The sequence below is a fragment of the Microcebus murinus genome, chromosome 9 (assembly GCF_040939455.1).
Source record: "Microcebus murinus isolate Inina chromosome 9, M.murinus_Inina_mat1.0, whole genome shotgun sequence".
Classification (NCBI taxonomy): domain Eukaryota; kingdom Metazoa; phylum Chordata; class Mammalia; order Primates; family Cheirogaleidae; genus Microcebus; species Microcebus murinus.
Genome location: NC_134112.1, coordinates 31412212 through 31477797, shown reverse-complemented (window position 1 = coordinate 31477797; position 65586 = coordinate 31412212). Strand labels below are relative to the sequence as shown.

Sequence of the window (65586 nt, the reverse complement as noted above, 5' to 3'; positions counted from 1 at the left end):
AAACATCACTGTATTTGGATACTTTTCTCTATCCTCACAGCCAAAACTACAGGATTTCTTTCCTGCTTGTGTAAGCCTAGCTTAATGGTCAAAAGGACACTCTGGGGGCAGACAGATCTTCTCTGAAACACAAATATGATCATGATGTGTCCTGCTTAAAGCCCTACATAAACACAGCATTTTGCCTAGAGTAATACAAAATCCTTAATATGGCTCCTAAATTACAAGGCCATTTTATGATCTACCTTCTCTCTTCAGCTTAATTTATCCTCCTCCCCACCCTAATATTGTCATACTCACTGATCCACTGTCAGGTCTCTCTCTCACTCTTTCTTTCTCTCTCCAGTCTTGCGCTTTGCCTTCCACCAGAGAATATGGTAGCTTCTCTCAAATGAGTAAATTCCCCTGTGTCAAGTTTTAACTTAGATTCTCTTCCTTTGTTTACTTCCACCCCTCTTTCCCCATTAGGATTAGGTAGTTCTCCCTCTATGTTGATTTTTTATGTTAATTTATGTTAACTACCTATTTGCTTGCCTGTTCCACCACTAGACTCCAAGCTCTCTAAGGATGAAACCATGATCTCTGTTTTGTTCACAACTGTAGCTCCCATATGAATCAACCTCCTTCCCCAAAACAAAACAAATGAAAAAAACCCATTCAAGCATCCTAAATGAATGACTGGATAATGAATGACTGAATGAAATGACAAGTGGTAAAGAGGTCACAGCCTAACTGGAAATGGGATCTAAACATAAACACATAACACAAGTTATGCTGGACAAGTGTCCAAAGAAATATAAAGCAAGGAGTGATGTGAGCACTAATACACTTCTATCTGCCTCCTCTAGATACTGAAAATGCCTCCAACTTCTCTAAACCTGTTTTCTCACTTGTAAAACAGGGATAGTAATACTTGTCTTGCCAACCTTGAAAGATAATAGGAGGTTCAAATAAGATAAATAAAAATAATTTTATTTAGTATTCCTTATCTGACTGCAAATTTTACATGAAATGATAATGGGATGAAACTGCTCCCAAAGCTCCAGTGATAGACATTTTAAGTCCATAGTAGAAAATGCAGTGGCCTTTTCCTTGATTTTATTGAAAAGTCCTGCAATACTCCTGTTCAGGACCCCTTTGTTCAGTGTTACCAAACTTGGCTAAATGTTGAAATTACCTAAAGAGCTTTAAAAACTGGTGCCCAGACAACACCCCTGACCAATTAAATCAAAATCTCTCCAGGTGATTTCACTTTGCATTCAAGATGGTTCTAGATGGGCTGCAGGTGATTCAAATGAAAACAAAATGTCCAAAAACCAATTTAGTAAAAGCCAAACAAAGGTCCACAGAAAGCAAGGCAATGGTGGTTTCTGTCTGATGAAAAGCCTTGTTGAGCCAAAGACAAGTATATGCTGAGAAAATCCCCATTCTACGAGGAGGAGAGAGGTTAAATATGATTTTGATCCCATGACCAATTGCCCTAGAGAAAAGAGAGAGAAGTTTTCTTGTAACTATCTGTATTATTTATTCACTGACCTTGCCACTTCCAACATACACATGCATGCACCTTATTATTATGTTAGTGTCCTTCCATTCCTTGCAACTAGATTATCCCAGAAGCAGTGTAAATGTGCAATAATTGGTGGTTTGCTAAAATAATTATGGTGGTTGAAAAGTAACATGTGCCATATGCTCTGATTTTTATAGGACACATGCATACTTATATGCTTAGAAAAGAAGTTTGGATGTACAAATACAATCATGTGTTACTTAATGAAATTTGGTTCAGTGATGGACCACATATATGAAGGTGGCCCCATAAGATTATGATACTGCATTTTTACTATACCTTTTCTATGTTAAATATGACTTGATACAGAAATACTTACATCGTATTACAATTTCTTACAATATTCAGTAGAGTAACATGCTGTACAGGTTTGTAGCCTATTTCTCTGAATGTGTCTCCATAGTTGAGCAATGCATGACTGTACAATATGTTAATATTAGTTCTCTCTTGAGGGTGAGTTTATGCTCTATTTTTTACTTGTGCAAATTTTGGTATTATTTTAATTATTTTACATTAAAAAAAGAACAATCTGAAATTTAATCAGAAGATTTTGGTTGTTACAGAAAATCCTCTAGTTTTAGACGGTTTAATAGTGCAAAATGAGGAGTCACATTGCTTGAGTTCAAATCATAATTCTGCCACTTACTAGTTGTATAAAGTTAGGCGTGTTTCTTTCTTTTTATAAGAAAAAGCGCTAAAATTATTAGAGTAGAATTTTATGTAGAAATGGAATCAGACAGGAATTTGAACTCTTTGTAACAGTTTACATACAACAATTTCATATAAAGGACATTGCAAGTAAAAAGACCATTGTATCAGTTGGTTCTTGGTTGGTAACAAATTATCCTCAAATTTAGTAGCTTTAAATTAAATCATTAATTTAACTCATAGTTCTGTGGGTAAAAATTTGGGCTGGGCTCAGTTGGGTACCTGTGGTCATATGTGGCTCCATGCATGTCATCTCCCAGCAGGCTACAGTGAGCTGGCTTTCCTTGCAGCTATGCCAGTTTCCAAGAGAGAGGGAAGCACACATGACCTCTTGTCTGACACAATGTCCATCCTAATGGCTGAGCTTTATTACAAACCTGCCAGGTGCTCTGCTATTGCCTTATATGAATCACCATCACAGAATCTTTATGACTTTATTACAATTGTCACATATATTTACAGAGGAGGAGACTGAAATCTACGGACGATTAAAATAAAAAGTTGGCCGCATGATGGCAATCGTATCTGTGTTGTTAGCAGTCATATGCTAAGGGCCTGGCAGCATCTACCCCTTGAGTGAATAGATAAAAGATGTTCCCAAGGACACATAGCTATTGATCAATCAAGGAATCTAATCCTGGCATGACTTGTCCTATAACTGATTCTTTGAATCTCTAAAGACCCTCACTTTTTCCAGACACATGACAAAAACCGATAAAAGAAACTTTAACAGTCAGGAAAACAGATGGCTCATTTTAAAATGCTAAGATGGGAATGAGAGCAAACTGGTAAATATTACCCTTTAAAAAGACCTGGGAAAGTGTCACACAAGCACCAGTTTTATCCAAAGTATGAGTGCCAGTGGTCCTGCAGAAAATAGTTCCAGTGATATGGCTTGTGGAAGCCAGATATTAGAGTCAGGTCTTCTGGGTACAATCCTGGCTCTATCACCTTGGATAGCTTGCTTAGTGGTTTTAAACTCAACTTCCTAATCTTTGGTGTACAGGTATGATGATAACGTGAAGTTGTGAGGATCTAACAAAATAATGTCTGTGCAACCCTAAGCATAGCGACTGCCTATATTAAGAATTCAATGATGTATCTTTTTTGAGTCCATGATTGATGGCTCTGATATAATATGCTTGATTCTACCTGATTAGGGCTGGAAAGCTTCTTTAGACCAGGAGCATATGCCCTGCTTCAATAAATAACAAAGTATAACCCTGGATGTAAGAGAAAGATTTTGATAAGAGTATGAATAAAAACTGGTGGTTGCTATGACCCCAGTTCTCTGGGAATGACTTTTTTGTTTGTTTTGGTGTTATTACTATGGCCAATTTCAGATCCTTCTCACTGTACTGTAATTATAAGCATACTATATTTGGCATGAACATTTGATTCAGCTTATAACAATTAAAGAATTTTATATAGCATCCCTTTAAAATATTTTACTGATAAAATCCACTTTAAATATTAAATATGTGTAGTGAGTATAAATTTGAAATTTCTCAGTAGGAAGAATTAAAATAACTTCACTATAAACTGGTTGTTTGAAATAAATATGATTAGCTTAGGAAATGGTTTTCTTTTAATAATTCAATAAATTGTTAAGTATAGTTATTTCAGAGAAAATTCATATTTAATATTTGCCTAATAGGCTTTGGAAATGAAGACACAAAAAACAAGCAAACAAAAACCTGAACATACTATATATCCACCAAATAAATATTGGTTGATGCATACCACTTGTAATTCATAAATTTGTCAGCAGATGGCAAACGCGAGCTTAAATTTATAAAGTTTCTCTTTAGCCTAATGCCTATATAAATCGCAAAAATCAATGGCAATTATTTATAGACAGCTTATTTTTACTTACAACCCTTCTTCAAAAAAGGATTAAGGATCAATTTTTGACTCTCCCACTTGCTTGTTATATTGTTGACACTAATTGATGTACACTGTACCTACCAAGAATGAGGAAAAATAACAGAGCATGTTATATAACACACACACATGCACACACAAATATATGATTTAAATTAAACTTTAAAATATGGACTTAAATAAAGTCATGTCAATCTTTTAGCTGCACTCACCTGAGGTTGCAAGTATCTCTAGATAACTAACAATTGTTACTAAGAAGTCTAGGAAGGTGACTATGTCATACCTTGGATGAAATATCCTAGCTAAAAAGGATTGGCTTAAACAATAAAATAATCTGAGGTGTGTGTTTTTGTATGTGCACAAGTGTGCACACATGTAGCTGTGAGCATTGCTTCTCTTAGAGGTTGGGGTGGGGTAAAGAAGTATCTCATGAGGGTAGGGCCACTATAGGAAAATCAGATGGCTTTTTAATATAATTTACTGTCCTTTTATGAAACCTAGGATCAGTGTTTCTTCTAAAGCCCTATTTCTTCTCCAATAAGTGCTTTCTGTAACTGAATTTCTACACTCTTCTTTCAAGGTTGTCAAATCCAAGGAATCAGGCTCATAATATTAGCCGTGATGCTTGCCCGGTTGCCCGTGGAAAGCCTTATTTACTTTTACCTGCCTTCAGCTCAGTGCAGAACAAAAATAGAAAACCATTTCCTTTTTTATTTTTTGAAGATTACTTTAAAGCTATAGTTTAATAAACTGCCTGCTGGCAGAGTCTGAGTATTTGTGAACACAAAGATCCATGACATTAAATGTTTACAAAGAATGGGGTATGGAGAATTTAAGGGTGACAATTGATAAAAATGAAATTTAGAAGCAGTGCTTTTTAGTATACAATTTATTGAGAAGTGACCAAACAGAATTCTTATTGGTATTCCATATTCTAGCCCCCCATTGATGGCCACAGAGTACTCTTAATATATTTGTACTTTGGAAGTTATTACAGTAGTATTTTTATCTTTGTCTAGTGGCAAAGTGGACCTACCCAGTCCTGAGAAAATACCCTGCAAAAATTTACAAGAAATGACATTACTTAAAGGGCACATTTGTTAGTAAAATGTCTGGAATTCCAAGATTTGCATTGAAAGGTGTAATTTCTGAGTGGGGTGGGTCAATGACTAAATGAAAACAACTCTATCTTTCTGTGTCTCACTTGCCTTTGGCATTTTTTTGTGTGATTCCTGCTGTTTTATATTATATTGGCCTTAGGGTGATATTGACGTTATTAGCTCCAGCTTGATATTCAAGCCCAGCTTGAATAAAATCTCTTCTGATAGTCTTTGGTATAGCCGAATAGGTTAAATTAAAGCTTTAAAAGTGGGGAAAAAACCCAGAGGCTGTAAGAAATGAACATATCTTTCATATAAGAAAAGAATTTTATTCATGACAAAATTAGTTTTCTCTATAACTTACAGGTCCAATGCCTATATCTATAAAGTCCAGGAAAAATGGTCTTGTTGTGGTTTCTTAGTGGCAGCTCTCTGCCTGTCTCCAATGACATCCTAGATTTTTCAACTTCTTTACATTCAAGGTGTATAGAGCTCAAGTTTTCTTTCAGTTGTCTGAGATCCTTCCTTTAAATTTGTATTTCCAGATTGGGCACAATGTTACTAACATTGTTGAAGCCATTCCTGTCACTAGCTGCTGCTAGCTCAGTGATGAAAGCTGGGTTTCACTGGCTGATTCAGGAGTAGGGAGTTTTATTGAGCAATCCTGAGGACCAGAGTGAAATAAGTGAGGGCAGCTATCAAAACTTGACAACTAGAGAGATGAAGTCTTGGGTTCAAGGGCAGAGACCAGACACTGACATCAAGACAGCATCAAAGAACCAAAAATCTGAATCTGAAATCAGAAGCAGATCAAATAAAGGACAGTGGTTCATATGGGATAGAGTTGTGGTTATTTTTTAAGGATGTGTGTGTGTGTGTGTGTGTGTGTGTGTTGTATGATTTGGTTGAATGGTTTTAAGGTTCAGGGTTATGGCCAGAAATGACCTTACCTTTTAGGTGTAATATTGATGTCTACCCACTTATTTCATGTTATTTCATGTTAAATAAATGATATTAATATAATAGAGGCATAGTCACATTAATAGGTCATGTACATTATAATAGCATTTGGAAAATGATACTTGATAAAGAGCTGCTTTTCACCTGCTTCCTCACCATCCTTTTTGCTAGTGGATAGTAATAGGCTAACATTACTACTCAATATCTTGTGACTTGGACACTTGAGATTCTCTCCAGGATTCTTTTTATTGAGGAGAATATTGAGATTTTCATTTTATTTTATTTTCTCAGAGGTTGATGTGACAATACTAATATACTTAGAAGAGAGAAAGAGAGAAGACTGGATCTCAAAAGACTTTTTGGATAGTAATGAAGCAGTGAACATCTTTAGATAGACAGCTATCTAAACAGAGCCTTAGAGTACTTTTATATCTACCAGGTTGGATGTTATCTCATCTCTGGGCTGACTTACAGCCAAGAGTGAGGGGCAATGTTGACTGGTAGAGCCACCATCAAAGGAATCTGTAGCTTTTCTTTCCTAGGCAGTTACCTTGGCAAGCCTAAGGGATTTCTTTTAGCCCTCCTTCTGGATGTTATAGAATGATGTTTGAGAACCTCGGTTTTTGTGATTAGGTGAGTACCAATATCCTGATTGGTTAATAGCAAGGAGTAGGCATGAGTCCGGATTCCTTATAGTTAATACAAGACTTGGTGCAATTTTGACAAAACTTCAAATTTTTCTGTGAAGTTTCAGTCAAGTTATAGAGTCTCGTTGGCAATTTTCAGTAACACAATACATTTTGGCTTTGGGAAAAGGTTTACAATGTATCGTGTGGCTAAAGAAGTAAAGCCTTTGGGTGTTAATGAAGAAGAAACTTTGAAATCAATAGTCCGAAGTTGATGCAAAGAAAAGTAAAGATGACTCCTAGTACTTCAAGATTTCCAGCTAAATGAAGACAATCTGCCTAAAATGAAGGAGACGCTTTTCACTCTAATTAGTTGATATAGATAATGTTGAACTGTTAAAATATCAAAATGATTTCCTTAGATATAGCTTAAATTTTTAACAATATATTGCTTGGGAAATGCATTCCTAGTGAAGAACTCTTGTATCCAATAAATAGTTTTCCTTGCAAAGGGAGTTAAAAAAAAACAACAAAAAACAGTCCCTCTGTATAATTTTACTAGGCATCCACATCCCCAGCAATTTCTGAATTGGTTTCCTCTGTTATGAGTAAATGACAACCTGTGATTTATGGATTTGGAATAATTGAATTTCTTGGCTGTCATACACTTTGAGTAAGAAATATTACATATGTTTCCAGAAAAAAAATTACTTACAGAAGAAAAGAATGAAGTGATGCCAAGTTTTGAAGCTTTATTTGGAAACAGTGTTCCAACCAAATGGTACTTAAGATGCTCTTTCTACGTTTCTGAAACATGTTTGCTAAATAATCTTTGAAAATGTACTTTTGAACATAAGGTTTTTAAACACGCCATTTTTGAATTTAGTCAAAAGATAAAGTGGGGGGCAGTGTATTTATTATTTTCACCTTTCCAAGCACAAGAAATGCAGGATTAGTCATTGACACATGGTAGTAGGTAGAATAAATTTCTCCAAATATAGGAGTTACACATCCCATTTTGCCAGTTTAGAATACAATATTTAGTAATTTAGTGGAATCCTCCTGTGAGCAGAATTTTTCTTTAATATGGAATCTCTAAAGCAGTTCTCAACTTCATTGAGTTGGTCTGCTACTTTTGCTATTAATAGTTTTGCTCAGTCCATGGATTTAACTGGTCCATGAACTTTCAAATTCCATGGAGTGTTTACTGACTCTTTTCACACTTTCTATTTTAATAATAATTGGTTGACTATGGAAGAACTTATACAAAACCTGAGGAAAAGTGGGCAGCTTCCTTTTATGTGCTTTTGACTAACACTGTCCAATGGGGCTTTCTGAGAGGATGGAAATATTCTATAACTGTTGTCCATATGTAGCTATTCATCACTTGCAATTGTGGCTAGTTTGATGGAGAAATTGATTATTTGATTTTGTTCTCATTAATTTATGTTTAAGCTTAAATAATCACATATGGATAGTAGCTATGATATTGAATCATATAGGTAGACTTTAGAACAGTGAGTTTATGACCTTGAGTAATTCAGGTCTAACACTTGTGGGTAGCATTGGCTGCTCTGGATCATGTTTGTATGGCTCTAAATTAGGTAATACTTCCCTAACAAAGATATAAGTAAAACATTTTTTTTTTTTTTTTTTTTTTTTGAGACAGAGTCTCGCTTTGTTGCCCAGGCTAGAGTGAGTGCCGTGGCGTCAGCCTAGCTCACAGCAACCTCAAACTCCTGGGCTCGAGTGATCCTTCTGCCTCAGCCTCCCGAGTAGCTGGGACTACAGGCATGTGCCACCATGCCCGGCTAATTTTTTATATATATATCAGTTGGCCAATTAATTTCTTTCTATTTATAGTAGAGACGGGGTCTCGCTCTTGCTCAGGCTGGTTTTGAACTCCTGACCTTGAGCAATCCGCCCACCTCGGCCTCCCAAGAGCTAGGATTACAGGCGTGAGCCACAGCGCCCGGCCAAGTAAAACATTTTTAGAACATTTTTGATTGTTAGAATGACTGGATTGTCCTCCTGGCATTTAGTGGGTAGGGACCTAAGATGCTGAATATGTAAAATGCACAGGTCAGTCTGCATGATGAGTTATTGTCCACCCCAATTGCTAGTAGCAACCAATTTGACAAACTCAAGTAGGCAATCCACATTCTCTAAATATTGTGGTTTCATTTGTGAGATCTCCTGCAATCTCAGCCCAACTTGTAGTTAATTCTGTCTCCTATGATCTGTATCTTATTTCCTCCTGCCTCTGCAGGGACTTCACTTTCTTATTATGATTATTTCATTGTGTATCTTCAACCACTCCCTCTCTACATTTGAACATATTCTAGTCTTTCTTATCTTCAATAATATTCTTTGTTAATTCTATATCCTCTAGCTGTGACTGTTTCTTTTCTTCTCCTTCATAGCAGCCTGTCCCCTGCCAATCTCAGAACAGCACATTTATTCATCTAGCCATTGATGTAAACTATTTTTGTCTTATAATGAAAAGAAAGCCGACACTATATGTAGTTACAATGCACACCATTTTATTACATAGATATATTGGCAGAGTCATTGTACTATGGTCTACTTCTAAACCAGTGTGTTTGTGTATATATATGTATGTGTATATATATATATATACAAGCACACATACATACACACATACACATATATATTTTAAAATTTCCACGGTGAGTCCACTTTTCTTCTTCTATGCTCATAACAACTCCACCTCTTTATAGCTACTCTCTAAAGCATCATCTCACCACACCAGGTTCACATATTTTTTATGGTTTAATATCACATTACTTTTCCCCAAGGATAGGCTCATACTAAAACTATAATGTAGTCACTTAAAAAATTCCAGTTCACTGTTCAATGTATTGTCGAAATTAAATTTTCAAGCACTTGAACAATGTCTTCCTAACATCTCCCACTTGTCTCAAAAAGGATCACAACACATCCTAAGTAAATCATTCTAAACTTAGCCTTGAAAACATTGAGTTGAAATAATTACATTCAAAGATATATCTGTACTTGGATAAACATACACTGTGGACTACTTGAATAATTGTGAGGATTGCATTTCTTTTTAACTCTATGTCAAAGCAGTGATGTGTCTACTTTTGTTCTTTATGTGTGGTTTCATAAATTAGTTCAAAAGGCATCAAAACATCTTACTAATTTATTAAAATTATGTATTGTACAAACATGTCTACAGAGAATAGCCACCAAAAATTAGAGTCAATGGTTATTCTTTCAGTACAAAACTACATTCTTGCATAAATTCAGTAGAACCATATACACACAAAATATCTGCATTGTATAGTTTAGATTTTCATTGGCAAAGATCATGCCTGCTTTTGGTATCAAATAAATAGTTATGATGTTACTTCACTATTTGAGGTTGCATTTATGGAAAATTTCTATAATGTACTAGATAATGAAGTTATCCAAATGAGTTAGGAGACTTCAAAAACCATAATGTTGAACTGTTAAAATATCAAAATGATTTCCTTAGATATAGCTTAAATTTTTAACAATATATTGCTTGGGAAATGCATTCCTAGTGAAGAACTCTTGTATCCAATAATTCCAGTTCACTGTTCAATGTATTGTCAAAATTAAATTTTCAAGCACTTGAACAATGTGCTTGAAAAAACCACACCAAACAACCAATGGCAAGTTATTTCTGTTGAATAGATACACCCAGAATTTTTTAACGAGTTGATTTAAATAGGTTAAATGATGATGATCATGTTGCTTTAAAATAAAAGGCCTTCAAATTTGTATTAACTCCAATTATTGTTATTAATATTTTGTTAGCACAATTGAAAGCCATGGTTTTTTCAAATAAATTATAATATGTTCTAATACTGGATATTAAATATTTTAATTTACCTATTACTCAGTAAGTAACTGATAAAAATGACTTGAAAATTGATTAGCTTTGGGGGAAAATAAAAGTATATAATACAGTGAGAGTTATGCTTTTAAAAAATATTAGATTTCTTCATCTGTTATCAGAGGTTATATTATCATAAATATTTTCAAAGGCTATGCTGTTTTCCTGTTTATATGTATTGTCATTGGTTGCTATTTTAACATCAGATTATGGAAGGAAAGGATTGAATCTAGCTATATAAATGTAAACCTATCTTTTCATTTCCTTCTACAGAGAACTCTCTCAGGTTCTTTGGATATATGCTTTCTTATATATGGACTGTCTTATATTATTTAATGTGAGTTGTAAAACAAAACAGAACACCTAAATTATAGCAAATAATATATTAATATATAATAAAAGTAATTATAACTTCATTTTTGGGGGATAAATCATCTGCCTTTGCATCATTTAATTGGGCTGCAAGGTGTTTAGAACATCAATATAATGAATAATCATAAGTCATAGTGTCTTTATTTATAAATATGAAAGTATGTAGTTTAAAGTCATGTTTATAAATGAATCTTAATAATTGCTATTACATTAATACTACAATCATAATAAAATTTCCAAATAATTAAGTAATCTATCTTTATTCCACAGTATTCAGATCACTCAACTCCATAAATATCAGCCACAATGATATTTAAACAAAACAGACCTAACAAAAAAGAAGAAAAATTGACAAATTTAGTAGAAATTAAATATGTGAATTTGTGGGCATAGAAAACACTTTAGCAATTGCCTTCTCATCCCTGTTGGAATCCCATCTTGATAATACCCCCACAACATCACAATTTCTTTTCTACTACTTATTTACATTCATGTATGCTATAAATATATGCTGTATACATTTTCTATATTTACAGTATTTTTACACACACACATACTTTATTCTTAGGATCATTCATGAACATGCAGATCAATCTACACAGTATGATCAAAACATGTTTATTTTCCTTAAATGATATTCAGTTACAACTTTTCACTCTTGTGCAAAAATGCAAAAATATCATACTGATTAGTATCCTCTCTCTCTAAAAAATCACTTTTTGTGTTTAGGTTTACAAATAAATTATGAAATATAGTTCATTCACAAGTTGAAAATAATTACAATGTTTTTATAACAAGGCATTACTGAGGTTTTTGAATTGTGGCATTCTTGAAGCCATCTGTCTTTCAAAACAAAGACATTAATAAGTTATTGTTATTTCTTGATATTTGCACTTTTCAATTACTCATATGAAATATGTCATTACAAATCTAATACTCATGCTAGTCAAATAGTGTTTGTGTAGAATATGAATCTTATTTATATTTTATTTATTACTTTTTCCTGAAAAGTCTTCTTAGAATAATCTGGAAAGTCTCTTGAAATTACTGTACTAGAACATTTCCGGAAAGTTTTTTACACCATGAAAAAGGTTGGAGAAATAAGGGAGGCAAAATTGAGGAAGAATAATTTTGGTGGATGCTCAGGAAAGGTAAAAGCAAATGCAAGAACTGTTTGAATTTTATCTCTTAGTCCTTTGGTATCTCCTTGACTCATGAAAATCCTAAAAAATGTTCAATTCTTTAAAACATTGATTATACTCTTCCATTAAATATCAGTTGTGGTCCTCCATTGCTCATATTGTCTGTCATTTCCTGTTAGGAAAATAACATGAATTAATTAAATTTCACTTTCAAAGTAAGACATTGAGTTGGTTAATGGGTTTGCAAAACAGAAATTTCAAGCCATTGAAAATCTTGCTGAGTTTTGGGGAGGGACAAGGATTGATATTGTTGTTGCATTTGAGGAAATGAAATTTCATGGCATCTTGGAGCACATGAAAATGCCGAAGTGACAGTCTATTAGACCAAAGTCTTCTATGCACAAAAATAGTTCATTCTCTGCCCATTTCCCTGAGTTTCCTCTTTCTTTCCTCAATTCTATTTTAGAAGGACCTTACCTAGAAAAAAGAAGATGGCTAAAAGCCCAAGGTTTTCCAATGCATAAGCTCCTCTGCTGAACATATCAACAAAGTGCCCATACATTCTAGGGGTTATCTTTATTTTATAGAGAAATGTGTGGCCTTTTTGCTAAGAAAAGGCCCACAAGAGGATCATTGATCATTTTTAATGATGAATCACTAAAATCATATCAGGAAAGATTGTTTTCATGACACTATCACTCATACAGTAAAAAACAAACATGAAGTCTCTTAACATGTTTTTAAAGAATCAATTACTAAAAAGTTAAAAAGAAAAACTACATGGGAAAGCAATTAAAATATAGATATAAAAGATAAACCAACATAAAAAGTTTCATATGGAGTTATAGAAAATATATTAATTTAAGAAAAATTTTGATGCTTTGAATGCATAAGTTTTATTAAATATTAAACCTTTCCCAACACAATAAAAAGTGATGAGATGTGAGGCCCATTCACATTTATAATGGTTTGTGCACCATATTATAAATAATATGTTGGTAAAATTATTTAAAAATAGATTGACAGAATCTTTCCATGCTTGAACAAGCCTATTTGCAAAAGAGCAGTAAAGAACATTTCAAATGGAAATTATTGTCTCAATGATCTCTTTCCTATTTCTATCTAGTTTCTGCTTGGAGAATCTGTTAGAGATTTACATGATGAAAGTCTGCCAGAGATGTACTTATTTAAAATCTGAAAATATATTAGAATTATTGGGCTGGAATTAAGTTTATAGTTAAGAAATCTGATTTGAGGCTTCAATCAAGAATTCACCACTGCTGGCAAAATAAATAGAAATAATCCCTCCAAAATGACCTTCAACAAAACGTACTCCTATGTCTTTTCCTATTTCTCCTGCTACAAGAAAAAAACAATTTCCTAAAGAATTTATAGAAATAAGAATCTGAGGTGCCTTTTCTTCTCCTGCAATTACTTTCCATTTAAAACTGCTTAAAAATCATTAAAAAATCTAATCCAATATATTAACCTTTTATTGCAGGATTTACAAAAAAGCAATTTAAAAAATTTTACAAAATAAAATAGTTTTCTTAGCTGTATTTACTTTAGCATGGACACAGTAAAATCGCTGATAGGAAATAATGGTGAAAATTAGTTTTCAAAGAGGTATGCTTTTTCAGTTTATTTGCAAACAGGCGTGCTTAATTTAATAAGAAGATTGTACTTTTAGTTTGGGCAGAAGTGAATGTGGCTATTTGCAAATGGACATACATTCTGCAAATGGGCCATACTATTTATATGACTTTCTGTAGTTCCAATTAGTCTGTTTAACCAAAGCAAGAACCTATTAGTATTTATATTCAGCAATTTGAAATGTAAGAAATAAATTGTAAATATATCACATCAGATAATTTTACATGAAGTAATTTTCCATACAAAATTTTTACTGTATTAGTGTCAAACTTTGGCTATCTGCTCATGCAATGTGGGCATGAGGGAGATACACAGTTTGTCTTTATCCAGACCTATCTATTATTAAAAGCAAAACTCTGGTCCGTGAATGATGATATTGAGTCAAAATCATGATGTAGCAGAGAATAAAAGGAGTCATGAATCATCCAAGCAGAAATGTGTTTGGATGTTTATAGGCAGGCTGAATATTGTAAATACTCAACCAACTTTCAAGCTGCAAGACTCTGCCATGAAGTTTTATGTCAGTTCTTCAAAGTAGCTCTTACGAAAGTGATACTTTGAGGAACAACATTACAGCATCAGTCCAGACTGATCTGTCGGCGTCATGGCTTCCGAGAAGAGGTAGTGCTTTCTGCAGCGACATTACAACATGGTAACTCCCTAGAAATCAGCGTACCTTGTAGGTAACTCTGGTGTCGGGGGCACCACCGGGCAGCTGGGCAAGTCGGTTATTTCAATAGCCCTCAATCTCTAATATAAATATAACAATCATACGATAAATATTGCACAAGCATATACACAAAAAACTAATTCACACTAGTATAAAAGCACGAGAGAGCCACTATTCAAATACATAATGATCATCTATTTTTAACAACCTATCTTTAAATGACAAGTCCTGCCCTTTATACTCCTAATTCTTTGTTGAAGGACATGCACAGATCTGTTTAAAATTGCTCTTTGGGGATAATGTATGAGCAGCTCCTCTCCTTATCTGAATGTATACAGACTGTACACAAAATGAAAACATAAACTTGCAGAATAAATAATTTTTTTTCCTTCAAAATAACATTATGAAGAAAAGTTGCAGTGAGTCTTACTATTCTTCTACTCTGTGATTATGCAATTTTATTTTCATGGTATAAAGCAAAATATGATGTAGTCATCATATCTGAGTTTATTTTACAGATACTTTTCTCGTTTTAAAATAGATCCAGTAGCAGGAACTATATTAAAAATATGTGCAAAATGTAGTAGCAACACAGACATTTCACTATACCATTTATTTGTCCTTTTATGCAATTAATGTAACTTCCTGTTTGTATGGGTTTCATGAAACAATTATGCAAGAACCATTGTTTAAAAAAAAGGCAAAGCTATCCAAATATGCTTACAGTTTAGATCAGAGTTAAATGAAGCTTTACATGGATTGTAATATCTGCACTGATAGACAAGGCTTTTTGTCTCCCTATTAAAAAGCGCCTTTATGCTTAAAGTCTAATTTACATAATCAAATGCATCTACTTACAAGCACAAGGGATGAGCTAGAAAAGGGAATTCATGCAATTTCTAAAACTGGCATTATTGAGCAGAGAGTGTATTTAGTTTATGTGTTTCTCCTCAGTATAATACATAAAAATCCATATTTATAAGGTATTCAATATTTTATGAAATGCTGTTTTAGGAACTGTGTTTTTGAATAGACTGGCTACAAAATTGTGTTGAAAAATAGGTGTACCCATGAATTATAGGGAAAAATAATAAAAAGTTTCCAATGCAATACGGCCAAACTTATAAAATCTGATTCTTCAAATTGTCATGTAAAGTTGCAAGTTGATTCAGCTAGAGTGGACTGCAGTCTTCACCGCGTGATAGCAGTGAGAGGAAAAGAAAACAACTCACTTTCTCGGCCATTTCATGAGAGTGATGCAGGGAATGCTCCCTTTCTGAGAACATCCTCCTCTGTTCATAGCTGGCAAGTCGGCAAGTGAGCCAGGAAGAGAGAGTGCAGCCCCCGATCCCAATGCAAGCAAGAGACATGGAGGCGAGGTGCAGGGGATACAGGGAAGAAGTCTTCTTTGTGACTGCCCGAAGGAACTGAAAATTCAGGATGCCGCCAATGAGTCCACAGATACAGCATGCTGAAAAGAGGATCATCTGATAAGAAAGAGAAAGGGAGCGTTAAAGTTGGGGAGGCAAAGCGGACCAGAACACAGTATCCATTCCTGTCAAGGATGGCTAACCTACAATAGAGAATACGTGCTTTTGGTGTTTCACAGAGAACAAGAGTTATCCTGTCAGCGAAGTTTCTATGCAATCTGACTCACCGGAGAGGGTTAGACTATAATGTTTCAGAAATTGATAGCTGACTATATTAAAGCCAAGGATATGTCTTGTGAAAACTCTGAAACAAAATTTATCTTCTAGGTAGATTCAGATTTAAATAATATTCAATATCTACTGTGTCTACTACGCTAGTAATTTTAACAGATATCATCTCAATTAATCCTCCCAGCGATTCTCTGAGAGAGTTAGTTATATACATTTTGGAAAAGTGCATGGTGATTAGCTTAAACTCAAATTAGGGACTGAACCCAGATTTTCTGACTCTAAATGTAGTTTCATTGGGTCGGTCCTCTCAAAGTATCTAAATATCTTCTCATTAAATTGTTATAAGTTCCACCTAACTTCAAATCTGAGCTGAGGGAATTTAGTTAAATCCTTTTTTTTTTTTTTTTTTTTTTTATTGTGTGTGTATTGCTTTCCCCGACAAGTAGTTTAGGGACTCCCTGTGAACTGGCCGTGTATCTCATAAATCTTTTGTTATTCTGTGATACCACAATGAAGAATATGCAGTAGGTGTTCCAAAATAACTCTTTGATGTTTGTTTTGGAGACATGTAGGATGCATGTAGGATCCTATTATTGGTTTGATCTGGGACTCTATTAATAGAGGTGGGGAGTTTCAGTCAACTTAAATATCATAGGATTCCTGGCAGAACCAAGCACAATGCCTTCCATGTAGTAAATATTCTGTATTTCATAAACTCCATTGACTACTCTAATAACTTTAATAATTTTATTTTGTTTTTTGCATCATTCTAAATTCTCCTATGGCTTTCATGATAATTTCTAATGTGACATTAATACTAACTTAATTGTTCAACCTATTTTCATTCTATCTCTGGCACAGAGTCTTTAGTCACCTAACTTGTCCATCAATATAGCTCATTTGCACTTGAATGATATTTTTCATTTGCTTTTGCTTCTTCCTTGGACTCCTATATGGAAAGGGACTAATCAAGTCCAAAATTTCTCAGAAAGCATTCCTGGATTTTATTGATCTCCTTCTTTGCTACAATTATCCAAGGAAACAGCTTTATTACTAACTTTAGTATTTAATTTTACTTTATCAGATATTGCTTTTTGATAACAGTTGAGTTTAGTAAGCACTTGTTGAGCACCCAGCATCTATTAGGTCCTGAGCAAGGCAGCTGCTGGCATTACAAAGAAAACTCATAATTATTCCTCTTGTGTGTGCTGAAATCTTATGAAAGAGAAAATCCAATATCTCAACATGGCACAGCAAATATTAAAAAAGATGGATGAATGGGTTGCCCTTGGAGCAGAGAAGAGGGGCATTGAGCCCAAACAGGGTTTTTAGACAAGTCTTCCTTGAGAACATGTCATCTCAGCTAAGTGCAGTTTCCCAGCAGAGCGCTTGGCCATGGATGTATGAAATAGCACTGTGAAAAGCATGGTGGGCAATAAGAACTACAAATAGTTGGTTTCATTTCTGCAAGTTAACTTGGCATTCCTTATTGTGTCTGTCTCCTAGTAATTATTATCAGGGCTGAAAATCCAATGATAAATGAATAAAATTTTTTCATACTTGATTAAATATAATATAAAAAATCAATTACCAAATAATGAAGTCCTCCTGTCAAGTGGGAGCTTGTGGCTCACAATTTAAAGTAGAATCAACCAGTTATATTCCACTTTGAATTATATTCATATGGCATGCAGTTTCTTGGGGGTATATTTTGGTGTTTACTCATTCTCAGAAAATATAGAAAGATATTACCTTCTAGCCTTCACCTAATAAATTACTGTTGATTAAGAAAGTAGATGACACATTTCATTTTCTATCACAGGAAATCCCATATTTTTTCTGATGTTATTCTCATCAATTCCTTAAAGGCATGATACTTCATTAACATGTGTTGACAGAACATTCTCACTTAGAAATTAAAATATTAAAATCTGTATCCAAGTTTATAACCACATACTATTTTCAAATTTCATCAGGCTGTTAGTTCTATACTGGAGAGATATTTGGAATGGAGAAATTTTTACAAAATTTAATTGGAAGGTAGAGACTCTTGAGAGGTAAATGCCATCATGGAAACCTCAGAAAGTACCAAAGGATAATGTAACTTCTGATAGTATGTACATCTTTCACCTGGATGGTAGTTTCTAAAAAGTTTAGATCTTAGAATTTTTTTCTTTCATTACTTATAAGAGAATTAGAGAGACAGAAAAGTAACACTATCATCTTAAAAAAAAAAAAAAAAACCCTTCCTTCCTTCCTTCCTTCCTTCCTTCCTTCCTTCCTTCCTTCCTTCCTTCCTTCCTTCCTTCCTTCCTTCCTTCCTTCCTTCCCTCCTTCCCTTCCTTCACTCCTTTCCTTTCCTCCTCTCTTCTCCTTTCCTTTCCTCTCCTCTCCTCTCCTTCACTTTCTTCTCCCAAGGATTTGTTCCTACATAGTCATAAAGACTCTTGATAAAGGAACAAGGAAGGCCATGTCTAAAGAATAATGGCGAATCATAGATACAAATTACAAGCATCTAAGAAAACATTTTCCTCCCAAAAGTTTCCTATGTCCCTTATGTAATTTTTAAAAATCACATCTCACATAACTAAAGCAATGAGAGCTTCATCCTTTCTGTTGCAATAGATATTCTCACAAAGAAAGATGCGATTAGAAAAACAGGTTAAATGAAAACAATTACAATACTCTCCATTTCCCGCCTTGCTCAGATTACTGACCCGCCCTTGGAAAACTATGCTCAAAGGTCGCTTCATAGGTTCCTTGTGTAGTATTCATTTTGCTAATTTGTGAAGGTCTATGATCTTTCCTATTGTACTCAATAAAATAAACTATGCTTTTTCCTTCTTTCTAAACTCATAAAATGTCAAGGAAGGCAGTGAGGAATAGCACTGCAGCGTGTAGCGGTTCTCCTCCAGCCAATATCAGAGTTAACTGGGAGTGTGTTCCCCACCCCAGTGACACACAGCACTACCACAAAAAACATCTGAAAACACATGTGCATCCACAGTAATATAATAAAATAAGATACATCTTTGAGAATTAACTGTAACCATAGCAACACAGCTGTCTTGCTGCTTTGTAAAATTAGCTGCACAGTCAAAGAAATCCAATAATCCTTAGGCCCAGCTCCATATTTAAACAGTTAAATTCCTCATAAACTCAAACTTTATCATTTTTAGCTCACTGAAGAATTCAGGTAATTGTCTGGGAGTCTCTAAACTGGAAAACTGGAGACTGCCATCCACAGCAGTTATTAAAGCTTGCATATTCATGCATTTCAAGATTTTATCAAAGCTTTTTTTTTTTTTGTTGGTAATGTTTTGTCATAGTCTCTAATAATCTTGATGGTTTTATTGAAAAGAAGAAAGCCAGGATTTATCAGTCTCCAGGATGTGTCAGTCTCCTTTTTATCTTAAGTTGGTAGCATTCAGTATATGAAAGTTGGCTACTCATCATCTCTGTTTTTGAAGTTTTACATTTCAAACACGTCAATGCACAATGCAAACGAGGGAAAAACTTACGACAAGTCCTGATTTTTTTTTGGCGCACAATATTCCACAAATGCCACAAAGAAGAAACTGCAAAGGAAAATAAAAACAATTATTCCATATTCAAAGACAGAAGAACCCCTAGATTTTAGCTTATATTAGTTTGCTCTTAACACTGCTTCAGGGAAGCTAGAAAATGTAAAATTCTCATCAAAAGCTGAAAATAAAAACATTTACTATAGAATAATAGTAAAGGGTACAAATTTAAACTCTAATGAAAATTTATTTTTTGCAAGGTTGATGGAGGTAACTATGGGATTTAAGCAAAACTCAAATCAGTTTTAAATTCATGCAAAACTGTGAAGTAAACAAATTTAGAGTTTTGTTCCTCCTATTTCCTTTCAATGTTTTCTTATTCCTTCCTATATTTTTTATCCCTTCTCGGGGAGAAAAGTGGTGTAATACAGTTATTCATACATACTAAGTAAGAGAACTCAAGAGGTTATCCTGCAGGAAGAATCTAGCAAAAATAAAAAGATAGGACAACAGATAGGGAGGTGTTTCTCTTTAGAGACATTCTTTGTACCTCTCAAACTGGTGCAATGGCTACCTCCTCATTCTCCCAGAAAGACTGTCCTTGTGGCTAGGCCAAAAGATCTCAAGGGGATGAAACAATTGATGGCATGTATTTTCTTGTAAATGGAAACAGTGGTGACATCATTGTTTTGCAAAAGCAGCCACATCAAATCATCTACCAATGTCAAACTATTAGACATTTTGGTTATCATTAAATGGTAAATAGTTTAATTTGGATAGAAACATTTAGGGCCATTTGGAAAATTTGCACATACCTCTAACTTGAGCTAAATCATATACATAAAGTAATACATTTTTAATAAGTAATAAGTTCACTAAAGGGCTTCATGTTCGCAAAGAAAACTTTGATTTCCAAAGAAAACTTGTTTTCATTTGATTTTTAACAAAAATTTTGCTATCTTAAGTCAGAACTAATAATATAACTAGTTTCAACTTAATATTTCATGACTGGATACATGTTTAAAAAATGCATATCAAAATATTTTAAGGGTTATCTGAGATAATATGAATGTAAAAAGCAGCAAGAACATTTGCTAAAAAATAATGAGTAAGGGCAGTTGTTGTAAGGAAACTTTCCCTATAAGGGAACAAAATGATTATCAAGCAGGCAGTGGTACAGCAAGACAGACCAGAGAACACAGGATATGTAAGAATTTGGTATACAATTTGGATGACTTTTCAAATTAATGGGGAAAGTATCAGGATTATTTATTTTATAAATGGAATTAGAATAACTTGTTAACCTTCCCTAACATCATACACCAAAATTAATATGAAATAGTTTGAGTATTTAAATATATAAAAATTATAAGTGCATTAGGAGATAACAAAGTTAATACCTATATAATTTTAGAGAAGTGGGAAAGATTTTCTAAAAATAGCCCCAAAGTCATAGACCAAAATAGAAAGTGCTCATAAATATTAATAGAGAAAATTATAATTCTGGTAGTCAAAAATATTACAACACTTAAAGGCAAAAAATAAACTGGGATTATATTCACAAAGTATGTGGCAGACAAGGGTTAATACACTATAAATAGATCTAGCAAAATATTTTTAAGGCTTTAACAACATGAGAAAATAGAAACTCAGATAATGCAATTACTTACATAATTTTCAGAAGGCTTAAAGAGCTATTTAGAAAAGACCATCCAATAGGTCTAGGCCACCTACACCTAGACCACCCAATGTGTGCCACGTGTAGGTGGCCATCCTCTTAGATCCCATCTCACATCTTTCAAGGCTGTGTTCAAAAAATTCATTTAGACAATTCTGTACCTCTCAGTGCTTCAAGCTTCAGATCAAAGCCCAAGTATGTCCTTCTCCTTAAGTTTCCATGACTAGCCCATTATTCAGCCGCAAAGTCCATTCACTCAGAGCTCATTCTTGAAATAATTTGAAAGCTGTGTATTTTGTGTTCCTTGGATCTGCTTTGAAATCTATAATCATTGCCATTATTTATTTATAGTAAAGCCCATGGGGACTTCGGGAGTATAAGGAGGGTTCTCTGTCCCAGCCACTTTGTTGGAACATCAAGGTGGCAATGAAATTGCTGCTTCCTATTATCTCACTTCACTTGGATGGAGCTCAGAAATGGGAGTTCAGGACTTTGGAGAGGGAAGGAAGAGTAGGAAAGGAATCAAGCAATATTTTTTCACGCTCCCTCAGGCCTAGAGTGTAAATGCTCTCCAATAATTCCTTCTGTTAGAGTATTCAAAATCACATTCCTTAGAGGAAACCTGTAATCTGAGAAAAAAATAGACACATGTAACAGGAAGTATATAAAATCATGGAATTTCTGGAGAAGAGCAAAGATCTTTGATGAAATTTAGCCACCCTAGTTTATAGAAGAGAAAAGGAGGCTCCCCAAAGCAGTACACTGATCTTTTATTTCATTGGCTTTATTTACCCCAAGTCATTAGTACTGGAAGGAATCTTAAAAGATGATTTAATTTAGCCCTTGTGTTTTACATGTGGGGACATGGGGAACCACAGGTCCAAATGGGTTTAGAGACTTACTCAAGGTCACACATCAAGGCCAGAAATCACACATATAATTTAAGGCTTTATTAAGTGTCTAAACTACTTTGATTCTAATAATGTAATGGAAATGCTTTCCAAAAGTATTTTTCAGAGCTAGTACAGTGTGTATTATATTAGCAAATCCAACCAGAAGTGTTCAATGAATACCTGATCAACTATAACTGACCTCTTTGCACTTACCATTGCTAATTTTTTATATAATAATAATAATTAGAAAATTAGTAACTTGTGTTACATTCTAAAATTAAATGCACCTTATTTTATACAGGAATTTGCCATGCTATTTCAAAGTATTTTTTGTTCAACATAACTTATCCAGGGTGCATATATCCACATTATAGAAATTATGAAGCAAGTAAACAACAAATTAGCTTTAAAAAGCAAAGCTAATAACTGTGTGTATGTAGCTGGAACAATTTTATGTGAGAATATATCATTTATGGGCTGTTTAAATCTAGGGAAAGTTATTTGCTTTGCTCACACTATTAGACAATATAAATGTAGCAATCCAATTATAGGGCATCAAGTGCTACACTAGGAAATAAAAATAGCCCTCCAAATGAAATTCATCTGATTCCAATTTAGATTGTATTCAATAGATAACTAAGGTTGTGACTCGTTGGATGAAATGAAGGTATTATGAAAATAGCATTCTACATTTTGAGTAGATTTTCTCTATGAAAGGTCCTTAGAGATTTCTGCTTTCAAGTCTGATAGAAACTGTGTCACCTTTTGTGTCTTTCCCACGAGGAAGAGACATTGGTTGTCTGTCATATAAGTGAGGGTTTGTAGGGGATGGGGTGGGTAAATATTGGGGTGGGGGCCTGCAAAGCCCTGCTTCTTCCTTCAACCTTCTCATTTATGAAGCAAAAGCCTTAAACCCCTGGCAGAGGGGTAGCAAAGCCTGCCATTTCCAAGGCCTGTGCAGATATATACCACTACTATCACTGAAGGAAAAGTGAAAGAAAATTTCTTTACACAGGGGAGAGAGGCAGGAATTCATCTTGGGCCTGACATCCTATGCCTATACTAAATAGAGGTCCTGCTCAAGACCGGATGCAGATACGAGGCAGAGTTTGGCTGTCACAAGAAGGAAAGTGCAAAAGACTAAGAAAATCCCAGCCCTGAGGCCAGGGGCACAGGCTGTTTCTCAGCTGAGACTGGTCTAGAATGGTAAAGAATCTTCTTTATACCCTCTCACCCTTCACCATGAGTATAACAGGTGGGAGTAACAAGTGACAGCAATCTAGCAATGAGGGAGAGGCGAGAGGTGGGAGGAGACCCTCCCTGTGATGGATGGGGACTCAAGCTGAGGGTGGGGTACTACACTGAGCAAAATCTTCCAGCACCTCAGCTCCTACCTGGAGCACAAGCAACTGCAACCCACCACTAGAGGAATGTGAAGCTATGGTGGACCGAAGATAATCACAGCAACAACAAAATCTAATTACTCACTGGAATGACTCCACCTATCACACTGGCAACCTAAAAGAAGATATTAACATAAAATAGTTACACAATTCTGAAAGAATAAAAAAAGACTTTTGGACGTTGAGCTGTACATCCAGCTGAACTCTCGTTCAAATAAAAGATTACGAGAAAGGCATGTTCTTTTGGCCAAGGGCATGGTGGCAGACTGAATTATGGGGCCTTCCAAAGACATCCATGTTCTAAACATCAGAAACTGTAAATGTTACTTTATATGGAAAAAAAGAAAGGCTCTGCATATGTAATCAAATTAAACGTCTTCAGCTGGGGAGATTATTGTGCATTATCAAGGGATGCCTTCAATGTGATCAGGAGTGTCCTGTAAGAGGGAGGCAAGGTCAGAAGAGACAGAAGCCTATGTGTCCACAGAAACAAAGGGGCTGAGAGAACAGAGTTGAAGATGCTACCCTGCTGGCTTTGAGAAGAAGCAAGGGAGCCCTGAGGCCAGGGATGGAGGTGCCTATGTAAGCTGGAGAGTCAAGTAAATTGATTCTCCCTGGAGCCTGCAGGAGGAAGGCATCTCTGGAGACTCATTTAGACTTCTGGCCTCTACACCTATGAGGAAATACATTTCTGCTGTTTTAAGCCATGAAATTTGTGGTAATTTGTTACAGAAGCAATAGGAAACTAATACAGTCTCTAAAACATTATTCCACTTGAAACTCTAAAAGAATTACTGGAAGCTGTTTCTTCAGGACAACAAATAGAAGCAGATATGAGATAAGAAAGGGAATATAGTAGCAAAAGCACAAAATAAAACAAAACAGTAAACTATGGGAAAATATTGATTGAACAAGTCAATATCTATTTACAATGAATAACTCAGATGATTTTGGCATGAGACATGGTGTGTTGGGAGTAAAGAACATGTAAGCAACATGTTCTAAGATTCTTGTATACTTTAGCAGAATAATTCAGGTCCTAATTAGTTCTAGATATTGAAAAGAAAAGTAGAGCTTTAAATCTGTGCACTAAACTATAGAAGTAAGACTAGAAAAAGAATGACAAAAATACAAAAATAACAAAGATTAAACAGATATCTGGAAATTTAAAAAATAAAAAGAAAATAAAGTGAAAGTATGCAAGAAATAGTGTAAATAATTCTAATAATGTAAGCAATTAGAATAAATGTGAATGTATTCAATGTTTTTAACAAGAGTGAAAATAGAGACCAAAAAAGAACTTTGTTAAAAGTTCTCAAAAATAAATAAAAATCTTTCTTTCCTTACTGGTTTTCTTTCTGTCCTCCTCCCCCAGCACTGACCTAGGTTCTAATGAGTTCCTTGTTACTATTCCTTTCTGTACAAGAAGGTTTATTTGGGGAAAGAGATACTGAGAGTAATAAAAGCTATTACAGAAATTCCCAGTTTGAATTGTGTAATGGAAAATTTTGGAACATGATGATTGTGGAAACAGATAGGAGCAGTGGTTCTATCAGTTGTCCAGAAGAGCAAGCAAGGTTGACCTCACAGGATTATAAAAGATGATGGGCCAATCTTGCTTTAAGACAACTTAATCAATTTGTTCCCACATAAAATTTAACTACTTCAGATGAAATAATATTTACTGAAATTTCCTAGTCATTATAGAAGGTATACTCATTAGAAAGTAGAAACAGCACTACCCTTTTTTTCCCCTCAAGATATTGGGCTGGATCACAAATTAAATTTAATACTTTGATAATCTTTAATGATTTATAAAACTTCATCAAAATTAATTTCTTTAAAATTTATAGAAAAATTATCAGGAAAACACACAGACAAATGTTAAATGTTAAAAAATTGGAAAGAATCTAGCTCTGGCTAAATGATGTATTCTATAGCTAGATTAAAAGTTGTATGACTTGCGCTACTACTAGTTCTTAAATATTTTTACTATGCTTCTATCCCTTTTTAGCTAAGGAATAATAGAGCTCTTTAAAGGATTATTTTATAGTTTAACACACAAAATGCACTCAAAAACATTTCATATTTTTCCTGATATTTTGATGATATCTTTATGTTTTTCTTATATCATACCCTGGCTAGACTGTCAGGATGCTTCCTCTGTCATGAGCTTCCTTTCATTTGGGACCCCATTTTCCCAGTGATTCCTGTAGAAATTATCTCTGTAAAATGGGAAAAAGTTTATCAAGTTGGAAAGCCTTGTGGTTGGATAGCAGTGGTTCTCAAACTTGGCTACATATCAACTCTAAAAATTCCTGATAGTCTAACCAATTTAAAAATGAGAATCTTCAGGGTAGGACTCAGGTATCAGTGTTTTTAAATCTTCACAGTGTACAGTCAGGCTACAGACCACTGCCCTGAGAATCACATACAGGATGTTCACAAGAGCTTTGTCAGCAGACCTACTCACTTTGGGCTGTCTATTGAAGCACTGAAGTTCCCCTAATTATTCTCAGTGAGATAAGGACAAACATAAGGCCAAATAAAGTACTCCTCAAGGGATAAACACGAAGTCCAAGTTTATAACACAAGGTCAAAGAGAGAGAATTGTTTGGTCTCTAATGGCTCATAGAAACAGAAATCATTATTTTATCTTTCTTTAATTTATTCCACTGAGTGTCTTTTAACATTGCTAACAGATTTTTTTTTCCCCTAAGCCACTAATTTTTCTAAACTTTCTTCAAATTTTCTGTTTTACTTTAGTTAACTAGAACTAGAGTTGGGAATGATACACTATTAGCTGGTTAGAATCTGACTAATTTTGTAATGAGAATTTAGAAAATTGGCATAAGAAAGACATCCATAAAAATAATTATCATTGTAGAAAAATATTGAAAGGAAATAAATTGAAATGAAACAAAATCAATAATAAGAAAACAAAAAATTGAAGTAAAATATGGGAAAAGTTCTGAACAATTAAACAAAGAAGATATATAGGTGGCAAATAAGCCTATGAAAAGATGTCAACATTTGACATTAACAAATTACAAATTTAATTTAAACAACAATGAAATTCCAATACATACCTATTAGAATAGCTAAAATTAAAAAGAAAAAAACAAACTGATGATACCAATTGCTGGTGATGTGGAACAGCAGTAATTTTTATTTGTTGCATATAGGAATGGAAAACAGCATAGCCACTTTGGAAAACAGCATTACTGTTTCCCCAAAGTTAAATATAGTCTTCTTATGTGACCCAACAATTGTGCTTTTGGTCATCTACCCAATTAATTTAAAATGTTATACAGCTTTATTCATCATTAACAAAAACTGAAGTAATGAAGAAGTCCTTTAACAGGTGAATGAATATATGCATAAAATGCAATACTACTTAGTGTTAGGAAAAAAATGAGATATCAAGATACTCAAAGACTTAAGTTTTGCACATAAAATTTAAGTGCATATTGCTAAATGAAAAAAGCAAGTCTGAAAAGCTGCATACTGTATGATTCCAATTATATAACATTCTGAACAAAGCAAACAATAAAGACAATAAAAGAATGAGTAGTTGCCAGGGTGTGAGAGTAGGTAGACGGGGTTGAATAGGTGAAAAATGGGGAACTTTTTAAGGTAGTGAAACTATTTGGTATGATATTGTAATTGTGGATACATGATACTATGCCTTTGTCAAAATATATAGAACTTTATAACAAACAAATCCTTAGTGCATAAAATTTTTTTAAAAATTTAGAAAATCATTTAGGGAGTGAGGGCAATCCCAGAATAGAATGCAGTATGTGATCAAGCGATATATCTTCATTTAATATGAGACAATTTCACTGAAAGGGATCAGGGAAAAGATTCTGACCTAAGTAACCTTGGAAATAAGTGGAATCTGTAAAACTAAAGGCAAAAAAATAAATAAATAAAATAAAAAGACAAAAAGACAACTGTACATAAACACTATACTCTATTTGACAAGGTTGTTTCCAATAGGGTTACTGGTTAACAATTCTGATACTGCTATACATGTATACTGAAATTGAACAATTAAGTGAATGCATGGTAGAAGCCAGATTTCTTATTGTTGGAATGTGAGTTTACAGACAAGCAAGGGGAAGAGGCCAGAATTATCCACATTGTAAGGGATCAGTATTACAAATTTCAGGATTAAGCAATTTTTAGCTTAATATAGATACAGATATTTATATGTGTAAATATGTATATAAATGTTTATATACATATTAGTACATACTCATAAATTTCCTTGTTTTATTAGCTGAACAGGGCCTAAGAGGAACAATACCTCCTAGGTATACCTCCAGTATCAATGAGCACACCTATCATGCAGGTCTTGGTTTCCAATGCCATTTCTAATAAAAGGAGCCATACATCTTTGGAGAAATGGCTGATTCTTGGAAAGGAAACATACAAGATGAGCTTGGAACATACAAACAAACAAAAACCCCTACATCAACTGAGGTTTGTCAAAGGGAAGAGGGAGCCAACTGAAATAGCTTCCAACAACCAAAGCTACAATAATTTGAGCAACAAAATAAATAAAGTAGTATTGGATTATGACCCAATGCATACAATAAATATCCATGAGGCCATACTAATAAAAGTAAATGATTGAATAAATCGATAAATGTGGAAAAGAGAAAAATATCCTGTGCAGAAAAATTCTAAGTAATTTACATAGATACTTTGCTCTCAAGAACAGTATGCAGTATCCACTGCTTAAACGTGGGCCACATATAAATTATTTCCTTACAAAAAATACCATACAGAAAAGGAAAAAAAGAGTCACTTTAGGATGGAGAGACCATACAAAAACTACCTCAGTCTGATGACCAAGGTCAATATCAACAGTCATAAGTCATGTTGATAGTACATATCCCTTATACAATATGATAAAAATGACAAGGATAACCACTATCACCACTGTGTTAGACATTGGAATGGAGCTACTAGGCAACAGAATTAGATACTAGAAAGACAGTAAAGCTACTAAAATTGGAAAGACAGAGGTGAAATTAGCATTGTTCACAGACAATATGACTGACATGAAATTCCCAAGAAAATCAACTCTAACACTTACTACAAAAAAGGGTATTTTATTTACATTTTCTACAGTAATAGGATAATATCCTAATGGAGTAAAATTTAATTTAAAAAATAAAACCATAAAAATACTACAAGAAAATATAATTTTTATTACTTTGAAATGGCAAAAACTATTACTAATAATCTATAAAATTAAAGACTGGTTACTTCGAAAACTAAGAGCAGTAAAACAAGAACAATCCTACATGGCAAAAAGTTATCATGAGAAAGTTTAAAATATCAAACTGGGGAAAATATTTGCATCTGTAAATGAAAGAATATTTCCCTAATCTAAATTAAGCTCCTAACAATTAAGAAGGAAAATATAAATGACCCAATAGAAACAAAGATGAAAGATATGAACAGATACTTTCCTGAATACAAATGACTTCTAAACATGAATATGTTCAACCTCATTCATAATGAGAATAATTCAATTTCAAACTAGTTCGGATATATTTTTCACTTACCTGATTGACAAAAATTCATTGATTCTGTTTGATAATACCTGATAATCTTGGCAAGGATATGGAGAAGCAGTCACACATTGCTTGTAGAAAGATAAATTGATACAACCTCTACCAAGAGGAATTTAGTGACAATTATCAAAGTAATACTTATATGTGCGTACACATATACTTATATCTTCTTTGCCTCAGCAGTCCCACATATGAGAATTTATCCAACAGATGTAGCTGCAAGTGTGCAAACTGATCTATGTGCAAAATTATTTATCTTAGCATTGTTAGTAATCACACAAGAGGAACAATCCCAAATGTCAGTCTGTGGAGAAATGGTTAAATTCAATGGAATTCTCTGCATCTATTAAAAATATTTGAGAAAGATAACTATGAAAAGTTCTGATATGGAAAGTTCTCGAACATATACAGTTAAGTGAAAAACGCAAGGTTTAAAATTGTGTGCATAATATAATAGTTTCGTGTAGAAAGGCAAAATGTACATAATAATCTACATATAATTTTGCTCATATATATATAAAGTAACTCTGCAAAACACATAAGAAACAAACTGCTGTGATTACCTGGGTTGGAGGAGTGATGGCAACCTGATGACGGGGGCTGGACTTTTCATTTACTATCTTTGGATTTATTTATTTTTGAGGCATGTGCAGGTGTTGCCTATTCAAAAAGTTAAATAACTAGACACCTGTTTGCACAAGGCAAAATTATTTTGTCGGTATCAGGGGGAAAAAATAGCACATTGAGATTCATCTTTAACAGTGAATGACTCAATTCCATGCACCCTGTGGATTTTTAAAAAATACTAATAAAAATCCCCAATCTGCACATTTTCAAAAGGTGTATTTAGAAAGGGGGAGTTGCAACCCATATTTTGAGGGTTAAGAAGACCCTGCTAGTGTTTCTTCAATCACAACACTAAGGTCATTGCTTTGCCTGCCTCTACACAAGACTGGTTTTGCATGTTGAATCGAATTCAATCCAGAACCTGCTAGGGTCAGACCTTCCCTGATAGGCTTCATTTATTTCAAGAATTGAGTACAGTCCTTCTTGAAATAAATGAAACCTATCATGGAAAATTGAGGTTGAAGGGTAAGTGTGGTTTTTCTTCTCACTTCAATAGAACAGAACATAAATCACTACATTTTAAAGTAGATGCAGCTTCACCTTCAATGACCACCATATTTCATCTTTATTTAGAGAGGATTGTATAGCTCCACACATTCATAATAATAGCCGAAACAAAGTTTTTATTTTGCACAACATTCTGATAGTCTCTCAACCCTCTAAAGAAAAAAAAATCAGTTGAAAAGGGGATTTTGCTCTATGATGGGCAAGTTCATGAAGAAAAAAATTTATGGAGCAAAGAAACTGTTTAGAACCACATGTAAACTTCCGTATGCAAAAATGGAATTCAATGTGTTATTTCATTTGCCATAATTGGCATTGATAGGGTGACAGATCATCTATTTGTTATATCCAACATTGCCATAGCTCCTATGACAAAGCTGTGCTGTTGAAATAAAATTTCTAGATATCATAATGAAACTTTAAACTGAATGCATGAATTAGTAGATAGATGGATGAGTGTATTTATAGTATGTGTGGGAGGAACAAAAATTAATCAATTTCAGCCAATTCTAAGACACATAACTGGGTGCGATTAATCTTTTCCTTGAATAAAACCCAGTTAACTTCAACAGTTGGAGACACTCATGATAGATTAATTCTCTTCTCAATGATACCATTTGAATATAATTTAGATGGTGTTGACCTTCTAAGTGTAATAGTCATAACTTTTTGAGTTTTAGAAGGTTTCTTCTCAGTCCTCAGATACTCATGAGATATCAAGGCAAGCAGACTTTTCTACACAAAAGATAGTACCTTGGCCTTGAGTGATAATTGCCAGAAGATTTTTATTTAGAGGTGAAAAGTAATTTCCCAAACTAAAAAAAACAACAACATTGTTTTCTTAATTATTTAGGCAGAAAATGATTTGGGAAAGTTAACTATGAGTATATATTATAGTAGTTGATTTACTTTCTCTCAGAGCACCATGTTTGGCTTCAGAATAGACACAGAATAGCTTTTCCCCTTTGGTGAAACTAGAAGTTGTATAGTGTCTCAGCACTCTCCTCTGAATGCTATTACCTCCTATCTACTGGTTCACTGTTCTGAGTGATTATACTTCAATCCTTTCTCTATCCTTCTCTTTAGCCTTGATGCACACACACTATCCTAATCTCATTTAGAAATTTGCTTCTGGAAGAAATCCAGATAGTTTTCATTCAGTCAAGATCAACTAATTACAGAACAACCAAAAGTTATCAGAAGAAGCATCAGAATACTAAAATATCAGAATAGATTTAAAAATTAGAATCAATTGCTTTGTTACTTTATGGTCCTTTTAACCCATCAGGTACTATATCTCACAAGCCATACCTGTCTAAAAACACAACTTCTAAAGGGTAAAGAGGAGCACCTCACTTTCTGATTATGAGTAATGGCTCAACTTAGAAGGACTACAACTAAAGCAAAACTGTTGCCATCTTTGTTGTGTGTTCTTTCTGGGGAGAAAGAGAATCCTCTCACAGGGAGAACAGGGTCCCCAAAGAGGAACTTCATCATACCTTAGGGCTTATCTCACATTATGATAATCTTGACTTTATGTACCCTGCTTAAAATTCTTTATAAGATCTCACTCAAAGTGAAAAGACCTCTCTCCATTTGAGGACATGTCTTACACAATAATCCCATCTGAATATGTTTCTATCAGGTTTCAAGCACAAGATTTCCCCCAACAATCTTAGGATTTAGGCAGCCTATAAAAGCTGCCCATGCTACCTGACTTTTTTCTTCTCCAGATAGTCTTTAAGAATCCACATTTGGTTTTCTTAACAGTTGGACCCACTTTAGTATAAATGACCTGAGTTAAAAGCATTGACAAGAATTTCTCAATGAATGACTTCCACAGACCATTTTTATCAGAATTACGTAGGGACACATGTTAGAAATGTAGATCCCTAAATAAATCCTGAAGGGAGCAACAATGGATGTTTGATATTAGACCTCCAAAACTCCCTAGGCTTATATGATTGATCAAAGTTATTCTTTATCCTGAAAGGTTTAAACTCTCACAGAGAACATTTATCTCTTCATTCTCACTCCCAGGTGTTAAGCCAGCTGTGAGAAGCACTCAAGCAGGAGTAAGTGTCTTGTTCATACTTATATCCATCAACCATGGAGAGAGGAAGTTGATGATGCTTTCTTTCTCTAGATCTTCCTGTAGACATTTAATGCCTTTACATGGCAAGTTTTATGTGGTTTAAGCTCATTTCCCCCATCAAAGAACTTGTGGTATATTTGGGCTTTTAAGTTCTTTTAAGCTTGATTCTTTTTCTGTTTCCCATGATAGTGAATCATTTCTGGGGATCAGAACACCTGGATTGAAGAAGGGAAAGGTGAGGCTATCATTATTCAACATACAGCCTCTAAGGAATGAGAGAATGGCCTCTTAAAGGGGTATTAACAAAAATGGAAGTTTTCTTGCCCCACTTATTCTGTCTGTCCCTATTTTTCTCTCTCTTTCTCTTTTAACACATTGACTGCCATGTGAGTTGTATTTAACTCAGGCTAGTTTTGAGCCCAGGGGCTGCATGAAGAAAAACTCTGCAGTTGGTTTGTGAAAATCTTACTTGTTGATGTTCTTATCATTAAAATTAATATTAACAATTTAATTCTAAAAACATGGATTGCATTGCATATAACTCACGCACAGAAAACAATAAAGAAATGAGAAATTACAAAGGAGCATTTTGTATTAATAAAACACTGTAGCCCCAGGGAAAAATTGTTTTTTTCTAGTGTGGCAGTCAATGTGTTAAGAGAGTCTGGAGCAGGTGATTAGAGTTGTGTAAAATAAACACAAGGAAGAATTTTACTTTTACTCTGTGGGTCAGCATTATAGTTGATATTACTTAACCATGCTCTCTCTGTTTGTTTGGTAAAATTTTATATTGCATACTTTGGATCAGGTATAAAATTATAATTATCTTCCTGAAGATATTTATGCCAGAGCCCATCAGTATTCATAACTGGACTGTGAAAACTAAAGGGTTGGAAAAAGTAGACTAGAATGAGGTATTGCCAAGCTCCACGGGAAACCAATGAGTTGCAGAGCACTATTTATAACTCACCTGAAACTTCCTGAGTGGAGTGTTTTCTTTCCATATACCTATTTGGTTTGCTTCACATTGATTTTAAAGAATAGCAAACATGCATTATATCATTCTAGTACCTGTTTCAATTTGATTGCCAGAGATCCCTCAAACCTCAACAAGGTATATAGGGAGATTTGTAAATCAAATCTCCGAAGGAGATAAGGGAGAATTATAAAATTGAAAGGTGATTATAAATTTCTCATTGCCTCAAAAAAAAAATCAAAAGAAAGATCTTACTAGAATGTGAATCAAGCTGTTAAAATTAAGACCCACATCTTAGGATGTGGTGAGCATTGTGGAGGGGAAGGGCATACTTCTAACCCTTCTTAGGGAGAGGCAAAGATAATGTAATCAAAATTTTAAAAAAGGCACAAAACAAAAAAACAAAAAAAACCCAACCTTTTATCGGGTGTCGGGCAGGTGTGGGGGGAGGGGATGAGTGTATATTTTCATAATGAGTGCGACGTACCACCTGGAGGCTGGAGAATGTACACATTTGAAGCTCTGACTTGGTGGGGGAGGGGTGGCAAGGGCAATATATGTAACCTTAACTATATTTGTATCCCCATAATCTGATGAAATAAAAAGAAATTTTTAAAAAATTAAGACTAGCAGATTCCAGGAAATGAATCTGGAGAGTGAGGTTTTTAAGGACTAAATTCTGGAAGAAATAGTAATTGAAATACAATAACGGTCCAGATGATTTATGAACTTAAGCTAATAAAAGACCCAGGAAAGATGCTGGGTTTCTGAATTGTTTAAGAATAGCTGTGAATGGTGGTTTCTGAGCCTCATTGATCTATGTTATTAATGTGATAGCTTTTAGCTTTCTCTGGACAAAAAGGACCATCATAAAATAATTTTAAACTCTTTTTCTAGCCTTTCATTGGTCTATTTATTCATTACTCAGCAATTTTATTAGGCCAGTGCAGTTGCATAGAGGATTTAACACTTGTTATGTCTCTGTAGTATTACAAGATGACACTGTAGTGAATAAAAATAACTTGTACTCTCAACATGGCTAGACAATAGGTGCTGGCTCTTAAAGAAGCAAAAAGATTAAGCCTGACAGATTTTCTATTTCCTGGAATTAAGGTGTGCTTTTACTGAAAATCCCACAAAGGTTGCAGGAAGAAATAATAATGTGACAGAAAGAAATAATTTGAAAGTATAAAATACACTTGGGTTATGGACTTTGGAGAAAATATTAAGCACTTCACTCTCCATCAATATCCTTCAGCACAGCCATTATTAATCTTACTGGAAGAAAATTTGCAAGCTGTCTTAGCAGATGAAGCTTTGCCTTTATCATCCAGTTCCCTTATTTCTATTCCTGTTAAAAGACCCCACATGAAAACATTTCTGAGGTATTCTGTGAGAATAAATTCTCAAATTTCAATAGTTTACTTTTTAAAAGATTTGCAGAAAGAAAAAAATCAAATAATCCCATCAATAAATGAGCAAAGGACATGAACAGAACCTTTTCAAGAGAAGAATAATGGCCAGCAAACATATACAAAAATGCTCAATATCTCTAATCATTAGAGAAATGCAAATCAAAACCACAATGAGATATCACCTAACTCCAGTGAGTATGGCCTTTATCAAAAAGTTCCAAAACAACAGATGCTGGCATGGATATGGAGAGATAGGAACACTCTTACACTGCTGGTGGGACTGCAAATTAGTACAACCCCCGTGGAAAGTAATTTGGAGATATCTCAGAGAGCTAAACATAGAAATACCATTTGATCCAGCAATCCCAGTACTAGGCATCTACCCAAAGGACAAAAAGACATTCTATAATAAAGACAACTGCACTTGAATATTTAAGGCAACACAATACACAGTTGCAAAGATGTGCAAACAACCCAAGTGCCCATCAGTAGATGAGTGGATTAATAAAATGTGGTATATGTATACTATGGAATGCCACACTCAGCTACAAAAAACGATGGTGAGCTAGCACCTTTTATGCTATCCTGGATAGAGCTTGAGCCCATCCTTCACAGTGACGTATCACAAGAATAGAAAAGCAAGTACCACATGTACTTGCCATCAAATTGGTACTAACTGATCACCACTAAAGTGCCCATGTGGTAGTAATATTCACTGGGTGCTGGTCAGGTGTGGTGGGGTGGAGGAGGGTAAACTCACAACTAATGGATGCTGAGTGCACTGTATGGGGGAAGGGCACGCTTCTAGCCCTGGCTTGGGCAAGGCAAAGACATTATATGTAGCCAAAATCTTTGTACCCCCATAATATTCTGAAATTTAAAAAAATAATAAAACTCCAATGCATGGAACTTCCTAAAAGAAAAAAAATTGCAAAACTTACTATCTTGGTTTTGTCTCCCAATATTTCTGGGAAAAGTGGCAAAACATTCTGTAATGTTTCTTGTGTGTAGAGAAATTAAGATAAAAAAAAAACAAAAAACAAAAAAAACAAAAACAACCCTAGTAAGCCAGTGGCAGAAGTTCAATGAAAGCTAAAGCTTAGGATTCTTAAATCATTGCTTACTGTGCCCTATACAGTCCTCCCTCAGTATCTGTGGGGGATTGGTTCCAGGACTGCCACGGATACCAAAATCTGAGGATGTTTGAGTCCTTTATATAGAAAGGTCTAGTACTTGCATATAGCCTACATACATCTTCCCATATACTTAAAATCGTCTCTAATAATACATAATATAATGTATATTCTATGTAAAATTGTTGTTATACTGTATTGTTTTAATTGTATTATTTTTCATTGCACTGTTATTTTTTATGGTGGTTTTTTCCTGAGTATTTTTGATCTGTGGTTGGTTGAATTCATAGAGGAGGAACCTGTGACAAGGAGGGCTGGCTGTAGTTCGTTCATTAGCTTTGAGTGTATCAGAAACACATTACCAAAAATATTCTTTTTAATATATAAATCATAAAATATTCCCAGTAAAAAATATTTGAAGGCAGTATCTCTTGTGGGAAAGGCAGCCATATGAGTATACCCATCGCCTTAGCTTTAGCTTTCCCTTGGAGATTCTTTTCTCTTTTTCCTCACCATCACTATTAGACTCAGGCTTCCTGCTGTATTATATCACATGCCTAGTGGGTGATAAGACTAACGTAGATAGAATAAATCCCTTTCCACTTATCGCTTAACACAACTAAAATGAGCCGATATTTGCAAAGGAAAATGACTAGAACGCAAGAGCTGCAAGAGGAAAATGAACAAAGAAATTGTAAGATGTGTCTCATTCCTGCTGCGTAATTCATCTAATGCGCAGGCCCTGTTCCATCCCACATCCTGCCTAAGGGACCCAGTACTCAGTTTCCAGGGAGGATATCAAATCTTAGGCACAAGAGGACAGATGCCACTTCCATGACCATCTGCTCCCAATTGAAAGTATCCGCTGGTGTATTCTGTGGGTTATTTTAATAAAAATAACGATTACTTTGCATTTCATTCTGATCTCTATCCAGAATTTTAAAAATCAGACAACTCAGAGGATCTCTATTTTATTTATTCTAAAGTGCTCAGGTCATAAAAATTCATGATTGCTGAAAGATAAGCTATACAGAGCAAGTATGTTTTATGCTGCAGGATGTGCTTCATAAGTTGAATCTAGCTCTACTAAAAATTCTGTGGTTTGGCCTATCTGGAAAATTGGGTTAGACTAAAATGTTGCCTATTATTTCTGAATGTGAATGCTCAATCGAAGAATAATAGAGAAGAGTTATGTAGAGGCAGTTTTAACTCATTATCAGGAAAAAAATTTCTGACGAATAGAAATACATCTGATCTTTATTTTATGGCCAGTTGTCTTTGATTTCTATCCACACTACCAAAATATTTTTCTATCAAAAGATAAAACTTAGGGCTTATTTCAATCTCTGTCCCAGGACCTACCTCTAATTCAGAAAGAAGAAGGAAATACAACTGAATGCATACTCAAAGAGTTGGAATAAAATTATGATTGGAAATCCTAAATTAGTTCAGCCTCTAGAGTTATGAAGTTCAGTGTTCAAACACCAGCTCTACCACTTACCTGCTGTATTAGGTGGAAAAAAATTTACCTGAGGATCAGTTTTCCCAGCTGAAATATAGGACTAATTTAGATGATATCAACACAGCTTGGGCTTTCCAATAATGTAAATAAGGTCCCTTTAACTGGAAATATTTGGAGTGTGGGCAAATTTCCACCTTTTAGAGGTGCAAAAGACAGGGTTGGTGCAATTTTGACAAGGGGTTGAAGGAGAATCCTATGAAATATACTGAGAATCTGTTAATAATTTGTCATATGATTATATGCTGAATTTTCAAAGAATTGGAGTTCAGTGACATACATTGTAATCAATTCCTGATAAAACAGAAGACATTTTAGACTCTTCAATGTCCTGGGCTATTTATTGTTGTGAGCACACATTAGAAAGTCATAGTATAAATGTATGGATGTATTGGTTATCGGTTATTGGTTATTGGCTAATTGAGGCTACTGACTATATAGAGAATGCCAGGTAACAGTTTACTATAACTGAAGAAACCACCACACTATTTTTACCTTTATTTTTATTTAAGGTTAATGATAGATGGCTCTTTATGATTCCTGATACATAAAATTATAATTGTCATCCACATATGGATTTTATATTTTAAGCTGCTTTCCAAAATCATTAATCGATTCATATTCTTTATAGCACTGTGTGAGTTAGGAGAGCTAAAAAGGGGCTTGATTGCCTTGCTCAGAATCTCAGCAAGAAGGAACTACTACTGCCTGATCTAAATTTAGAACTTAATGGATTTTTTCATTCCTGTCTTCTCACTGTGGTTCTCTCTTTGGAACTAGGGAAATCATAGAACATCCCTGTCATGGTGGTTGTGGTGATTTTACCTTCTTAGCTTGCACCTCGTGAGGGTTGGGTTGAATTATACAAGTAATAATATTAATGACACTAAATATGTTTTTAGGTTTAGGGAAGGTAAGTAGTACATTGTCATAATAACAAGAAAGAATGGGCTAACTGAGCACTTGTTAGATACCAGGGTCTGGGCTAAACATTTTGCACACCTCCTCTAAATAGCCTCTATATTTCAGCTGAGAAAATTGACCCTCAGGTAAATTTTTCCACCTAATACAGCAGGTAAGTGGTAGAGCTGGTGTTTGAACACTAGCCTCTATAACTCTGGAGGGTGAACTAATTTAGAATTTTCCTATCATGACTTTAGTTCAACTTTTTGAGTATGCATTCAGTTGTATTTCCTTCTTCTTTCTGAATTAGAGGCAGTTCCTGGGACAGAGATTGAAATAAAGCCCTAAGTTTCATCTTTTGACAGGAGAATATTTTGGTAGTATGGATAGAAACCAAAGACAATTGGCCATGAAATGAAGATCAGATCTCGAGGTGGTTGTGAGGCAATAGGATAGGACGGATAAATTTGGGTCCACAGTGTGATGAGGGAGATTTTCTCCCCAACGGATACCAGAGTCTAGTCTCTGAAGAAGCTTTTTCCTACCACTTGGTGGCAGTAGCTACCAATTAATTTGCAACAGTTTCCGATTTACAGCTAAAGAACTGGTCTTTACCTCTAATGGGAAGAGATTTTTTAAAAAGGAATTCTCCCTTCAATTAATCAATCTTTTCATGTAATATATTTATTGTCACTGTTTTCTACCATAGATGTTTACTGTTGTTGTTGTTGTTGTTGTCTTGAACATCCCTCAGCAATGCCCTCCTACCTCTCCTAAGATAGAATACTTGGATTTGCCTTTATAATTAAAACCATACCTAATGACAATAGAAATTATTCTTCATTCAACCTTATAGCTTTAGAGATGTTTATTTTGTGGTCAACAAAAATAGAGTGATGATGGATCTTGGAAAGAATGAAAGCTCATCAAAACAGAATTGGAAGGAAACTTACAATCATTCAGCATCAACTTATAGTAATAAGTTTGCAATAATCAAGGAGTTTCAAGCATATTATCTCAATCCACACAACCAGTCCATTTTACAGAACAAGAAACAGGTTCTGAGGTGGTTAAGTGAGCTTGTCCAAGATACACTTGGATAGTGTATACATCTAATAAATGGCAGAAGCAGGATTCAAATCCAGAACTGTCTGATTCAAAGAATGTACATTCTCCAGTCTTGTGCAGCCTCTCTGATAATGATATTACCCTGTCCAAAGGAAGACACAGTTAAGAAAGACTTCTCATTTTCAAGCCCCAAAGGGAATATCAAAATTCTAAGAATGCTCAACTCTCTGAGTACAGACGAGTAGAAGAGATGAGTTTATAGTGATAAAGATAGGTTTTGTTTGGCTTTAAGGGCTGGGGGAAAGCTGAAATGGTCTACTAAAATAAGCTAAGACAGAATCTTTTGTAGGAGATATAGATAATATTTACCTAAAATAGTTATATGGAACTATCTGAAAGCAGAGGACTAGATTAAAGAATTACTAAAATTTAGTTCTTAAAATCATATTTTCTTAGAATCACAATATCATTAGGCCACAATAAAATGCTAAGAGTATTTTTAATTTAACAAAATGGCAGAATATAAATGAATGCCCAATTTGTTCTTATACTGCAAAAATTATTATTAATCAATGTAAACAGTGATTATCTTTGACTGGTGGAATTACTGGCAATTCCAATGTCACTAGTGCAGGTTTGTATTTTCTCAATTCTCTACAGTAAGCTTGTATAAAATAAAAGGATATTTAACATGATCTTCCTAGAAATTTTTTCCAGTGGCATCATTTAGGCCATTGGTCTATGGCTTTCTCATTTAGAGGAGTTAATGCCTGTGAACCAGATAAAAAATAAGCCAACAGAGGCAACACTTGTTAGAAGCAGAGGAGGACTGGCTTATAAAATGTGATATAGACAATGCCAATCAAAATATTTCCTTCACTAGCCTTAAAAGTTCCTACCATGTGAATGATTTATTTGAATTAAGGCACAGAATCCCCAAAGGGTATCCATTTAAAATCCAACCTATAACTTGGGTGGAATTTGCACACATAAAATTAGTATTCAAATAGGGAAAACATCATCATCTTGCTTTATGTGCATGTCAGAAATCCTTAGTAATAACCCAAATCAGGGCTAAATGTCCTGGGTATTCTATTTTCTTTTTAGTCTAAAATAAATTTTATTGTGCATATTTAAGGTATCCATCATGATGCAGTGGGATACACAGAGACAATAAAATGGTTATTATAGTGAGTCAAATTAACATGTCCATCATCTCTTTCAATGAAAAGGAAGGACCAGGTATTTTTTGTGAGTTAGCCTTGTATTCATTAACAGCTCCTCCAGACTTTTTTTTTCCATTTTCATTCTCTTTTCTATTCCCTACTCACTATTCCCACTTAATAAACAATACTCACAAATTTTCTACTTACTGAGGCTAAGCTCAGCCTACTGCAGTAGAAACTACGGTGTCAGTGAGTCATGCAATTATAACTTGACCAACATCACTATATTACTTTTTATTTCTTGCTTGACAAGAGTTTTCACATTTTAGGATCAATCTCTTCCATTAACAGAAGCATTCTTACTCATCTTTAAGTAATTGATTGTTAGGAAGTTCTTTCTTTCATTAAGCCTGGAGATTTTATCTCTATGGTATCTACACATTGTGCACATTTTAAGATAAGTGCACCATTAACCCTGGGTCTGCTGTAAGACATTCCTGCCCTGGTTTCTCAGCCATTTTCACGATTGTTCCTGAATGTTTTGTTGCCGTTTACTTTCTTTCTCTTTAACCACTTTGGTACCACACTCACTGCCCACAAAACCTTGCCCACAGCCAGCACTCATAGTCCGCAAGGTAGTTTGTGCTGTGCATTGACAACGAATTCATTTTGCTCTTGTGTGATGAGGAAAGCTTTAAAGCACTGAAAGCTTGTTTTACTTTATAGGCAGCTTTACTTGTAAATCAGAATAGGTAACATATACATATATGTTTTTATTATGTTATTTTAAATGTTCACAATTTTATTTTGATAAATGAAAAATTAGAAAAGTCATATCACAGCTGTTAGCCAAAGTCGCTGTGCGTGTTCATCTGTGGCTGTCAACTATAGTCAATGCTCCTACCGAAGTGGTTAAGAACAGTTGTCAGAAACAACTCCCCAGTCCCCTAAAAGAGGAGGAGTGGGGAACTGTTTTTAAATGTTCTCACTACACACACAAAAAGATAAGTATGCAAAGTAATGGATATGTGAAGTCGCTTGATGTAATCATTTCACAATATAAGCATATATTAAAACATCATATTGTATGCCATAAATATATATAATTATCATTTGTTAATTAAATATAAAATTTAAAAAAGAAATGTATCAGCAACAAATTGCATAAAAAGCAAATCAATATATTGGTAGACCTTTTCTTTTAGTCAAGAAAGGATATTTTTCTGGAAAATTGCCAGATAGTTGATATCTCTAATCATCATTATGTCTGGTCCATATGCTCCTTACAAATATTTGTATATCAGAAGAATATTTAATATGTATCAGCCTCAAACTCATGGAGAGTTGCTGTGGGTTTGTAGATACTTTTAAGCAGTGGACCTCTTTGTCTATTCCAGGCCATTTTCTACTCCCAAATAGGATAATAGAGACTAAAATATATGGGATCTTCAATGTTTAGAAGTCTGTAAATAAGCACTGTACATTATCCAATTCATTTTGTTTATGAGCAGTTCTGTCCTTTACAGAACTCAATAAAAATCACATTGTCCCATCATAAATAGAGTAAGTCTTGTACAATTTATACCAAACATATAACTTCAGACTTTATGAAGGAACAACACACATTTATATATTTTTTAAATATTTGTTTTAAAGGTTACAATTACACAGTACTCATTGCCTTGAACAATGCTTTGTTTCCAAAGGTGTCCGTGAGGAGTAATTGTAATACTTGGACCAAGAGGAATGGTTAAAAATGTAATGTGATTCAAAGTTTTGATTTCGGGGGGGGGGGGAGAAAAAGGATATCATGCTTACTTTTATTTTTAAATTTTTTTTAGTGCAGCCCTAGGAAGAAACAGGGTGGCATGGTTTTTCTGCTAAACTATTACTATTGGAAGAGGAAACACAGATACTGGAAGAGAAAATAATCCCTTTCCCTTGACAGGTTAGATAGCATGATGGTTGTGCATCGGTTGGCAGAATGAAATTACAGGTGGGAGAAAGGTATTTGGAATGGCTTTTCATGTTGAGCTTGTTTCTGAGGTACTAGAGGAGCCATATTTGTGCCCAGGACACTTTTCCTTCTGGGAAATAGTTAAATGACTGTTGCTGTCCACAAAGTTCCAGAATATAGAACCTGTGCTGCTTTTCGAACCCCAGCATAAATTTGCTGGAATATAGCATAATGATTAAGAGTGGGGACTCTGGAGTCAGGGATACATGGCTTTAAATTTGACTGTGCCACATACTAGTGGGATTTATAGCAGCTACTTAAACTCTCTGAATCTCAATTTCCCCATCTGTAAAATGGATATATGACTACAAGTATGCTATACTTATCTTACAATGTCATTAAAAGATTAATGAGATAATGCTTTTGATGTTTTTGGTATATTTCTAATATCCAATAAATCATAAATAAATGGAGCTATTAATAACAATTATTAGAATTATATAATAATTTTGAGCATCTAATGGATACAGACCAATGTCTGAATTCCTGAAAAAATAAGGACTATGTTAGACATTTTTTGTTTTTCTCTCATTCACAGAACCTTGCCTTGTACCAGAACTGTGTATTGGTTTGCTTCACAATGCTCATGTTCCCTCCTCCATGCAGAGGTGGGCTTTCCCATATAACCACCATATATACTCAGGGATTTGAGCACCATTATTCTCTCCATTCTCTGGCCCTAATATGCTGAGCTGCAATTAGGAAGATTTCAAGGCTTATAAGGGGACTGCCTTCTAGTAACTAATTATGAAGCATATTAATTTCTATTTGATGCAAGGGAAATCTTCTAAGTGTTATCAATAACACTTGCTTCTGATATTTCAAAGCAAAATGTTATGTCTAAAATGAGTCCATGCTCCAAGAGGCTAGGGAATGACACAGGATGTTGGTCATTACAGCTTTTGACTATTTTTAGCTCAGCCTACAATCATCTTGCAATTCAGTGTGTACATAGCCAGATGCACGACAGTCAATGAAAGAGATCCAGACTCACGTTATTAGCTTCAGACTCACAAAATGAGTCTCAATCATGTTTTCATTCATAACTTTCCTATGTCTATCATTCTTAGTACTGTTCTCTCAAAACTTGGAGGCAATATTGATTTTTCTCCCCCTTCCCATAAATTTTTAGTTAAACTAATTACTGTGTGTCATTAATTCTATAGCCACAATGAACTTTTTGTTTCATTCAGGGCCTCACCAGGATTATCTAGGAGCTTTTGATAGTCTCTCTGCCTTTTGTTTTTCCAGTATCATTCTAAATTCATTCTAAGAATGATTTTGAGCATCTTATTCCTTTTTTTTTTCTCCAATGGATCTCCAAACTTCTTGGCCTGACATCAGGGGTCAGATGGAGGGTTCCAATCAATTTGCCAACCAGTCTTCTGCTGATCTTCTATACCCAAAGTGGACTTAGATAATTCCATGAGATCTCAGTTTATCATCTTTGCTCATTCCACTTCTCTTCTTGGAAAGTTTTATTCATATTCTTACCTATTCTTCAGAGTCCATCTTATATTGTCTGATTAGACATGAGCCAGTCTTTTTTTCTGAATTCTCACAGTAACTTTTCATGGGCCTCATTACATTTTCACTTGTACCATAGTTTATTATTTGTATTAGTGCACCCTAAACTGTTTAAAGTGGAGACTGTTTTTTATTCATCTTTATAATTACCACCAATACCCCTCTCCCACTTGAAATGCTTAGCATGGCCCCTGGATTACAACAGACAACCATTAAAATGCTGGATGGAAGGGTAAGGTCTTTGGGTACAGGACTTAACAATTCATCAGGTCTCAATAATTATTTATTGAATAAACAAAGTAAGAAATATAGTTTTGATCTCTATATTCCACTAAATAAATTGCTCTTTCAAAGATTATTAATGGCACCTTTTTGACCATTCCCTTACTTTTGAAATCCCCTCCTCTCTGGTTGCATGGCACTCTCCTGATTGCTCTCCTACTCTTCTTCCTATTACTCCCCAGTCTCTGTTATTGGATTCTTTCACCCTCCTCATCCTTTAAGCCAGCATTTCTTTTCTTTTCTTTCTTTTTTTTTTCCTTTTGAAGTTTCAGTTCTCTTCTTCTCACTCTGCATTCTTCATGGCTTTAGCTATTACTTCTCTCCAACAACTTTACAGTATTTCTTGCTTCTAAAAAGAGCACAATCATCTATTCTGTTCTCATCCTTGACATCTGGGAGGCCTTATTGACATCTGCTTCATAGCCTCGTGTACTTTATTGAGTGACTCACACAGTATTGTCTTTTTTTTTTTTGTCTCCAGAATATATCTGAAATGTATTTGCTTCTCTTCACTTCCATTGCTCTAATTCTATTCCAAACCACTATCATCTTTCATCCATGTTACAGCAAAAGCTTCCAAGTCATTTTTTCCATCCTTGCATTCATCAAATCCACTCATCTCTCAGCTTGTTACTTCCATGTTTAAAAGTCTTTCAATGTTAACCCACCCCCTTTAAGACAAAATCTGAAGTCTTTCCATGGGCTATAAACTGTTTCCCCGGTCTGCCTTTTTCTCCAGCCTCAGCCTTTACTGACCTCTCGTTTAACTTTTTGAAACTCAACAAATTCCTTTCCACCTCAAGTGCTTGGCATAGGCTACTTCCTTTGCATGAAATAGTCTTATTCTTCTAGAACTGGCTAACTTCTATTCATGATTCAACTTTCTGCCTAAACATCACTTCTTTCTGAAAAACCTTGTTAATTTTTTGGACTGAGTTCTCATTTTACACTCTTATAGCACTTTCACTTTTTCCTTGGTAGCCTTGTAACTAAATACTTATTTGTGTAATTATTTGTTTGATGTTTGTCTCCACTCCACAGATTATAAGTGTCTTCTTTTTTTTTTTTTTTTTTTTGAGACAGAGTCTCGCTTTGTTGTCCAGGCTAGAGTGAGTGCCGTGGCGTCAGCCTAGCTCACAGCAACCTCAAACTCCTGGGCTCGAGCGATCCTTCTGCCTCAGCCTCCCGAGTAGCTGGGACTACAGGCATGCGCCACTATGCCCGGCTAATTTTATATATATATCAGTTGGCCAATTAATTTCTTTCTATTTATAGTAGAGACGGGGTCTCGCTCTTGCTCAGGCTGGTTTTGAACTCCTGACCTTGAGCAATCCGCCCGCCTCGGCCTCCCAAGAGCTAGGATTACAGGCGTGAGCCACAGCGCCCGGCCTTATAAGTGTCTTCTTAAAGGCATGGACAATATTTCCTTGTTTTTGATTTCATCTCCTGTATATAGCACAATGTCTGATGCATAATTGATACGTGGATATTTCCTGACTAAATGAATCAAAGAGGCACATCTTGTCTAAACTTCATTTATCTTCTTGCTCCTCCTTAAACCTGTTTCCATTTTAGTTTTTCTGGTTTCAGTACATTCTTTCATTCTCCTTAACCTGAGCAGAAAGTCAGCCTTAATTGCCAATCTCTATCACCTGCATTTTTCCAAGCCTGCTTTCCATTAAATCTTGTTGTGTCTGCCTTCATAAACTTTCTCACATGTGTCCTTTATATTTCCATTCCTACTGGTGTTCCTTTCATTCTGACTCAATTTTTATGTTAAGTATGTACATAATTCCCCTGACTTTAATCCTTCACACTACTTGCCTTGGTAGGTTATTTTTAAAATAAATTGATTCCAGTCACTCCTATCCTCAAAACCTTTAAAATATTTTTAGTGTCTATCAATTTCCAAAGAAGTATATAATTCAAATTTCCTAGTATAGTACTCAAGTTCCTCACAGTTAGGCCAAGTCTACCTCTTCAAGCTTTCTTCTTTCTGTGCATCCTGTGCTCAGAAACCAACATTCTTTTTGTTATCCTCAAGGTATTGTGGGCCTTACTTTCACCAGCCTGCAATGCCTTTCTCTCCTCATCTCTCATCAAACCCTCCCTACCTCATTTTTCAGGCTTGCCACCAAAGGTAGATCTTTCAGGAAGTCATATGTCTCACTGTTCAGCTTCCTTTGTGCATCCACGAGATTTGTATACATTTCATTCTATATCAAATGTATTAATTTAGATTTAGTAGGGGAAAGTATAGGTTAGTGATTTAGAGTGACTGCTCTTGAGTCAGATTGACTGGATTTGAATCATGGCTCTCCCATTTTCCAGCTTTTAGAGTTTCTTATATTATTCTTCCACAGTTTCTTCTTTAACTAGATGCTTAAGAGTGCATACCTCATAGAGTTGTTGTAAACTATTAAATAAAATAATAAGTATAAATCACTTAGAAAAATTTAAGTGCTCAATATCTATTATTGTTTATATTTCCCTTAGCAACTATAAAGTCCTTAGAGTCCAGTGTATTACCTATCTTCAAATTCTTAGCAAATTGCTTCACTGAAAGTTAGCCTAATAATTATTTGTCAAATTGATTCACTGGGAAGATCTCATATATCTTGAAACTTTATATTACCAAAACTACCTTGATAGTATCAGTTCTTTTAAAGGAACAAATATTTAGGAAAGCAAAGAAAGCAAGTAAAAATTCATTAGAATTTCAGAAAGGAGAAATTATGTGATAAAATGTCAATAAATCATAATTGCAACTCGACTAGAATACAGACATTAATCTTGTGCAAATAAGCTGAAACCTTGCAATAAATCATGAGTAGTGTTTGAAGTGTGCTGTTACCAGAGTGTAGTTTTTGATGGTATTGTTTTCTGTAGTCATGGGCTAGGAGCTTGTCAACCAACTAGATGTGGCCACGCACTACTGAGAAAAAATTCTGCACTTCAGAACTCCTAGGCAGCCAATCCATCTTTCTTTCTCATTTATTTACATTAGGCAAGTCAATTGAATTTGCTGGGCTTCATATTTAAAAGGGAAGAGTTGGGTTGGATAGAATCATGAGTCTCTTTCTGCTCTGACATTCTCTGATCACTAATCTATGTGACCCTATTTTCTTCTCACTCGTTTTTAACCAAACAGCTTTCTGTTATTTATATAACATAAATCACAGATTTCTGACACTGAACATATCATTTATAATGAAATGATATTTTCCATTCTTTTTATAAGAATAAGGAGACTAATGTTAATATCACATGATTATGGAATTAAAAGGGACAATTCATGTGAAGCTGCTTGTTTGGCTATGGGGCATGGCAGGTATCAATCAATGTTTATTTTCTCCCTCCATGTGGAAAATTCCTTCTTGCATATCAAGATTCAGTGTAAATATTAATATTATTGTGAAAACTTCTTTTTTCAATCTCTCTACAAAGTCCTAGTAAGGACCCAACAAAACATATTGTAGTAATGCCTATTTTAACCCTGATCATATTTTATGGTAATGATTGATTATATATCTGTCATTACAAAATATTTTGAACTCCTCCTAGTAAGGTATTATTTTTTTAAAAAAATATTTAAACCTTTAGCACGGGATCTGGCACTAACAAACATTTCAATGAATATTTGTTGATGAATGGATAAATGAATGAGTTTCAGGTCAGTGAGAAAAGCAGGAAAAAAGCCTCCCCTCTTCCCAAACACCTTTGGTATTTGATAGATGATACTTGAAATCCCTTTAATAAAAAGCGACACAGAGACTTTGATTTCACAATAGAAAAAAGATTGAAAAGCTTGTGTCATGTGAGCACATAACTTAGGTATCCATTTTGGGAAATGCTAGACTGTGATATTCCACTGTTTCTGGTGTCTACCAGTCAACTCAGCCAATTCTGCCTTTCTAGTTCACAATAACTCAAATTGTCATACAGGCTTTCCTCTTCTATACTTAATATCTTAGCAAAACAAAGCATTAGGAGTTTCCTGACCAGCTAATCACTTTTGATAAAAACATATCCAGACAAGAGCTGTAAAATAGAAATCTAAGGTAAGGAAGCCACAAATGCAAACCATATATATAACCACACTTGCTAATAGTAACTTTCTAGTAGTAAAGACAAAAAGGTGAAATTAATTTTAATAATACAATTTAACCCAATGCATAAAAAGTATTGTCATTTTCCATGTAATCAGCATTAAAAAATTAGATATTTTAGATTCTTTTTTCCCATAGTTAATCTTTGAAATTCAGTTTGTATTTTATATTTAAAACCCACCTTACATCAGACTAGCCACATTTCAAAGGCTCAATAGCCACATGTGGCTAGTGGCTACTGTATTTGACTGAAAATCTAAATGATGCTCAATTCTAGTACTGGCCACACACAAGTCAATGATAAACAAGTTTCCTCCCAAATATCCACCCAGGACATAACAATGCTTTCTTAAATGTGCTGGTTTCAGTTTTGTGAGAGCTTTAGAGGCAGTTTGCTGTCTCCCTGCATAAGTTTCTAGATAACCTATTGTGTAATGTATCCAAAACTTGCATGTTTTAATGCAGCATATACTTTCATCTTAATATTTTATAACCACCTCCCATGGAAAGACAGTTCTGAAAATCTGAGGACCTAAGATGGGGCATAAGATGCACCTTGGCTAGAGATGAAAAAACACTGGCAAAATCACAAATCAAGGTTGCACTTTTTTCTTCAAAATAACTATTCCTTTGAGAAAGTCTTGTACTTTAATTATAAGTAATTGGCATATAAAGGTTGTGAATATTGCTTACATTTTATGATACTTTAATTTCTTAACTTCATATTAGAAAACTAAGCTCACCCTATCACTAGTAAGTATAGTATATCCATGGTCAAAAATAAATTCATGAAAAAGACTACCTTTTATAATGTGTCACTAGCCAAAAGCATTTATCTTCATAAAGTGATTTGACATTTTTTAAAACAGTGTTGGATTAAGCCATTATATATATATATATATATATATATACACATATATATGTATATATATATAAACATATATATATACACACACACATGCATATATATTTTGTATACATAAAATATGCACATAGTTTTTCCTAAGCACTTCAGGCAAATGGTATAATAAATCTGTTCATTTTGATTCATATATGTTTTGAGTAAAAAGAAAACATTCAGCAAATATTCATAGCTATCAGACTTTGACATTTCCAGTCCAAATTTTATTGAATATTCATTGCTTGATAAACGAGCTTTGGAATCTGTTTTTAAAACCTTCTTAAAGGCAATTCACTTACTTATATAAATTGATCAATAGCTCTTGTGGGTTTAGAAAATATTAGTGAACTTCTAAAAATTAGTTTCCATTTCCCAGTTGGTCTGGAAAAGCACCAGGGAGAACATGCCAAAATTTCTGTAAGAAGCCGTTTCTTTGAAACTTCCAAATGGTGGAAACCCCTGAAATCTGTAAAAATAATTATTATATTTCCATTATAGTTTAGCAGTGCCAATAATTTAGGATCATTCCTGTTCAGTTTGGGGCAGTATCCATACAACTGCATTTTCCTTGTGATCGAGAGCTTCTTTTGAGGATACTTAATATTTAAGACATCTGTAGAAATAGTGTTAGAATCAAAATTAGGTGATTTGGACTCTCCTGGTTCTATAGCTAGCCAGCTGTACTAATTCTCTGGGCTTTGATTTACTTATCTATAAAATGATGAATTTAGAATAAATTATTTCTAAGTCTCTATCCAGTTTATACTGTGTGACTGACTTATAATTTACAACCAACAAGAAGAAAAATATTTTAATGACTTTTCAGTGCACCTCAAATCATAACTCTATTTTTTACCCTCAGCTATTGACTACTTGAGTCAAGACTAGATAAAAAAGGAGAAGCCCCCCTAGACTCCTCTCACCATTGGCCATTAACTGTGTCAAACTCCTTGTATCTTCTCTCAAATTTGTCTTGCTCTCTCTTTTTTACAATAGACAAAGATAAAACCAACAAAAACATGTCTCACTTCAGCTCTAAATTCAATCATCTCTCATCTAGTCCAAGACTTTTTATTTCTCATATTTATATTCTTTCTACTCCATTATCACATCAACATGCAAAAGTCTCTAAAATCTCCCCTAAAAATAAAAACGTTCCCTGACTCCAAATCCTTTTACATCTATTGCTCTAGCTCTACTCATACCCCATCTTCCTGCACCACTAAGCCTCTCAACTTACTGTTTCTAGATTCCTATTTTCCCATTCTGTCTTCAATACATTTCAGCCTGGCTTATATTGCCATCACTTTACTTCCACTACCTTTGCCAAGGTAAACAATGACCACCACAGCTTGGTCCTCATCGAACAAGGAAGGTCTCTCCTTTGGGTTTTCCTGGCACTGTACTCTTCCAGTCCTCAGCATAGTTCTCTGGGCAAACGTCTCAGTCTCTTTTTTCTTGTCCCTCAGCACTATCCAGCCTCTGAATATTACAATAACTGAAGGCTTTGTGTGAGTAATTTCAGCCAATCGTGTGGTTTTAAGTACCTTGTATATTATTTACAGATTGCTCTGACACCAAGATTTCCAGCACAGCCCTTTCTTCTGACCTTTTCTAGACCTACCTTTCTACCGTCCACATCTCCCTAATTTGATATCTCACTGGCCCCTCTACCTTTACAAGTCACAAATAGATTCTTGATCTCCTCCCACCCTACATCACACACACACACACACACACAGAGACACACACACAGTTTTTTCCCTTTTCTAATAATCTACTTCTCAAAAGAATAAGTGGAAACTCTCCCCTATCAGTTGCTGATTATCCAAATCTGGGAATCATCTTTGATACCATCCTCCAGAAGGGCATATAATCAAACACAATGTCTTCCTCTACCCATGCCACCTCCTCTTTCATCCTAGTGACCATTGCATCACACATCCTAGTAGCCTACTGACTATACTTGTGACTTCCTAACTTGTCTGACTCCAGTATGTTTTCTGAACAGCAGCCCAGAATTAACTACTTAAAATGCAAGTATAATCATGTCCCTTTTCTGCTTAAAAACTTTCAATGGCTCCTATTAAAATTAGGGGGAAATCAAAACATTATCACACATATATAAAGTTTTAAGTGATCCCCCCCCTCATTTGCCTACCCACTTCAGTCAGTGCTTTCTACCTCCGCCTCCTCCTTACTTGCCACAATCCAATCACCCTGGAATTCATTTAGATCCTCGAACACACCAAACTTTTCCTATCTCACAGTCTTTACCCATGCTTTTCTCCTGCTTGGAACGATGCTCTTTCCCCTCTATATATGATTAATGCCCCGTTTTCTTCAGAAATGACTGCTTCCTCCCAGATGTTTTTCCTGATTTCCCCACTATTAGTAAAATTCTTTTGTATTCTTTATGAGCCTACATATTTTCCTGTTTAAAATGGCACAATCTATAATTTTAATTTGTGCCTTATTTATTCATTCTCAATATTCCTTTTAAAATTAAGCTTCAGAATATCAGGGATTTTTTTTTTTGGCAGAGTCTCACTCTGTCACTTCAGTTAGAGTGCTGTGGCATCATGATAGCTCACCCACAGCCTCCAACCCTGGGCTCAAGCAATCCTCTTGCCTCAGTCTCCTGAGTAGCTGTGACTATAGGTGTGTGCCACCATACCTGGCTAATTTTTTTCTATTTTTAGTAGAGACAGGGTCCCGCTCTTGTTGGGCTGGTCTCAAACTCCTGACCTCAAGCCATCCTCTGGCCTCGGTCTTCCGGAGTGCTAGGATTATAGGCATGAGCCATCGTATCCAGCCAATCATGATTCTTTTATTCACTGCTAGATCCTCAAGACTTGACTGAGAATGCAGTGATGCTGGAATCAGTATTTGTTGACTAAATCTAAGGAAAAATAACTGAAGAAAGTGAGCAGCTGGCTCATGAGAATGAGGATAGGAGCCTGCCCTCTTGTATTCCCACAGAGCTCTTCTTCCACACACCATTGCCCTTCCTCTCCTTGTCTCACTCCAACTCAGTGTGGACCAGGGAGCTCAGGTCCATTAAGTATTATTGTCATTGACCTCAACATTGACTTGGCTCCGACTTCATCAGCCTAATCCCTGGGAGTCCCAGGTCCTGTGCTGTGCAATCTTACTATCCAGTTCCCTGGACTTTCTCTGCCTTTGTTAGATTTACAGATCTCCTCAATGGCCTTGGCTTTCAGCTTTCCTCTCTCTCACTTCTTCTGCATTTTTAGCAGAGTGTTCATCTTTAAAAGAAGCCAATTTTCCACCTCCCTATTTTTCTTTCTTTCTTTTCTTAGTCCATGGAAAACCCTGGTAGTTATGCAGTGTTGTTTTTTTCCCTTAAACTCAAACTAATTTCTTATTTTCCACCCCAGAATGAAGCACTGAAATAAAGTAAGGCATATAGATCCATATACCATGTTTCCTCCATTCCAGAAAATTTTACAATCAGTTTAACTTGAAAAAGGTAAGTATGCATCTTTATCAATAGAGGCATGACCTCACACAAATATAATCAATTACACAGAAAAAAAATGAAATACAGAGATGATAAAATGTGTAAGAGGTATGTTGATATGATAAGCTGTCCTCCATTAGCACTAGGCCATCTTGGTGGCTTAGCAGACCCAAGGAAATAAAAAGCAACCACAGCAAATACAGGAATTAAATCAAAAGCCCTCACAGGAGAGATGAAAAGAATACCTTCACAGTGTTAAATGAGCATGTATATGAGGTAATGAGATAAAACTTTTCAGAGACTATGAAGTAACTGAAGAAAGATGAACATAATACTAAATTTCAGAAAGAATCATCAGACATAATAAGTGTAGCTAATAAGCATGCCAAATGCTTCTGAATAAATCAAGTCCAAAAAATTCTCAAAACTTTCCACTGGCCTGGAACCCAAATCCTTCAGTGTACATAACAAATCATCCTTGATTCTCAGAATCCTATTTCTTCATATCTCTGCACCCCCCCAACCAGAGTCCATGTAATGAATTTTTCTTGTTTTTAATGCATTATTCATTGTCTTCCGTTCCACTTCTGTTTTGTGATAGTATTTCTTTTTTAAAAAAGAATTTCTTGAATATTTTGAGCATGGTAGGTAAATAAGGCTTTTTGATGATAGAGCTGTTTCTGATGCAAAAGTGACAAGAAAAATTATGACTAAACTAGTGAATTTTTATGAGTGACTTAGAGTTTGCTATATATTTAAATGTCAATTTAAATTGTCTAAATCTTAGTTATAGTCATTATTCACATTATTCCTTAACATAAAAGAAAACCCACCTCATAGATATCAGTGACAAGATCAGAAGAGTTTATCTTTGGAGTCCAATTTTTTTTATATTAATCAAATACAATAAGTGAGTAAATTTTATGATTTCTTCTGTAGTGAAGTAAAAAGGGATGTTATCGATATCATTATCATTATCACTATTATTTTATTTATTAAGGTAGCTTAGACTTTCTATATACATTGTATAGGACCTCTGTATGATATTCACAATTACAATTTAATAATTCAATAGTTGCAATTTAATAGTATATTTTATGTAACTTAAGGTAATTTCATATTATTGTGGGTTATCCCAATTTGCATGACTTTTGCTTACACTTTTATGTTTAAGATTCTTTCATGTCAAATATGAGTAAAACCAACTTAGATACTATATTAGGACAGCATTCAAATAAAATGCTCACAACCTGACATATGTGGAAACTATAATAGTTTAAAATGTAGATGATAGACTTAGTGAAAGAGAAAGAAAAAAAATTATTCCCTTGGATGCATGGAGGCTTTGAACCTGATTTGTGACCTGTTATTACAGAGTTGAAAATAGCCAGTGACCCTAGGAGATTAGAGAATAAAAGCTTTGCTCTTCCCAAGAATTGCCAACGCAACAGTTGAATGTTCATCCAACATGCATGGCAGTTTCTGAAAGCCAGCCAGTTAGGGAAATAACTGCAGCTGCAGAGGGTCACAGCATTATGACCCTCAAATTAGGGCTTTCGCAGACCAGGTGTAGCTTATATCACATATCAAAGGCAATTAGCAACTTCTCCTGATAATTGCTTATCTTCTCTCTGGTCTGTGCCCATATGTGTGTGCACGCACCCACATATATTTCTTTCTATAGGCGATCAGGTTTGAGTCCTACTCCTGTTACTGATTTTGCTTTCTGATCTTTAAAAGCACTAAATCCTAAACCCTTTAGGTTCTCATTCCCTAGGGGAAGAAATTTGTCTGCTGAAATAAACGGTATAATTAAAGCAGTTGGAATTCTTAGGCGGTGTGGTATATTACAAAGATCCACTGCCATTGACGTTATTATTAATGTCATCATTATTATTAATGTCATCATATTATTTTTCTATATGGATTATTCCCCAGAATAATTGGCAGGGGGCAAGTAAAGAAAAAAACTAAGAATTCCAACATCCCAGCCAATGATAATCAGAAAATCAAACACACATCTCTAATCCGTAGAACAAATGAGAATTATGCCTCATACCCTGTTATTCCAGCAGTGACCTAAAACAATTATTCCTGGGTCTCTGGAACATGTACACTAAATGCCAACTATTAATAACTATTACAAATTCCCCAAATCAGTTATGATATGTGCACATTTTCTAGGAGGGGGTATATGACCTAAATGTTAGCAAGTCTAAAGTCTAAGGTCAAGTCCACCAGTGGTCTTATAGTTAGATTACCTTCAGAAATATATAAAAATAAAATGTGGCTATATTACACAAATAGAAACCACACATAGAATATGGATTTTCCTGAAAAATGGCAAAAGCATGCAGTCATTATTGTGGATCAGACATGATTATCAAATAGCTAACATGTATATTGAATAGTTTTTTATAAATATTACATTTAATTGTTAGAACTCCATGTGATAAGAAGTAGTATTACTATTTCTGTTTTGAAGAAATAACTAATTGTTCTATAAGATAATGTAACTGACCTAAACAACTAGAAAATGTTAAGAGTTAGAATTTGAATACAGGCCTTAATAGTTCCCACATTTATTTTCATTTCTTTGTGTTATGCTTATACTCCCAATTAAATGTACAAGTTCCTATTTCTATATGCCATCCAGCTTTGAGAGATGAATTGGACACAAGGAAATTATGAGTTTACAAATCCACCATCGACGGGAATGACACTTGAAAATGTAGTTAGTTTGTGATAGTAAATTTACATTTCCTTAAATTTCAAGACTTCCTTCGAGTCTTTCTTTTGATCCAGGATAAACATCTTGGAACAAAACTGGCGTGTTCTGCCTTGAAATTGAGCACCCATGCCTGGGCCCAACTGTCTTGGCCTCATGATCATTGAGCTCTACCCTGTAGAGCTCTCCAAGCCTAGTTAAGGAATCAAGAGTGGACTAGTCTTACCATTCTTGCAGGACTCTTTTAAAGCTGGGACTCTCTTATTTAGATGAGGTAGAGCTCCATTGATCAGTTTTTACATGAACATATCTCCGTTCTAACGAGGCTTGTCTTCTCAGTCCTACTCAAACACTCCATTTCATTGTCCTTTCCCTCCTTCTCCATGACTGTACACATGTGAATAGCTTTACTTAGCACATCTTCCCTCTTCTGCCTGCTGGAAACCCACTCAACTCCAAGGCCCAGATGAAGATTCCCCTCAATGAGCAAGTCACCTCTTATCCCCTCAATGATACCTCTTATTTTGAACTCCATTTAAATTTGTTTTGTGCTTTCCCGACTTGCCGTCATAATACTCAAGGATAAGTTGAGATGCATAATTTAGTTGTATTTTTTAAGGCTAAATCTTAAGCTTTAAGGGAATGAACAATTTTGATTCAATATTAGACTGCACAATTCTGATAACATGGTGTAGTGCTTGTTGATTGGTTGACTATGCTAGTCACTTCTGGAAAAATAGATAAAAAGAATGATTGAGACCTGCTGTTTATATTGTCCTGCCCGATATATATTCAGGGCTGGAGAACAAATAACGAGATCAGACCTCAGTGAATGACTTTTTCATGAAAATTTCCAAATTTCCACACAATGCAGTAGAAAAATTGCAGGCTTTGATATAAAACTGCTCTAGCTTTAATACTGATTCATCTGATTAAGTAACAGTGGACCCTAGGTAGTTTCCTTTCTCTACTTAAACTTTATGAAATACCACATTCTGCACAAAGTTGCTAAAATTAGAAATAGTAATGCATGTGGCACCATTTGGATATTAGTTTACCATTAATAAATCATGTCTAGTATCATTTCTATAGGTTAAATAGATCAAGGCACCCCATCTCTCAAGTTGACCTATTTAACAATTAATATTTTCTTTTTATCTTGACCATATAATTTGTCCAATATTTAATAATAGATTATGAACTAATGGAACTTAGAATTGCTTCTTAAGAATCTTAATACTGGTGCTAAAAAATCATGATCACTAATTGGGATTATAGTGGTCTTTGTTGAAATCTAAATATTTAATTGATACATCTGTTAATAAAACAACATGTAATAAACAATGCTTCAAAAGCTACTTGGGTAGTTCAAGCAAAACCATTACAATTTTCCAAGATAGCAAGTGTTTTTTACTAGAGGTATTAATTTGTACTTTTTTTTTGAATTTTGACTTTTTGACAAATAATTATGTAGTTCTAGATATTTTTAAGGACTTTGTTTTGTGCCATAAATAGTAGTCACAACATCCCCACTATTTGATTTGCCTAATTTATATTTAATATAATGGTCTAATTGATCTAATTGCCAAATATCTTTATGATAGAGTTTCCCATCACCCTCTCTCACTCCAAGCAAACGAACAGAAAACAAAGGGAGAGATGTTTTATAGTAGCAGCTGTTTCCTCATCTACTTTCAGATTAAACATTTACATGACTTGTCTAATGTAGATATTTGGTACATTTTTACAGTTGCTAATGTATATACCTCAATTAAATCAAAAGCTGACTACTAGTCACATATGGCATGTGAACAACAACAAAAAAAGAATGAGTCAAGCTAGGGTTGATTAAGGACTCTAGGTCCCAGGCAGTCAAGGAGCAGCACAGGGCAGCAGAGTGAAGGCAGCAAATGATGCTCACTGAGCACTTACTCCACACCAGGCTAAGTACCAACAATTTTGTAAGCATTGATTTCTGAGCCTCACAACAGCTCTATGAAATAGGTACTAGTATTTCCTCCTTTTACAAATAAGGACACTGTGACTTAGTGAAAAAACCTAACATTATCCCCTACCACAGTTTGATTGAGATGTATGAATCCAATCTGATTGTCATTCAATTTGGATAAAGTATATATAGATTAGATCTGCAATCATGAGAAGGACTATGGCTTTGTACCTCACAGAGGAAACGTGTGTGTGTGCGTGCGTGTGTGTGTGTGCGTGTGTGTGTGTGTAACATTTTAAATGCAGTGGTGAAATGAAATTTGGTTCACTTTGCAAGTGAAATGATCTTTCTGACCCAACATCATTTGAATATAAAACTGTGATTGGGCTTCCCACATGTTTGGTTGTGTGTGTGTGTGTTCATGTGCATGTACATACATATCAAAATCTATTGTAGTTTTTGCTGAAGCCAAAGACAGGCATTTCAGAATCTACCGATAAAATTAACTGTTGCATGAAAAGCTATGTGAATATACAAAAAGTTAAATTATTTGGCTATATTGGAAGTAGATATTGGATAATCTGGTGAGTAATTAAGCCAATACAGCAAGTCAACTCAGATATTTTAGGCAAAACTATCTAAAGTAAGAAGTTTGACTTTATTAAGATCACGTTTCTATCGAGCTGTCAACAAGTAGGTGACTGATGCAAATATTATCACTTATCCCAAATGTTTCTAGAACAAAGACTTCAAGACTAGTTATATCCCTGGACAAAGGCCAAATGACCAAAGCAGATTTTGTCACAGTCTCTGCATAGAAATTCCAATACATGCCATTTACACATGGACAGAATTTAGACTAACAAAATTTCATCAGACAATGGCAAATCACACCATTTTTGTTCCATTGCCCTATTATCAATCAACACCAGATATGGACATATATTTACATCTTTTTCGATACTTGGTATGATTTCTTAAATAATAACTGTATTTCTTAGTAGCTTTGCTTGCCTAACTTATCTAATTGCCATTTATCTAATTGCCTATTCCCCATAGATGACCAGTATCATTTGAGAATGAGAGTGTGAATCATATAAGAAAGAAAATCTTTGCCGGGCTCTACAGAATCCATAAATGGGATTTATTATATCAAAAAACTTGATCAAAAATGGGTCATATACCAAAAAATCCTATTTTTTTCTACATGGAGAAATGTCTATGATATTGTAATTATATAATGATGACTAATTTTGATAAGAAAATAAGGAAGGCGATATTGTTTTAATTTCTTTAAAGATTTGAAAGAATATATTCTTGAATTACTTGTATAATTAGAATTAATTTTAAATGGGGCATACATGTATATTTGTTATTTTCTTCTGAAGATAGAGGCCATGTTTTCATATCATAGAAAAAGATGTGAATCCCTTATATTATGTATTTTGACCCTGGAGAAAAATGATGTATTATCTGGTTAGAGATATGCTAGCTTCAGATTGTATACATTTGAAGTAACTGGGCGGTGTCTTTTACTTTATTGTTTTGTTTGTTTTTAATTATTTATATTTGACAGGTATAAATATTAAAAATAATATTTCGGAGCAGTATCATTTGTATGCAGTACCTCATTTGTGTTGCTATGCTATGGATCAGAATGTATAGAGGTGAATTTCAACAAAATCTTACAATTGGCTGAGTTGTTGCCATGGTGAATCAGGAGTCTACAGAAAAGGTATGTGCATTGATTATGCTATAAATTCCACTCAAGCAAAATATCAGATTTGTTAAGCATAAAAGATTATGATAACACATCAAGTATGTCCAGAAAAATAAGTAATAAAATCACTCAGATATTAAATTATTTAGCTAAGGAAAAATGTAAATATTTTAAAAGACTACCTTGTGGTTTACATGTGGGAGAATGTGGCTTAGAATAGTTCTTTTAATAAATTAAATTTTATAGACTATTATCAGATATAGATGGATAGAATTACATCATGGTATGTATCAAATACAACTCAGCATCAGACTTTGTTAGGGATACCACTTTATGAATCTCTAGATGTCCAAATGCCAACCTAAAGCAACAAAATAAAATTCTCATCGATTTATGAATCTGCAGACTACTAAATACAGTCCATTCCCATTATACATGATGTACTAGTGGCTGAGAAAAGTGACTTTCACACAGCCACTTGGAAACACAGTCCTGTCTATTTAACTCCCTGTTCGTAAATCTTACACATCAATTATAATTCATGTGACTATGTCTTTTCTAAAGCATCTTACTTAGTGGCTTATTCATTGTTGTCTAACAGTTATTACTTCTGATTTTGTGCTTTCATTGTAGGTTACTACATCAGCTTTAACAAAGAATCAAGAGGAAACAAAAATGCTATAAATAATTGTATAGCTTTCTTTATAGCTAAATAATTTTTTTCTTTCTAATTGCTCACATTTTTTTAGACTCATTACAGGAAGCATCTCTGACTGATTATGAAATAGTTGCTGGAAATAATCTGTGTAAAGTAAGCATCCATCTCACACATTTTAAGCCCTTACCTTTATTTCAAGGCAACTCTTTTGTTTGGAGCCAAATAATCAAAATATAGTAGTTATCTAAATCCTTAGTGCACTACTCCTAGATAAAAAGATTATGATTTCAAGGTCTCTCCATATAAAAGTAATCCCTTCATAGTGCAGCTTTCATTTCCATTGAATTTTAAATTTAATTCAGAAATCTTATAATAATGATATTAATATGTTGAAAAAGCTTTATGGCACAGATCAAAACATAGCCTGATTATATAGACTGTGTGTATCCTGCCAGGTTAATTATTGCAAAATCTCATTTGATATTCATAAGTAATACAGATTTTTAATTCATAAATTACTAAAGAGATTACTAATTTTCTACCTGGCTTTGTTCTACATCTCCCTGGAGTTTCTTTGGAAGGTAAGAATTGACATTATTAAAAATATAAGGAAATAAACCTATTGACTCAGACTGGCACACAGCTTCCTATGGTCTGGCCCCAATCACTCTTTCTATTCTTATCTTCCTCTCACACACCTACACACCAGAAAATAGAAGAGCTTACTCTTCCTGGAGCATACCCCATCCTGTCCCATTCCTTTGCCTTAATCCATGATGCCTGAAAGGCTCTCTTTTCTCACACCCTCCACTGCCAGTCTGTGTATCCAGTATAAGCTACTCATATTTATTTAATGCTTACTACATGCCATCTATTTTGCTGAGGCCATTATAGTCAGCCCTTCGCCTCACCCAGTTGCATATCCTCAGATTCAACCAACCTCTGATTGAAAATGTTAGAAAAAAATAAAGAAACAATAATAATAAACAATAATAAAGAAAAACAAATAAAAATGCAATAGAATAACTATTTATATAACACTTACATTGTATTAGGTATTATAAGTAATCTAAAGATGATTTAAAGTATATAGAGGGGTGTGCCTAGGCTATATGCAAATTCCTTGCCATTTTATATAAGGGACTTGAGCATCTATGGATTTTGGTGGGAGTCCTAGAACCAATCCCCTGCGGATAGACAGGACCAACTGTATTTAATTTGTGCCTTGTAAAAACCTTATTTTACAGATGAAGAAACTTTGGCTAGTTACCCAACTAGTAAATGGTAGATCTGGGATTTGCAACCAGGTAGTATGACTTTAGGTCTTACACTGTGATACATTAATTAACACTGTGGTATATTAATTCTAAGTCCCAATAAACTTCTGAGATCAAGAGTGAAATAATACTTCTTTCATGGATAATTTATTGACCACCTCAACCTTTCTCCCCCTTTCCTGTCCTTGTATCTCTCTGAGGTCATACTCTAACTTCTTACCACTGACAAAGTTAGTGATATACCCATCACATTTCCTCTACTAGGCAGTACCCTTTTGAGAACAGTGCTCTGATTCATCTTTATAGTCTCTGTAGTAAGTAGTAAAATGCTTTTCACATACTAAGCCCTCTACAAATATTGGGTATATAAATTCATCATTCAAAGAATTGAGATAGTTTGGACTGTACCACAAAGGACTTCCCCCAAATGATTTTTAAAATCAACTTAGCTGGCCTATCATTTGGTAATCACAATCATCCCAACTAGGTATTTATTTCTTCCCAAATTCGATATTTAACTTGGATTCATAAAAGCGAGCAACTGTTCGGACATTTCAATTTCAAACCCATTCATTTGGTCAGATGTATTTGATTTTACTGAGTCAGCCAATAAAATTTAAAACTATTGTGCCAGGAAACCAGGAGAATTTTGCTTACCCTTAAACAGCCATAATATTAAATAGTCTGGGAAGATAGAAAAAGTTACTTAATTATTTTTCTTACATGATACCAAGCCAAAGTAACTCTTTTTTTTTTTATTCTTGAAGATAAACTGGATAGTTTAATATTACTTAGAGACAACCTAATTTCATTCACTCAATTTGTTGAATCAGGGGGTTTGACTTGAGTGTATTTGAGGCTTCCCCCCTTAAGCCATCAAAAGATCACCTTTTCTCCCCTTGTTCTAAATATTGATATTATAATTCATTTTGACAATTATCCAATAGAAGTTTTAAAGTCTTATTTCTGTTTACATAACAAGAACAATACCTCCAACTCTTAAAATAATTACTACGGAATATAAGATGAAGAATTATCAGATTTAAGATGTGCCTTTTATCTTTTCAAACTCAAATATACTATACGCATTGGCAAAAATTACATAATAAAGGACAAGGTAATTATATGAAGGTTGATCGTAACTTATTGAATTCAGAACAAGGATTCTTGAATGAATTCACTGTTAGAATTGAGCACTATTTTTCTTTTTTCTTTTCTTTTAAGTTCTGCAATTAAAAAACATTTATCTCACTTGGAAAAATTAACATATAAAAACTAACTATCCAAAGTATAATTTTACCAGTTTTAAGAATGCTAGAGCATTTCTCAAAAATGAATTACTTTGGGATGATTTTTCTTGAACTCCTAAATTATCATTTTCTTTTAGTAGCTTAAACCTTAAGTAATTAAGCCATGATTATTAAGTATATTACAAATTATCAGTGACAGAATAACCTCATATTAAATTATCTTGAAAAATAGGATCATGCCAGAGACTCAGAAATGCATGGCAGCTATATAGCTTAAAGGAGAGAAAAAGGCTGTTTTTCACAATTAGGTCCACACTAGCAATAGTGCTGAGTTATTTTATTGATCCTTGGTGGAAGGAATGGGTCTCTGAGGCTTACCTAGAAATTTACACTAGGTAAATAAACAAGAAGCTTGTTGAGTCTGCCATCTGACATAGAGAAAACTAAGACAGTTTCTCTGAGAAGTTAGGTACTCTTTAAGCTGAATTATTCTTCAATCAGAACATTGTTGTATATCTTATCATTTGTTGTTTGTCTCTAACTTATTGTATAGAACTCATAAAAGAGTTTTCAGTGAAGTATCAGATAGCTAGCAAGGGAAAATTAAGAACAATATTTTCTGGAATGAAATGCACCTACATCTTTTCACACTCACACCATATTTCTCTTTTTGTCGTATTGGCGTTGCCTTTGGCATACGTTAGGCACTGTTGGTAAATGCATAACTATCCTTGCTTGTTCCCTGGTACAGAAAAATGATGAAACACTCTCATTTTGACTTTCCTTGTAAAAGAAAACAAAGACTAAGTGAGTCTGCCCTTGACAGGTGTGACCTCTCCACCCCCCACCCCCACCCCCACCCCACCTCAATCAGCATCACTGAGCAGCCCTTTGCAGAATCAGCCAGTGGAAACTGAACCCCAACTCCTCCAACTTTAAACCAAGCCATTTCATTTGATCTTAAGCCCAGGTAAGGAAAAAAAAAAAAAACACTAATAAATAAAAGGACAACATAAAGAAACATAGCTTGCCAACAAGAACCTACATGCAAGCCAGAGGAGATTTATGATTTTGTTTCCCAGGGAGAGGGTGACTAAAGCACGCACACTGACCATCACCGTAAAGAGGTAAAGAGAGAGTGAAATGGCTCAACGTACACACACCCCGCTCCATACCGGGGACGAGTCTCCAAGCTGCGGCTTGTGCTCTCGGAGGGCCAGGCTGAAGCTGACCGCCCCCACGGCCACGCTGGACACCCCCAGCCCTATCTCCAGCACAGAGAGCACCAAGAGGCTCCCAATAATCTGGCCGCTGGTGCACATCCTTCCTCGGTCATCATTCCTTCCAGATCAGAGAGGGAAACCAACCATCCACCTTTTCTCTCTTCCACTATCCTTCTTACCCCTTCCACCCCCTACCAGATCCCAAAACTTTTCTTTCTTCACCAGCAAGGCATTAGCCACAGGACCGGATTTCCAGAAACGGAGACCCTCTTCTCTGACCAGGCCAGGGACGAAGGAGCTGCTCCACCCCCCTGGCACGTTCGGACAGGGACCGTAGAAGGCTCTTCTCGGGCTTGGTGGTGCGAGTCCGGGAGGAGTGAGCACACCTAGCAGCAGGGCTCCTGAGAAGGAAGCAGAAACCTGGAGGAGCCCGGGGAGCTCCGAGGCGCTGTCCAGAGTTCCGCCGCGTCCCAAATCTCCGCCGGGAAACGCCGCGCCCTCCTTGCCCTCCCAGACCTGTTCAGGCTCCTTCCTCTTTCCTCGGCGGCGGCGGAGGAGATGAGCTTTGCTGCGTGGAGCTCCGAGGGGACACCGCTCGGAGCTTCTCTGTCCCCAGCCCTCTCGTCTCCTCGCCTTTGTTTTCGCGGCAATGCAAAGCGCTCCTGCAAGTCTGCAGGTCCCCAGGCGGCGCGGGCGGATGGTATTCAGCACCACGCTCCTCGCAGCCGCTGTGTCGCCAGAAAAAGCGACCTTGTCTGATGGCCTCTTTCCGTCTGGGTTTCCTCTCCCTCGTAGTCGTCGTCGTCCTCTTCCTCCCCCTCTCTCTTGATCTGACTCTCTCTCATTGCTATGACCTCATAGGGATTTAGGGGGCTGACGGAGGAGGGGAAGGAAGCCTGATGTATGTGCGGATGTGGGACCAATACTCGCGGCTGGCCTTTGATCTGCCCCGCCCCCGGACCCGACCCTAACCACAGGAATCCAAGCGATCCCTACCTCTGCATCTCCCCCGTTCGCTCCCTCCTGGGCTTCTCTCCAGCCGAGAGGGGAGGCGATGCCTACGTCAACGCAGGGCTCATTCTGTGCAAAACTTTCTTCCTCCTTGTGCACTGGGGTGAGGGGAGCAGCGAGCAAAGAAAGGCAGAGCGCAGAGAAAACGCAGGCTGCTAATTTCACGAGGGGTCCCAGGGACCCTCACCAAGGACTCCTCTGTCTAGAGTCGCTAGCGCCAAGCTTACTCATAAGGAGCGTCCACTCACTGCCTGCTACCGCGACCTGCCACCTCTGTGTGTGAGGGGAAAGAAGCTTGAGGCTGGGGCCACACTTCTGCGGTGATGATGTTCCACCCCAGCCCGCAGACTCATGCTTTCCTGGAAGCTTTGCCAAACGTTCTGGGATGGATAGTTAGACCCAGCTCAGCTGGAACTGTGTGTTCTCACGCAAATTCAAGAGATGTGAAAGCATAGGAGCAGGCATTATTAAAAAAAAAAAAAAAGTCTGGCTCCATGCACAGCTGTTTTTTGATAGTCTTCTCTCATCAGAATGATTAGGGCAGGGGCCATGCCAACTTGGCTTGGGTCTTTTGGTGTAGTCCTCTTTGATTTATATGAGGGTCTAGATGGCTAAAAATCTCTATGTTTGGACCCTATTTTCATTTCCCTGATTTTCTCTTTATGAAAAATGTCAAGACAGTCTACCAAGGAGATCTAGGAAGTGG

At 35.1% G+C, this 65586-nt stretch overlaps 1 protein-coding gene across 4 annotated transcripts; it reads right to left on the bottom strand.

The window, feature by feature from the left end:
- Window positions 1–9202: 9202 nt before the first annotated feature.
- Window positions 9203–63970, bottom strand: TMEM196 (transmembrane protein 196). Of its 4 annotated transcripts, none has more exons than XM_012781001.3 (5): window positions 63804–63970; window positions 19772–19828; window positions 15822–16076; window positions 14596–14669; window positions 9203–12438 (listed from the first exon to the last, which is right to left on the bottom strand). In XM_012781001.3, the coding sequence occupies exons 1-5, from the start codon at window positions 63966–63968 to the stop codon at window positions 12432–12434; spliced, it is 558 nt and encodes a 185-aa protein (XP_012636455.1). In that variant the 5' UTR covers window positions 63969–63970; the 3' UTR covers window positions 9203–12431. The 4 variants fall into 4 exon arrangements, with proteins under 4 accessions (XP_012636455.1, XP_012636457.1, XP_012636458.1 ...); XM_012781003.3 differs by having other exon boundaries at window positions 63822–63970; XM_012781004.3 differs by lacking the exon at window positions 14596–14669 and having other exon boundaries at window positions 9204–12438.
- Between the last annotated feature and the right edge of the window lie 1616 nt (window positions 63971–65586).

Coding starts and splice junctions, on each gene's coding strand:
- TMEM196 (XM_012781001.3), bottom strand. CDS start 63,968: ATGTGCACCAGCGGCCAGATTATTGGGAGCCTCTTGGTGCTCTCTGTG. Junction 19,829..63,803: donor CGGTATGGAGCGGGGTGTGT/GTACGTTGAGCC, acceptor TTTCCTTTGCAG/TTTCTTCTTTGTGGCATTTG. Junction 14,670..15,821: donor CTCATGAAATGGCCGAGAAA/GTGAGTTGTTTT, acceptor TATTTATATTAG/AGATTGAGGGCTATTGAAAT.